This window comes from Pelecanus crispus, chromosome 8, assembly GCF_030463565.1.
Source record: "Pelecanus crispus isolate bPelCri1 chromosome 8, bPelCri1.pri, whole genome shotgun sequence".
NCBI lineage: Eukaryota > Metazoa > Chordata > Aves > Pelecaniformes > Pelecanidae > Pelecanus > Pelecanus crispus.
The window spans coordinates 24852529-24916171 of NC_134650.1; the positions used below are offsets into that span (position 1 = coordinate 24852529).

Consider the following 63643-nt stretch of genomic DNA (forward strand, 5'->3'; position numbering starts at 1 on the left):
CACAGGATGGCTGCAGCATAAGCAATTTCAGTGTCAGTTAATTGCACTTGAAGACACTGTGGTGGTTGTGGTATCTAAACACAAAATAGATGGAGATACGGGGTGATGCCTCAGGACGTGGTGACTTTAGTGTGAGGGAATCAATGAAGGGCTTTGAAGTCTCTTCTTGTTTTCTTTGCAGATATTTCTCTTTCATCTCATGCTGGTGCTATTTCAACAGCTATTGCTTTGGGTTTTTTTTAATGTTAAAACCCGGGGATTCAGTTGTCACATATAACAAGGGCTGCTGGGATGCAGTTCTTAGCATCTAACATTACAGGAAAGTTATGGCTGACCTGCACCTCTTTGTTCTTCTAACTGCCTCTGCAACTACCTTAACGCTTATATACCGCAGAAGTGGCTCACTTTGTCATGTCTGTGCTTATCCTCATCTCCTTAAACACAGCAGCTACCCTACAGATGACGATTCCAGTGCCTACTCAGTGTAAAGAAAAGAAAGAGAAGACACTGAGATCAGGGGTGCTGCCTGTCTCATTTTATGGCCTGCTAGATGACCCTTTGCATCTCTTAGTCTAAGTTTTTTCTTCTCTGTGAAAGGCTGCAAGTTTTTAAGGTACTTTGGGATCTGTAGAAGAAAAGTTTTGTAGCTGTGTTAACATAAATAATTCTCTCCCATGCTTCTTATGGAAGTCTTCCAGTAACTGTCACCTGGCTTGTCAGGATCCCCTGCAGAATTTCTCCAGAACCCTTTCTGCCAGCAGCGTGGGCAGCTGAGAATAGTAAACGAATATTTGTTCAAAGATTTTTGGGGGTGCAAAGTATATTTTTCATTCCAGTATAAGTATGATACAGTTCTCATAAAGCCCTTGCTGTAAAAAAGCACTTAAAATAGCTATACCTGCAAGCCGTTTACCTCAGCTGGCAGCCTTTTTCACACAAGAGGATGTGCTGTGGATGCTCTTCTCCGTTAATACATCCCAACAGAACTTATTGGTGCCTTTCTGTCATGGGTAGAGAAGGCTGGAGGACTTTGTCCTGCTGCCAGTGGCCTGTCCCACTTACACCAGGAGGTTTCAGCGGTGAAGACTTTACAGCCATCCTTGGTGCTAAGGGAAAGAGACATCCATGGGTTATCTGCTGGCTGTTTGCCAGTGCCAATATCTCATCAGTCTATATGGGCTTAGAGCAGAAGAGGCTGCAGCTGTGTTTTCTCATCATAGCAGACACAAAATAATGAGTCACTTTACAGGGCCTTCCAATCAAAACTGTGTGTACGTTAATTGCTCTGTATTTTTTCTTTCAGTGCATTTTATCAAATATACATGAATCAGTGAAGCTTATAAATGTAAGCAAATAATGCCAGTTTATTTTCTTTAAGTATATTCTACTTCATGTCATTGCTAGAGGTAATGTTCTTGTCTGTTTTATTTATTTCTGCAGAAAATAGAGTTTGTCTTACAGAATACATCCTGAAATTAGCAGTAAGGTCAATCTACGTGCTTTTTGTTAAACAGATAATCTGATGTATGTTTGTTACAGAGTTCACCTTGCAACATAAAACAAAGGAGGCCAGGGAATGCACGCATGTTAGTTCTCTTCCCTTCTAAATACTGTCAAATACCATTCATTGCCCTTCATGTTAGCATTACTGAAATGCCTTCATACAAAATACCAGTATCAAAAACAGTGGATTTCATGGAGTCTCTGCTTAGTGTCTCTTGTGAGAATCATTACTTTGGGTAGGCTGTTTCATCAGTTTTGACAGTGGGGGGTTAATAAAAAGGGCTTGAAGAGGTATTGGTACTCTGCACTAGAAAGGCTTCTTTGGAGGAGAATGTTTTGCAGTATTTCTTATAATCTGCCCTGGAACTTAATTCCCTAGCTGGAGCGTATTTAATTTCCGGCTCTTCCCTGGCTTCTTTTTGGGCTGTTGTCTCCTGGAAGTGTAACTCTGGTGGTTTGGGGATCAAAATGCGATAGCTGATACAGCAGTATCATATGCATCATGATGATCCTAAGGAAGGAGACTTTAAACTGCCCTGTGTAAGCTGGGCAGTGGTAGGCTGTACTGGCTGGATCACATGCCCCACATTCACAGCCAGCTTCATGCAGTGCACAGCTAAGAAGAGAGGAACATACAGTCTGGACCGAGAAGAAGAAACAGCATTTCTTAGAGCTGGAGAGAAAATTCCAGCACTATTTAGCAGCCACGTCCCTTCTCCAAATACTTGTGCAGGAAGAACCATCTCATCCATGAGGGAACCATGTATGTTATTTTCCTCTTCCTTGTTTTTAGTCTGCCCACTTCAGTCATGTAATTTTCCCCGTGCAAAGCCTCTCAGCAGTTCCCCAGCTGCTGGCACCATTCTCCGTGGGTCTGCAACCATTACATGGTAATTTATGAACAAAGCTGCTGCTCAGGAGGAGTAAGCAATTTTCTGCTGTGCACCTCTAAACCCTAGTGACCTTTATGGCAGTTAATTGCCCTCCCAATCATTTGTATTATTTTAAGTGGACTTGGGCCCAGACTCAACAACCAATTTAATCTCTGAACTTCCTGCTGACATGAATGGACTGCAACATTCACATTGACTTTAGTGGGATTTGTCTCTTGTGGTTCATTCATTGCTCTTTTCTGGATCTGAACCTTTTCCATTCTATCCAACATGTATAGGGAATGAGTATAGCTCTGCCATCTCTGCTTGTTGCACAGTGGTCTTTGCACACCCTTCAGATTCTTAAATTCCATTGTATTTGTGAAAGAGTGTTAATAGCTAGGATTCTGCTTAGGGCCTAGCTTTGAAGGCATATAGGATGGCATTCAGACTGCATGCTCTGTGGGCTGCCAGACACTGACTGCTTACGTGGCAGCTTCCCCAGATAAGCCTCCGTCACCTGCTATCCCCATCGCAATGTGAAACACTAGTCACTGGGAGGACTAATTTATAGGTGGCCTGGATAGAGCCCTTACATGTTTGTCCTGACTCTTAACATATTTCCAGCTCTTACCCAGATGTGAAAACAAAAATAACTGGTACTGAAGGTTTGAAGTTTGCCTTGGAGGACTGTAGTTCTTCAATGAACAAGTCGTTAGAGATAGGACGAGAGGAAATGGGCTCAAGCTGCACCAGGTGACATTTAGATTGGATATTAGGAAAACTTTCTTCACGGAAAGGGTAGTCAAGCATTGGAACAGGCTTCCCAGAGAGGTGGTAGAGTCACCATCCCTGGAAGTGTTCAAAAAATGGGTAGACGTGGCACTTTGGCACATGGTTTAGTGGGCATGGTGGTGTTGGTTTGATGGTTGGACTGATGATCTTAGAGATCCTTTCCAATCCTAATGATTCCTAGTTTTTACTTTTATTATAAATAATCCAGCCACCAAGCCAGGAAACATGAAATTGCTACTCTACCCTTAATTGGTTTAGTGGTGGACTTGGTAATGTTAGGTTAATGGTTGGACTGGATGATCTTAAAGGTCTTTTCCAACCTAAACAATTCTATGATTCTATGATTCTAAGTCTTGTTAATCTTGGGGAAGCAGCTGCCACCATTGGCTTGTATGTTTTTACCCCACTACCTTGTACACCACTGTCAAGACATGAGAATTGATTTGTATTTTTGTGCCCTAATATGCAGGTGGGATTCAGCGGAGCTGACATTCTCATTATATATATTTTTTCGCAGGTAGGTTTAATCTGATTTCCTTTGCTTCTGCCTGCCTTTCAAGCTGTGCATGTGTAGTGAATCATAAGGTCAAGAAAATCCAGACCTCTCATTGAATGAAAGTTGAGCTAGGTGCTGTTGAGCCAGGTGCTGCTCTCTGCTGTATCCATAAGCGGCTTTTTTGAGAGCATAGTCAATGACAATGTCAGGCAAAAGAAGTGAGAGGACCTTGTTTCACATCAGTGTTTCTCTTACAGCATCTACCCAAGTGCATGTTTACTTTAACAGTGTAAAGTGCATCTTGACATTGCACCCTGGTGTGATTAGTTATTTTCTTTGCCCCAACACAATGCTTCAGCATACTCCAGAGTAGATTGTGATAGGAAAGATATCTAATGCTCTCTTTTCTGAGGGCTGTGAGGAGCAGTTTTTACCATTTGTTTCTTTCTTGAACTATTAGTCTTACAGCAAGTGTCTGGGAGATACTTTCTGTCTGCAATTTACCTACCTTTTTCCGTAGCTCTGTGTCAGTTTCTTCCTTTACTCTGCCTGAGACATGCAGCAGAAGACCCTGCCCAGTGTTGCAGTTTGATTTTACTGGGATTTTCCCCTTGTCTGAAGGATTTTCCTGCTCCCATGTTTCTGCTGAAAAACTAGGTGGTGTTTATCACTCTTCTAATTGTGGCAAGTTTTCAGTGTCTCCTTGTTTGCTTCCTTGCATTTTTGCAGCATTTAACCTATTAATTACATCTTTCACTATTTTTGTTTGTGCCAGGATATCACAGGATCTAAAGATGGCTGTTAGAGGTGTTTTCCAAATCGGTAGTTTGTCATGGCATTAGTCTCTCGTGTCTTAGAACATGTGCCTTGTGTTAAAAGTGCCCTTTCTGTCCCTGTGCTTTTTTTTTTTTTTTTTTTGCCAATGCCAAAAAGTTTCCCTGTTTAGCCTAGGAGCAGAAAATTGCAAAACTCTTCAGCGTATTCTTAGGAGATAGTAGGCATATCAACACAGTGAGGTGCAGACAATGACATGCCTGCCCCAACCATGCCCGAAGCCTGCCAGACATGCACCAGTTCCAGTTAATCCTGCATTACACAGCACTGAGCTCAAGCTAATGTCACCTCTTGGCTCAGACTGGCCCTAACTTCAAAGATTGCCCTGCTTTGGGTAGGACGCTGAGACCAGGGACCTCCAAATTATTCCATGATTCATTGCCACACTTACATGGCTGCATGACTCACAGACAGAAGGTGGCTTATGTACATGCTCAGATCATTATCTAAGCAGTCTCTCAAAAGAAGGTTAAAAAAATCACCCAGGTAATTCCAATCTGATCCAGAGATGTGTCAGGGGAATGACTGTGAAGCCTGAGTTTGAAGCCCAAAGGCCCAATACCTCCATTTGCTTTTCCTGTGAAACCATTTATAAAATGGGGTTTATAGTATTTCTTACATTCCCCTGCTTGTATCACCAATACTGGTGTACAAGTAGTATCTTTAGTCTTGTGTGTTCATGCTAGGAGAGTAATATTGGTATAGTTGATGATAAAATTAAAGTGTTACAACTTTTGTACGCAGGCACAGTTCAGGTTGATAATACTCACTGAAGGTAATGCTGTGTTTAATGCACTAGCATTTCTGGGCCAGATGCCCTGGGTAGATTTGTGTGCCGTTAACCAATTCACTTAATGAGGGCTTTCCTACTTAAAATAACAAATTGCACACACATTTGCCATCACCAAAGGGCATCCCCCCTCGCTGATGCCTGGACAAGGGGGCTGAGGAACATGAGCAGAGAGCAAAGCTATCTTAGTTAGGCTTGTTCCCTTAAGGGCTCTCTGTTTCTCGTGCTCTCAATTCCAAAATTATCTCATTACGCACCATAGACCCATATAGCTTTGCAATTTACTCTTAGTACCTTGCCCTCTATTGGTCTGTGGACTTATTTATATCTGAACCATTTTTATTTGTCATCTTTTATATTAATGTCATATTTAAAAGCTTCTTGTGGTGCTTGGCCTGCAAATGGATACATTAAATCATGCCAAGGTAAATCTCTCTATAAGAACAGTTGTTCTGTAAAGGGCATGTTTATATTAGAGTATATTCAAGTTGTGCTGAAGGAGTGGGATTGAACCAAAAGGGAAAGATTATTTTTATTTCCTGTTTCTCCTGTAAGTGGTAAATCATTTCGTGTGGCTTACTTTTTTTTTCATTGGTACTTTGACTCCTGCCTCAATTGCCTTGCAGAATTGCTGTGATTGGAGACTGGCAATTTTACCTAGACTGGTGGTAAGGTGTCTTTCACCTCTTGCAAAAAGAGTGTGTTGCTGCTTTGTTTGGAATAAGACTGCTAGGTGATGTGTTTTAGGTTTGTTAAGAACGGTAAATCAGTTTTCAAAGAAGAACACTGATTAGCTGGTACAGGTCTAATTTGACAGATCTCTAGCATGACTGAATGCTGTCTTAGAATTTAACAAGTCAGGTTCAGTGAGTAATACATGTTTGGCAAAAGCAATGTAAGGCTTTCAGAAAATAATACACTTTGTGTATCTCACATTTAGTATTGTCATTTACATTGTTGTGGAGAAGACAGTAACCATTACTGACAGGGTGACAATGACTTCATACCTATTGTGGTATAAATGACTGCAACTAATATGCATCATTCACATTGGGAGTAAGCATTAACTTTTGCTTTCACTACTGTTTTTCAGAAACAGACACTTGATTTACGCAAGTAAAAGAGCCAAAAATATCAAATCCTTACCTGTGTATGAGTGTATAATCCTGCATCTAATACTATTTTAGCCTCTCTTTCTTGGTTTCCATTAGCATCCCTATACAAGGAGATGGATCTGTGAAAAAAGGTGCCAGAAGACTCTAAATTAATTTTACAATTTTAGCCTTTGCTGGATTTTCTATTATGTGAGCACCTTTTTCAGTGCAATTGGCTAAGAAAAGCTAGACATCTTGGTATCACTAACAGATGACAAGGACTCAGCAGCTAAACAAAAATGAGTGTATGTCCAACTATTGATTCCTTGACTAGAGCTGAAGTCATTCAGAAGCCTGCTGTACTTCACATTGGGAAAAAACACTTCTGATATTGATAGAAGTTAAAAAAAAAGGTGAGACAACACTTTCTCAAAAATTCATTTTGGTTACCCTTGTTGTATGTTTGATTTTGAAATGTTTATTTAATTTTCAAGTGAACGGTTGTATCTTCTTTAAGGGTAGCTGAATTCATTATACTTTTATACTTTAGCTAGTAAAACCCCATTAATATATGTTAATGCTCTTTGCACATATATGCATAGACATATATATTTATATGTTCTTTAGATACATTTTTACCATATATATAACTAATTGTGCTATTGAAAAAAAAATTACAAAGTTAAATGTTGATGGCACAGAGGTTATAATGTGGGTTTCCACAGAGAACTGGAACATGTATTGACCTAAAAGGGAAACAGGATCTGCAATGCATTAAAGGAATGGGGTTTGACCTGAGAGAGAGAGAGAGAGATACATTTATATGGATATTCAGGTAAGACATGATGTTAATAAAGTTGATTTTGGTTTCTCAAGCAGTGTCACATTAGTCAAGAATACAGCCCTTTGCTTTCAAACTTCATTAAAGGATTGTAAAATGCATTCAAACATGTTAATACTTAATGTTGATATTGTAATATTACTTTATATGAAAAATAAAAGTCAGCTACACATGCAGCAGGTGATACATCAGGGCAGGGTGCAGGTCAGACCTGCCCCACTCCCTGATTGTGGTGGCAGTGGTACAGAGCAGGCACAGGACAGGAAAGCCTGTGCCAAGGCAGCACTGGCCAGTGGGATGCTGCACAGCACCTTTTAGGCTGTGTCATTGTTGTTCTCTCATTTTCCAAGGTGCAGTGAGGAGATTTTTGTTCTTGCCATATCCTCTAAGCCAAAAAGATATCAGATATTAGAGTGTCTGCTCTCTGGGGATGTTCGCTAATAAAGCGCTCTCCAGCTGGCTGTCAATGACTGATTCTTAAAAATAACCGAAACATAGGAGGTTACAGAATCCATTAACCCCAGGATGTGTTATTGTCCCTAGAACAACAGACATTTTTATGAGCTAAATTACAGCTTGACAACAATATATTTTAGAAAATATTGAATTGGGCCCTAAAAGTCATGAAGCTGGCTTAAAGTCATAGATTTTCTTTTTCAGCAGGTCTTAGATTTTTTAAAATATTCATCTGATATCTAATTCTTAACAATTTTTAAGTTTTCAAAAAGTACTAAGGTTTTTTTTTCCCCTACTGAACATGGCTCCAGAGCTGGGTCTTTAAGGAAGCCAGTAAATACTGCAAGATGAAAGCATGCCACTGTCTTCTAAATCCTGACTGTTAATTATGAAGACAGTATAACTTAAATGTAAGTTTCTGATACAGACACAGCATGTAAGAGAACTGCAAGATTACAGTCCCCAGAGTATAATCAGGAGGTGCTTTGTTTGAATGCTTCATCCTCTTTCACTGCTGAAAGAGTTGTCAAGAAGATGAAACCTGTATTTTGGCAGAGTCAATGACAAGGCAACATGTGCTGGTACCTCTCGTCTAGGAGATGTTTGTCACCTTGTCCAACCAACCATTCCAGTTCTCTCAGACTGCCACAGCTTTTAAAAGGTAAACCAGCACTGCTGTCATTTAAATTACAGGCTCTGAAACCTTCAGCCCAATGTTGTGCTCTGCAGCAACAGCACTGAACATGCATCACAGGTCAGGCACGCCATCAGCCAGGTGCGGAGGCTGCAAAGAGGCATTTCCTTTTGTCCTCCTGGGAAATACCTACATCTAGCAGCTAATCTCCAAAACACTTTCCAGCACCTGATTTTGCTGAAGTCTAAAGCTGCCGGTTTTTAAGGGCTTTCTCTTGGTACCCAGGACTTCAGTCATGCTTTCAAAACTAAGCCTGATATACTTTCATGACTGACAAGGACCAAAAATTATTTATCAGCTTTAAGTTAGGTGATTTACCACATCAACACTGTAGCTGTTATGCTGTGTTTGAGGTCATGGTCTCTAAACTCTAAATCTGAAAAAATATGGGATACTGCTATAGGAACACTGACATTCAAATTGGCGTGGTGTGCAACAAACAGCAAATGTTGCCTTCATTTCTGGCTTCAAGGCTGGCCGGGAATCCAGCATGCTTACAGGAAGATTTTCAGCTGTTCTGTGATAACCAGCCCACATGCAATTTGATTTTTAGTGCACCTTTACCTCACCCATGGGGAAGGATGTCCATCCGGTAGGATGGATGCATGTTTTCTCTGGAGCTGTGTAATAAAGCCTGGTTTTACTGCTCCTATTCTTGCAGGAACACAGACTCACTCTTGCAGTTGTGGTCCAGGTGGAATACCCCACCCCACAGGTGGCTAGACAGGTATGACACTGACTTCTGCACATTCCAGTTAATGTGCTCTGTCTTTGAAAGATGAAATACTGCTGCTGGGAAATCAATCACATTCATCATCATCATCATAATTTTTGAAGGAATAACTTGCTAGGGGTATGTCTGTCTGTCTCCTGTATGGCTCTGAAAGTTTGGCTGGCTTGAAATTTAACTCAGACACATTGTAATTAAACATTGACATTTGAAGTAATTAATGAGCAAGCTTTACATTTTAGCATAGCCTCAAAGTAACAGCAGGGTGCTGACAGAAATGAAATAACTTTGTTAATTTAAAAGCGTCAAAGTTTCTGTAAGCATGTGGTTTGTACTGCTGGGAACAAGCTCTTCAGAAATAACACTGTAGCCCCAGTAATTTAAATCTTGGCACTTCTTTAAGGAGGGATTGAAGAGGCGAGTCCCAGTGCCGGAAACTGAGGGCAGGAGTTAGTATTCCCCATCAGGAAATACATCTTACATCACCAGCTCTGCTCCTTCACCCCAAAATCTTGGGAAGGTCCAGGACACCCTGGCTGTGAGCATTTCCAGGAGCTGTCTACAAAGGAGGCAGATTCCAAACCACTGCTTAATATTTCAGCTGGAAACTGGATCTTATTTACATCTATAAATAGCCAGAATATGTGTCTTTCCATCAGTGCCTCTGGGAGGCTGTTCATTGTCACATGCAGATTCAGAAAGGTAAAGAATGATCATGTGTTTAGTCCAAAAGCCTCCAGGAGAGAGACACAGTCACCTGTCACCCAGTGACAGCCAGCAAGTGGGTACACAAGTGGATTGCTGCCGTTTTACTGCTTTAGCAGTGGTGAAAAGGCAGGAGTGTAAATACCGAGCCTTTTAAGTGAAGAGGTCAGGACTGGCATAATCTGTGATGCTCTGACAACAACTCACCCCCTGCAAAGTCACAAGCATTTTGTGGAGGACCCTTGTGTCAATCTTTTGGTGATAAGAGCTTTTGCTGAGCTTAGAAAAGTAGTTCATAAAATCAGGCTCCTGAGGCCAATAAATGGGAAGCCAAATAAATGGCCTCAGATATTTTCATGGCATCCAATAAGTACTCAGCGCTCATGAAAACCAGAAGCAAGTTGCTTGTTTTCAGTGCCCTCAGTATGGACGCAAGTCCATTTTTTTAAGCTCTCCTTCTCCTGTATTAATAGATTTCTGATGTGTGCAGAGTAAAAGATGCAAAGGAGGGGTTAAAACAGATCCTGTATCAAAGCACACAGGTCTGTGCAGCATGTGAAGGTTTAGACTTCATTTCAGGCAGCAGTTCAGAGCAGCCTCCTCCATCACTCGATGCCGAGGTCTTAGAAATGAACCATGTTTCCACAAGTCACCTAAGCTGTTGTGAAAGGTGTGTGCACTCATTTGTGTGTGCATTTGGAGCAACTCCTTCGGTTTTGGTGGGCTGATTGATACAAACTGCATTATCTTGCTCTGTGGGATTAATCCTGATGTTAATGACTAGTGGTGCACTGGGAAAAATTTATCAATCTTCTTCCAGTTTTTCTGTGCTTTGTAAACAGACACTTCTACAAGCCCTTACTGCATCACAGTTATGACAATTGGCAGGCCCAGCTGGCTGCATTCCTTCTCTTGGCGTGTTTCTGTGAAGTAGGCCTCAGTAGCAGCCATCCTGGTCACAACCATTCTCGTAAACTCACAGCTTTATGTGAAGTAGCTAAGATTTTGAGATTTGCTCTAGTTGCCTATAGATCCCAACCTAAGCTGGGTGCCATGTGCTGAGACTGGCATCTAGACAAAAGGAATAAGGTTTGGGGTTGTGAGTTAGCTAGCAAATGGTTTTAAATACTGATGTGACTTCTAGTGAGAGGAATCACATTGCAAAATAACACTCGAGTTTCACAGACGCATTAGATTAGCACTCCAGCGTTCTTGTATTAGCAGTGTTGAGTGGCCAGGTCCCCACTGCATTAGTAGCTTGAGTGCTTGCAGTTCTTGACGTTCTGCCCATGCTGACAATCTGCTAGCCTGTGTTCAAAGTAGGCTTTGGATTAAGCTACAGAGGTTAATGGTTAGAGGAGACACCCTTAGGTGACCTTTGAAGAAAATTTTTAGTTTCCCAGGACCTAGTGGGTGGGAAACAGCATGGAGTCAGTTAAAAGGTAAGTATGCCTGGGGGAAAGTGGCACTGCAGCAATTCAGGAACTGTGAATAGGCTGTGCCAGACTGCATCCCACTGCAAAGGATCTGGTACCCAACGGGCAGAGTTGTTTGTAAAAGTATCTGTGCGCTGCATCATAGCCCTGGCCAGCTTTATGTCACAGGCCATTAAGTATGACCCTGATTTGCAGTGTAAACCATTGCATTAGTCATTGGATGCTTTATCAGTCATTCATGTCTTTGGGCATCCTGCAGCTTTGCAGGTGGTAGAACAGCCCAGTTCCCACAGGGATTAGGGATATGTCACACCAGAAAGTTTAGGGAGCTCTCATATCCTCAAACTGATGAGGCAGGATAGCTGGATGTAGGCAGGGATGAAGGCAGAAACTGGAAGAGCCATCATTCTGCATGGCATCTCTTCCTCCTAGGACAGAAGAATTTGTAGCACGGATTACACCATCACTTAAACCAAGAGCATTGCTTTGTGACTTCCAACTATTGCTCTGGTGAAGCCCTGGGAAGCCAGTGGTGCCTCAAAACAAGCAGGGACTGCAGTGTTAAGGAGACTTCTCTTTGTATACTCCTGATCCTTGCTGTTTAGATCAAAGTGATGGGACCATCAGAAAAACAGATGAACAAAGCTGGAAAAATCATACTTGGGACAGATCTGTCTGGCCAGCTCAGTTTTGCTCCGCTTGGTGGGGACAGTGCCATAGACTGGTGGCCTGGCAGAAGCTGTGAATCTCGAGGCTTTCTTTCCTCTTTTGAATTCCTTTTAACTTAGGTTTCACTCCAATATGAAGAAAATCTGTAAATGAATTCCCACTATTATTGGGTCCTTCATGCTCACTCAACTACGCTCACCTGATATTGTACAGACCCAATACAAGACATGATCACACAGGACAGTGCATGTCAGACTCTTGATCTTGTCTTTTCCAGTATCCAATTGCCATCTCACTGATGACGTTCTGTTTTGGGATATTTACTGCTATGCTATCTCAGGTACAGGAAGATTGACATTAAAATGAGGAATCTACCAGCAAACATAAACCTATCAGGGTACTAATCACAGAGCTCTTGCTACTGTTGTTTTAATGGTATTTAACAATTAAAGTACAAAGATTGTCGTTTTAGGCTGGTAGTTAAAATTGTCGATTTTGATTTTCTGACATGGATAAAAGAGGCAAGACCACAAAGGATCGGTTTCAGGATGGAGTGCTCCATGGCAGTAATTCCTGCTGTGTTGCAAAGAGCATACTTCATTTCTGTCACAAAAACCAGCCAAGCATCTAGCATCCCTTGTTTGTAAGTCCATCAGAAAGGCACCTCCTCATTCTCTGGAGGCTTTTCCTAACATCTAGAGACACCAGAGATGTGAGAAAACATAAATCAGATCTTTCAGCCATTTATACCTGAACTTCCAGTCTCAGTGAGTGAGATCAGAGCTGGAAGGGTTTTCTAACCAGTCCAATCAGGGTGGACTAGGTCACCCGATCCACATTGAGCCTGCCACTAATTTGAAAGCTTCTGAGCATTGTCTGGGGGCAGATTTCCTCAGTTTCATGTCAAACAGCGATGATTTCTGAGTGCAAAACCTGTGGCCATCTGTAATCCTTCCCATCTAATCTCTTCCAGCCTTTAAAATAATTTCAAACTCTTTCTATTCCCACGATGCTTGTAAATTTGGCAGCTCTTGGGTCTGTGGGAAGGGAAAGACCCTTTCTTTCTCCTTTCTGTGCTAGCCTGGTAAGATTTCAGCATTAATGGGGGTTTTAATTGTTTTATTATGAAGCACACAGACACAGAGCCCTTTGGCAAGGGCACCTTTTAGTAATAAATTGAGTCATCATCCTTATAATAGAAAAGCTAATTCAGTATGGATCTGTCCTCCAGTTAAGGGCATGCACATCCCTGAGAGAATAGTATTACCAACTGACCAGACTTCTGCTAGTAACTGCTATTTGCTTTTCCTGACAGATCCCACTGTCCTGCCTGTGGAAATGGCTTTTTGATGGCTGCTACCATAACATGCTCGTGTGGCATCAGCCTGGTCCTGGGCCCTCCTCTAACAGTGCTGCTGTTCTTCCAGGACTGCTACATCATCCACTGCTAGAAGGACTCAGCTTGGAGACTGTTTGTCCTCTGACCTGCCCAGACCATAGTTGCCCTCCACTTTCTGCCTTCCTTTCTACACAAAACACAGCTGGCAATACAACCCCAGGTTTGAAGTACCCTTATCCTTAGTATGGAAGAATGTACTGAGGCTGTAAAACTCCCATCTGGCTACAGAGAGAAAAATAAAGAATTACAGGTTGGTGTCTGCCCATAGTGAATGTGAGGGAATCAAGCAGAGTTATGAGAGCTGCAAGGATCTCTCTAATGGTCACTTTTCATGTGTAAGTGCCTGAAGGGTGCCTGATACCTGAGCTGGTGTAAAGCCTCCCAGTGAAACATTAGCTCATTGACATGTGTAAGCAAATCTGAGCCAGCAAGGTGAGTGTATCCTGGATCAGCTCTTTGCACCATTGTTATAACATTGAACAAAGGCCTCCTCAGACACTTCCTCTTCTGCCTGGGCTTTCTTAATACCTTCCCTCTTTATTTGCTGCCCTCTGTTCTTATTGGGAGGGAGGGATTTCATGTGGGACAGGACTAGAAGAGATTTTAAGGGCCCACTGATTCCAGTGTCCTTCAAAAGGTATTGATCCAATTCACAAAATGCCTGTTGGGTCACTTAGTGCCCTCTCCATCACCAGGCTGCTCCCAGCAAACTCCCAGCCAAATAGCTCCACTGAGCTGCTACAGCCCGTGCACCAGGGCACCATGGGTCATGACAGGGAACAGTGCTCTGCCACAGCTGCTGCAGGCAACACCCTCAATTGTCTCCATGTGTGCTTTGATGAAAAAGCAAGGTTCCCATCCAGAGATGTATTCAAGCCATGGAGCTGGCTAAGCAAGCTGTGCAGCAGATCTCCTGTGCAATAGCTCTACTTGCCTGGAGTCATTCACCACTGGCCACACAGTCCCAGTCCACCTTCTCTGAGGATGGCAAACACCATCATCTCTGGGTGTTAGAGAGGTTTGCTCACGTGTGCTCACTATCTACTGAAATGAATTCAACCAAGAGGAACATGCTGGTGGCCTCATTCTGCCATGCATGCTGGTACCTGACTCATCCATGCCGCACATGCCTTTGCTATGGGACCCTCCATTGCAGTTGCTGCCTCAAGCACAGAACCAAAACCATCCATCACAGCATTGGAAGTCTTAGAGGATTACTCACAGGTGGTTAAAATCTTGCCTTGGAAACAAATATTACCTTGAAGATTTGTTTCCAAGGCAAGATTTGAACCACCTGTGGGTAATCCTCTAAGACTTGAAGGCACTAGCAGCCAAAAGTTGTTTTCTTGTGGAGTTCGTCAGCAAAGACAAGGTGCATTGTTCCTGCTGGGTACCCAGCCAGAAGGGCTGTCAGCAGAAGCCAGGAGTCAGAACCTTAGTGCTAAGGCCAGAAGCAAGGGGAGCAGTGTGATCTGGAAACACAAAAGGAGAAACACAAAGTGCCAAGGAGATGACTTAAGAGACATGTCATTGCACAACAAGGAACCAGGCTTGGGGAAGGAAGTGCCACTCTGACCTCAAACATCTCACTGTGCTTTGGTAACACAAGCTTTAATCAAAGTCTTTGTACTGGCAGTGTCACAAGTACCACACAGAATTTGTTTTTCTAGGTCGTAAACTGAATGAACGTGACTCAAAGGCTGTGAAGGTCATGCTGTACAGACTGGTTTGGCTGGGTTGGTATTTTACTGCAGTCAATAGTTTTTTATCAGATGCTTTTACTTGTTAAATTTTCTTTGGTAGTGGGAACAATCCAGCAAATAATATAAATGGTGGAGCACTAGGAGACACGCAGCCAAGGAGATTGCTTGTTTGGCTGGATCCCCTCCTGCACAAGGGAGGCTTTGTGCAAGCTCACAGAAGGCGCTGTGTTCAGCTTGCTGTGGGGAGAGCTGGAGGCAGGCTTTGGGCTTTGTCTCCATGCAGATTTAGGCTAGCTTTGTTAACCACGGGGCTTAAAACTCATTCGTTCTGAGGTTGCGGCCAGGCTGCTGGGAGGCTGCGGTTCCTCGCAAGAGGTGCCCATGTCCCAGCAGCAGTGGCAAGGAGGCAGCTGGTCCTTTGGGCAAAGGAAGAGGCTTGGGCTCACCTCGGGGAGAGTCCCATGCTGCCCATGAGAGCTGCCATGGGGGTCGTGCTTCTTTGACAGTGCTGACCTCCTGTGAGACCTGCAAAGTGGGAAGGGACTGGTGTCACCAAGCTGGCCGGCCCACAGCCCATGGGTCAAGGACATGGGCTGGTCATGGTTCCACCAGCACCTGGTCTGATGCTGTTTGGCTTTGACCCCTGTGGATCCAGATAACAAGAAATAAGTCAAGTCATGCTCACAGTGAGTCAGGTGCCAGGCACCTCCGGCTCAGGCAGTGTCGCTGTTAGCTGCCAGTGTCACTGTTGGAAACACTCTGTTTGCGGTGACACCAGCATCACATTGGAACAGCAAGTGATTGGGGACCAGCCTCGGAGTGGCATCCCCATGTGGAGGGCAGGGTGAAACCCATCTCTCAGAGACTTTTTCCTGGCTCTTGCAGGGTTAAATTGCCCCTTTTGCCACAAATCAACTAAAATGGGCCTTGGGATCATCAGCTGCCTTCCAGCTGATTTCCACAGCATTTCAAACACAACATCACAAGAGCCAGAGATAATACACATGAAAGACCCTTCTCAGTGGGACAGATAAGCACTAATAGAGTTTTATTTTTAAATAAATAAAAAAATATTTATTTTATTTTATTATTGCAGGTACACAGAGAGAGTACTGAATTTTCTACGTGCAGGATTGGCTATATCTAGGGAGCACAAGACAACCATGAAAAAAGCATTAAGGTTTCTCTGGGATGCCCCTGTCCTAACCATGCCATGGCATGGACCCTGCCCTTGCCAGTTCTGCATATAATAAACATGTATTCAGATGCTGGGAAGAAATCAGTTCAGCTAATGCTGCCCTAGTATGTATGCAGGTTTAACAAGCACTCAAACCTGGACTTCCCTCCAGCCTTCTCCCAGCCCTGTTTCCCTTCCCCTCAGCTGTCCTCATCCCCAGTACTGCAGAGGGCACCCAAAGGGTTGGTCTGGGCATGTGCATCCGCAGCAACTGCACGCCTTGCCAGGGAGAAGAGTGATCCCTGGATAACCTGCTGGGAGTGTGTCAGCCCTCCCAGAGCCCCAGTGCCTTTGCTTTTTGCCTCTTGCCAGCTCCTTTCACCTGTGGCTATTAATTAGTGCATACAAGGGGTACTGTAATTTCTCTTTCTCAACAATTTTCTCATCCTTGATTCAAAGAAGGAGTTTTCACATCCCTCATACCATCCCACCTTCTCTGTCCTGCTCTCCAAAGGCACACTTGGCCTTTCATGAGCTGGGAAGGGACTTCCTATCCCCACCAGGACCTCCCCATGGGAAAGCCCAGCCACAGGCAGCTGTAGCCTCGTGGTGCCCCTGTGACAGTTCCTGCTACTCTCCAGGTTCCCTAACCACCACTCCCATGCACCTTGAGGTCCTTCAGTTTTTTATAAATCCCCTTAAGCAGCACCAGAGCCCCTCCTGCTGCCCTTGCTTCTGCCTGCAAGTGGGACCAGGGTGGGCAGAGACCCCAGCAGGCACACAGAAAGGAAGCTCCTGGGCAAAACAGGCTGTCCCAGAGAAAAACCATCCAGCAGCATCCAGGGCAGAAGGAGCTGTTCCTCAGAGATCCTTTCTGTGCAGGCAGATGTGCTGCAAGAGCCTCCGACAACCCCCCCTCCACCCTGCAGGAATGCCAGCAGGGTCCTGCAAGCCGCAGCAGTGATGGTGAGCTCACAAAGCAGCTTGTGCCCACATCCTGCTGCCTGGGCACTGCAGCAGCATCAGGGTGCCGAGCAGCGGGGTGCAGCATGGGGCTAGCAGGGTATTGGCAGGGGCATGATGGAGCAGGCAGAGTGCAGCAGGATGAGGCCTGTGGCAGGGGGGTGGGAGCCAGGGAGCTGGGAATGGGCCCATTGGGTCTCCCTGTGTCCCTGCCTGCTGCCAGGGTGCTTGGGACATGCAGTGCCCACATACCAGGGTGAGGAATCGGCCCGGAGTGCTCAGCACGGGCACACCAAGTCCCTCTGGGCTGGCTGCCAGCTCACATCCAGCATGCCGTCTCCCCCTCTCCCTGCAGGTGGGCAGAGCAGGGGTCCCTGGCTCCCCAGCCCCAGCTCTTTGCCTGGCTGGGCAGTGCAAAGCCTCATGCTGCTGTGTGTCTGTGCCACCCCAGCGTCAGGTGAGAGAGGTGGCATGATCTGACCCTAAGGCACTGCACGCCATGCCACCAGCTCGGCCCAATGAGTGAGCAAGCCTGAGTGATGCTGGCATTAGTCCCAGGTGAGGTCAAAACTCGGGACAGCTGCAGCAAGGGACAAGGGGGTATCAGAGGGAAGAGGAGGACAGTGGGAGAGCATAGGGCCAGGCGCACCCAGCAACAGGCCCCCTGTCACCCTGTAGCCTGTGGGATCCAGGCCAGCCCATCTCCCTGGAGATCAGTGCAGGAGTCTGCGGCCACAGACCAGTTTCTGTGGGTGGTGGCACTGCAGGACATGCAGCGCAATGTCCTGGCCTTCGGCTCCATCCTGAGTGAGCACTGGACCCTCAACACTGCATCCAGCCTGCAGAGCAGGGCTGTGCCCTGCAAGGGGCCCTGCCTCACCCCGGGCAAGGCTTGGAAATCAGCAGGGAATAATACCACCTCCCAGTGCTCAGGAGGGTCTTGTCACTGCCCAGCAGCTGGGTGAGCATCCTTCAGTGAGAGTGGGGGCAGGCAGAGTTTGCCCCAGGCTTTTCCTTGCACCCAGTCCCCTCCATCCTCCTGCCACAGGCAGCAGGTGCTAGCCTTGCTCGGACTGAGTGCCATAAAGAGGTGATGGGAGGACCAGCCCCAGTATTTGATCAGCTAGCTCATCCCCCATGAGGACTTTGACAAGGTGACGCTCTACAACAACGTCACTCTGCTCAGGACAGCCGTCCCTCTGGAGTCCAGCAGTATTGTTCAGCCCTTCTGCTTCCCCCACGGGAGCCTCTCTGCCTCGGACCTCGTAAACTGCTGGGTCTAAGGCTGGATCCATCCCACTGCAGTTACCTGCAGCTCCTGCAGGGAAGAGCTCCCTCTGGCAGAGTGGAGAGCCGGCTTCCCGCTCCCTCCTGCCAACAGCCCCAGTGGGAGGAAGGGGAACAGCACTTGTCCTGGGAGGAAGAAGCACCCACTGGTCACCCATCCGTTTTCAGGAGGCCACGGGCTGCCCGGAGCCACAGGCTCACAGTGGTCCCTCAGCTAGGCAGGGGAAAGTGCTGAAGCAACTTCCTGATGATGCTCTCTGTGGTGGATGTGGCTCCCTGCCCGCTGAAAAGGATAGCTGCAACCACATGCTGCAGCCACAGGGACACCAACAAGTGGCAGGCTGTTTGGTAAGGGACAGAGCACCAACCCAGACCGGACAGACATGTAGCCAAACCGCCTCCTCCCTGTTCTGTTCTTCTCGTCTCTGACTACAGGCTGGGAGAGCAGCCAAAACACTTGTTGGGCTTCTCCTGCTTAGTCCTTACAGGAAAAGATCCCTTTCACAGAGCTTGCAAATAGCAGGCATGGGAGACTGTCTGAACATGTGACACCTGTCTCTGCATGAAATGCAGGGTGACCATCTCCCTGCAGGCCTGCAGGTGCTGCTCCTGGACCCTGGACCTCTCCTGCTGCCAGGGCCTCCGAGGGCCTTTGATGTGGCCAGGGTCAAAGATGCTCAGGAGGCAAAACCACAAGAGGTTCCTTGTGGTGTATACCAAAGGATCAAGCATGGGGCTGGGCTGATGGGGGCATGGGCAGCCACAGGGAGTGACACCAGTCACTTCATCTGGGGCACACAGGGACATCATCAGCCCAAAGGCAGCCAGCCCCCTGAATCAGTGGTGCTTTCCTGCCAGTGATGATAAAGGACCGAACTGCTGTGATCAACCCCCCTCTCACCCTGATGAAGTCCACAGCCACCAAGAGCGATGGCAGGAGGGATACTGCTGAGACACACCCTGCCTTTTTTGTCTCTGAAAAGGGTGATGCTGGCAACCCCATCATGTGCCAGATTAGAGGGACTGAGAAATGGGTCCTGAAAGACATTCTCAGTGAGGGTGGCATAAGATGCTACAGACTGTTCCTGTACACCCCAGTGTCCTACTACAGTGACTGGATCTTGGCCACCACTGAGAGGACAAGACCTCCCGCATTCCCCATGCTAGTCAGGGTGCAAGCTGATCTGCAGGCTCCACCCAAAGACTGGGAAGAGGCTTCCAGGCCAGCAGTGAGGATATTTCAGGAAGTTGGTTTGAACCCCAAGAACAGAAAGACAAACCTGAACTCATCTGAGGCTGGGCCATCTGAGCTGATTTATAACTCCTGCAGTGGAAAAGCATTTCCCATCTCCAAGGGACACTTACACTTGCCCCAGGTGCTTGGGAAAGGGATAACTGCTCCCTTCTTGCTATTTTGTTTCTTTAGGTAAATGAAGTATCCTTTTGCGATCAGAAAGTCTGCTTGGTTCATGCATGCCGTATTGAAATGATTTGCCCTATATGCTCACAGTGCAATCTTCTATTGTCAGTGCACGCTTGGAGATGTTGAACTCCCACGTCTCCCAGGGAATCCCATCTAGTTCCTCCTGCGCTAAGTGATCACCAGGGCTTGCCCAGAGAGAAACAACAGTTCCTGTGAACATGTCAGATTTGATGACCAGAGAATAACTGCTTATGATGATGGAGGGAGGAGGGAGCACCCAGAGCAGAGCTGGCTGACCTAGCAGGGCCTGCGGAGGGGCTAGGCAGCAGAGCCTGGTGGAAGCCAGCACATGCTGGGACAGACCAAAGAGATGGCCTCACAACACAGCCATGGATTTCTTTATTATTTCATGCAGAAGTGGTTTCACCTCACTGCAGCTTGCATGGTGCTACATTTACCCACTGGACAGCAAACTTCCCCACATGGTTGGCTCCTTCTGCAGCTTCCACTGCCCATCTTGCAGCATAAGACAAGCCTAGTGCTGGTTACCAGACATCTTGACCTGGTTCCATGCTCTGCAGTAGCTTTGCAAGGACATCTGCAAGAGGAGTAAGGAGAAGGCCTTAATATGTTCAGACAGCAGTGATATGTTGTGGAGAAAGCTGCAAGGCTGGAATCTAGCCTGGCCTGAACTGCTGTATTGCTTGACCCTTCATCCCCCACTGCTCCCACCTGAGATTGGTGCTTGCTGTGGCATGCTGAGGAGAGCTCCTGCAGGTCTACACCAGCTTTGGTTTCTCCCCTGAATGCCACAGGAAGCCTAGAGACCCCACAACACAACAGCACTGTATAGAAACCTACAGCACCTTGCATGGCAGCAGTTGGACATGCCCTGCCAGAGAGGGTCTGGCAAAGAAAACAGTTTTATAGCCTCACTCTTATCCCAGGGACAACTACAGGTTCCTTCTTTAGCCCCTTGAGCCCTTCCTGCTCTCCATCTCCCAGAGGCTGGCAGGACTCTGGGCACTGCTGCACAGACAGCATGCAAGCCAGAGCCTGGGTCTCCCAGTCAGGGGGAGCAGCTGGGTGAGAAGGGATCTGTTGGCGCAAAGACAGGCCTGCAGGCAGGCTGCCCACCAGCTCTGAGATAGCCACAGCTGGACCCCTATTTCTGAACTCACTGCACTGGCGCTGATGGGTCAAGGCCAAATCCACACAGTTCTAACCTCAGAGAAAGGCTGGACCACATAAGCCCTGTCCATTGCAGACTGGGGTACTGGGGAGCTAAGTGCTGGACAGGCGCAAGCCCAGAGCCTTCCCCATCCCAGCCACAGATAAGCCCATCTCTCCTCAAGGACGAGAGCAGGGTGTCAAGGTACAGGACCACACTATCTGTCCCATTGAACCCAGCTACTTCTCTCCCCACACTGCTGTGCACACAGCCATCCTGCACGGGGCAGGGATATGGACATGTCCTGCTACCTCCAGGCTTTGACTATGCTCCTCTGTGTTATCTCTCCATCTCCTCCGAGGCTGCAGGAGTTGGAGCAGGAGGAGAGTCAAAGATATTCTTGCAACTTCGCTATGAACTCATGTTTGGATCATGGGTAGCCTTTCCTTATAAGGGAATAGTCAAGATACAAATGAGTAAGAAATAAATTTAAGATCATCAAAGAGGACTACAAACACTGGGAATCCATCAAGGGCACTGGAAAAAGCTGGTGCAGGTTACATATAAAGAGACGGAAACATATCAAGCTGCCATACATCCCCTTCTTCCTACATAGACAACAGGTTTCAGTATAGCAACAGCCAGATGGTGCTGCCTGTCAAATTACAAGCTGTGTCCTTGCCTTGGCTTCCCTTCTGAGCTCAGTCATTAAAATCCAGCCTCTGTCCTCGGGGTAGGGAGTGATTGCTGCTCTGTAAACAGGAAGAGCCTTTGGCTCTGCCAGGCACCAGTGAAACACCCGCGCAAGAGCTCTCACATGGCTTCCCAGCAGGTCAGGAGCAAGCAATCTGGTCCCCACAGTGGCTGCAGGTGGACAGGCACAGATGTGGCTCCACCAGCGCCGAGCACATGACTGGCACATGTCTAGGCTCCTGCACACTCAGCCTGGTCTCACTCACCTCGGCAACTGCCACCTTCCTCTCCCAAGCCTTGAGGCTGTTTTCGAGGTCAGTAACAGCCATCTTCTTCTGCACGTAACTCAGTACAGGGGGGATGCTGTAGTCTGAGAGTTGCTTCCGCAGCTTCTGATTCACACTCTCAGCTTCAGCTCGTTGCTGCCGGAGGAATAGGGACAGAGGGCAAGGAAATCCCAGGGAAATGTCCCTCTGCCAGCTGTGGTTAGTCCTCCAGGGAAGCAGGCAGGCAGGATAAATTAAACCCCCGGCACTGCAGGGGAGCAGTGGGATGCATCCACTGGTGCCTCCATCCCTGCCAGGCAGCACTGCTAGGGAGCCCCTTGAATCCTCTTCCCAAAGCTGTGATGTCCCCCAGGGGCCATATGGCACTGGTATATGCCAGTGCCACTTCTCCCTGGGGTGTACACTGCTGATGAAAAGTTCAAGGAAACAGAATTTCAAGAAGCCAGTGGCAGGTCCCTGTGGAGCCAGGGCCAAAATCCACAACATGGCCTGTTCTGCAAACCTGCCAATGCTCACTGGCACCAGCAGGAGCCCTGGGTCTTGCCCATACCCAGAAAGGCACACAGGTATCCAGCTCATTGCTGGGTCTTGAATGGGCATCAGCATCCAACATACCACAAAAAGTACCTCAAAAGAGTCCTCCCAAGTGAAGTCTCAAGGCCTCCCAAATTGCTCTCTTACCTCCTCCACCAGAGCAGCTTCTCTTTCCATTTTCTCCAGCAGCTCCTTCCTCTGGGAGGTGTCTTTCATCAGAGATGTGGATGTTTCCATGGCATCCTGCAGCTTCCTCTGAAACATGAGAGTAGGACAGCATCAGGCGGTGCAGTGGCAGCTCCCAGCCACCTGCAAGACCACCCCTCTACTCCTCCAGCTTGGTCTCAGCTGGCGGTGCAGGAGCTCTGTGGCACCGCTCGTCCCCTGCAGAAGGCAGCATCATGCCCTGGTCATGCAGCTACTGCTTCATTATGTCCTCTGTGTCACAATGTAGCACAGCCCACAGCACAGCAGCCGGGGTTTAGGACTGACCCAGTCAGAATGGCTGATCAGAGAGAAGCAAATACGCCCGGCTGAGAAGCACTTTTCACTGATAAGAGCAGAGACTCAGAGTGATGGCTGCAGCTCATGACATCTTTTCAAATGTCACAGTTTATGTAAAAAATTTATTTTCCTGTGCAAGTCAGCACCAAAGTCCTTTCCTCCTGGAATTTTCTCCTGGGGTGTAAAATAACTGTGCTGCAAAGCATGAACCCCATTGTCAGGTTGCAGCCAAACATGAATGAGGGCATTGCTGCTATTGGTGTGCCGGGCAAACCTCCCAACCGAACTGCTAAGTCAGCGGGAAGGCAGAGAGGTGTTCGGCATCCTCTGACTGAGAAAGGGAAGGATGCAAGAGCTCATGTGTGACCCTCAGAAACAGAAGAAAGGCAAAACGAAGGTGCTGGGAGGTTCACTCACTCTGTAGAAGTTGAGGACTTGGACAGTCTTCCCTGAAGTCAGTTTTAGCTGCAGCAGCTCCTGGTTCTTCTCATCAATCTTCTCCTGGTACTGGGCATTTCTAACCTGCAGCTGCTGCAAACGGACCTCACAGAGTGTCTCTCCCATCTGCTCCTTCTGCAAACCCCAAGGAAGCAGAGCTGTAGGTTGCTGACCAAAGCTGCATCCCAAGTAAGAGAGTTTTGCTCTGTGGGGAAAGCAGACCTAAAGAACAGGGTCTGGCTGCAAACCTGGGGCTTGGAGAGAAATATGAGACACAGCATGCCAGTGAGCCTGTGCTCTGTGTCCTAGCTTAGAGGGTCTAAGCAGTGCAGACAGGTCCCCTCTGGTGAGGCTCCTGCCATGCCAGCAGCAGCCAGTCCCCAGGGAGTTGCTCTGATCCACCATACATCTTTTCCAGGGCACAAAGGGCATGAAGAGATCTGCCAGCTTCCACTCAGTGAGACTTCTGGTCTCATTCCATGCACACAGACATGTGCCAGGTCTGAACCTGGGCAGATGACAATGCCCTTTGAGAAAGGCAGCAAGGCCAGGAGCAAAGGAGGAAAGGGGAGGAGGAGGAGGGCCACACATCTCTACGCAGAGCCGGCCCTGCATCTGCACTGGGCTGTACTCCTTTTGTTCTTCAAGGGGCCATCTAATCCCTGCTTCTCCTCAACTGCTGCACGCACCTGCCTGAGCTGCTGCTGCAGCTTCTTCTTGTAACCCTTGAGCAAATAATTTTTTAAGCACAACTTCTCTCTCAGCAGATCCTAAAGAAAGACAAGAGATTATAGTGGAACAGCAGAGCCTGAAGAGCACCCAGACCCCACTCCTTATGGTGCAGTTCCTGTTCATCTCATCCACACTGCAGCCTTCGCTGCTGGCTTAGAAAAGTGCCCAGCAAGAAATGCTGCTCAGCATCACCCTGCCCCAAACGTGGGGGCATGGCCATGCAATTTCCCAGGCTCCGCTAGGGGCCCTGCATCATCTGTGCTTACAGCTGTGCTGCAGCTCAGCAGCCTGATGAGCACCTGGGCTACTCACTGACTGACAAGTTTGACAAGGGCTGTCCAAAGGGACTTGGTAAGGCAGTCTGAAAACATGATGTAGGCCACACAGGAGTATGGGAACTAGGATTTTCCCTAACCAACATACTTGTCAGATGACAGACCAGCCTCCAAATTTGATGCACTGACCCTCTGGCGGTTCTTCTCCTCCATGTATCTCAGCAGCTTCTCAGAAGCTATGATACTCCCTTTCTTGCTGGAGATGGTGTTGATGATGTCTTTCTCAAAGTCACTGATGGCTTTCTTAACATCAGTCCACCAAACATCTGCTTCTTCTATGACTGCCTGTAGAAATAAAGTCACATGACAGTCAAGAGGTGCTAACTTCCCTTACTCAAACAGCCTTGGGAACAGAGAATATTGGAAAGGACTAGGCATGCTCTCTGCTGGCGTTACTAGCATTTCTCCTGTGGGAGCACTGAGTTTTACCCTGTGCAGTTTGGGGCACATAGTGCAGGCTCACACAGCACTGCTACCTCATTGACTCAAAAAGAACAAGAAAAAAAATCTCTCACATGCCTGAGTTTCAACATCTGTCACTCCATCCTGACCTACAAACATTGCCAGCCTGACTAAGCCAACACGAGACAAAAATGACCACCCTTTGTTTACTGCATATGTCCTGACACAAAGGAGATTTTTCTTTCGAGTGTTAACTTGTTTGTCTCACACAGCAGATTTGAGCTTCTCTACCCAAAAATCTTCCCCTTGCCTGTATTATTATTAGTTCCTGCCATAATAAGATCCATCTTTAGAGACTGGGCACCTCTGATCTCTGTTGGTGTACTTGCCTTCAAGAAAGGGGTGAGGTGAGAGGACAGTTCTGGCTCCCACTCTCAGGACCACTCACAGCAATGCTCTGCTATGAACAGCCCTCACCAAGCAAGTCTGTCTCACTGCTTGAGGGATGATGGTACATTGAAAAAGGTGTGAAAAGTACCAAGACACCTTGGTGATCGTAAGGGTCCTGGAGAGCCATACCTTGAGGTTCTGCAAGGTCTGCTCTGAGTCCTCATTCATCCTCTGAATCTCATCCTTCATCTCAGTCAGCTCCCGCTCAGCCAGCTCACATTTCTGCTCTGCTGTCAGGCCTACAAAATAGTCCGTTGCACCATGCAACTTGGATTTGTACCTGCCACGTGTCTGCAACAACCAAGGAACAATGCAGATGCCATTAGAAAGCCAGCACTGGCCAACTGTTTCTGCATTTTCCTGTATTCAAAAAGAAAATAATCTCCATGGTCACATTAGTGGGATTCCAGCTTACAGCAAGGACAAGATGGCCTCTCCAGAGCAGATGTAACTCAGGGCCACACCTGGGCTGACCTCTGTCCTCTCATCCACCCACAAAACCCTCCTGTGCAAGCACTTTCAGTTCAATTCAACAGGCAAATCCAGGGCTAGAGGTTAAAGTCAATGTGACAGCTTCATGTAGGCAGGTAAAACATCTCTTCATAGTGAAGGTGCTAATTGTGTAGGACAGATGGGGTCTCCTACCACTGCCTGGGTCAGACATCCTGAGGAGCTGAGATTACTGCAGCACGGGCAGGCTGCACTATGCTCTTGGAAGAACTGACACCACTCAGGAGGAATTCCCAGTGCTGTGGGGACACAGCAAGGCAGGCATTGCTTTTCAGAGGGCAAGTGCCCACCTGGCCAACATAAAAGTTTCTAAAGGGTTAGTCGGGGACTAATGAGAAAGTGGCTACTTTGGACTCGGGCAAGCACTAAAACCCAGTGCAGGACACTAGCTGAAAGGAGCTCCACCACAAAGGGTCTAGAGCTTCTGTTCACTCTGTCTCTGGTGAAAAGGTTACTTTCAGGCCAGAAGGTAAAAATCTGCTCCAAAAGCCTGTTCACGGCTCCAGCAAGAAGGAAGAGAGCAACACACACTCAGTGGCGGTACCTGAGTGTGGATGCACACAGGTCTGAGCCCACCTGGACTTCCCCAGGAGGGAGGAGAGGAGCAGAGCCTCCTGTCACAGACCTGGCACGGCTTTGGGCACGTCTCCTGCTTTCTTGGCACCAGCCTCCCTGTTTGTTTAACTTCTACTTCAAATTATGCTGCGTGGGGGTTACCTCATTCCAGATCTCCCTGGCACTCGCTGTTCAGGAAGACACAGTGCTGTCACACAGGGAAGAGACAGCATCAGCTGGAGGAGGAGAAATGAGAAGGCAGCCTGGCCTTTACACTGAGTGCAGGAACAGCAAGGCAGCCCAAACTTTTACACCTACAAGACCAGCAGCACCTTTCTGCAAGCAGGTGTCTAAGTTAAGGGCTCATCACTGTGACGCCCAAGCGCAGAGGGCTGTTGGGGGACTTTCATCACATTTCAAACCAGGGAGCTTCCCTGCTGACTTCCTGTCAGATGAGCACTGAGATCGGGAGGTCAGAGGGGCTGCAGAGGGAGGAAGGGTCATGGCTCTGTGCCATAAGGTGGCAGCCAGACCAGAAAACCCAGTACCTGCAGCTGTGCAGCCACTGCCCTGGCTCCAGAGCAGTACCTGCATCAGCTCCGGTGGGGCATCGTGTGTCTCAGACAGCAGCTGAAGCGACGGGCCACACGGCTCCATCTTATGGTACCATTTCTCAAACATTTCCGCCTCAGTTCGGAGCAGGGCATTGGCGTGGCTGTGAGGAGGAGGGGATCGGGCTGAGCCCTTGGCCAAGCTACTCACCGAGTTGGTGAGCGGCTGAGCCAAAACAGGCGACCACAGGGCACAGCAGCCAACCTGAAAGGGGCGGGAGGGCCTGAGGTCACCCCAGCCAGGTCGCAGGGGCTCGGCCAGACCTGCTCCTTCCTGGACCTGAAGCAGCCGGCAGAGCCTAGGGCACCGGGTCCTCCTGGGGGTCTGGGGTGGGAGAGCAGGCAGCCTGCCTCCAGAGCCCGACCACGCTGAGGCGGTACCCGTGGCCCAGCCGGACCACCGCGGCCTCTGGGGATGGTGCCCAGCACGGGGGCAGCCAGGGGCACCCTACCCGGCCCTGCCCACCCTGGCCCGGCCCTGTGCTGCCTGGTCTGGCCCGGCCCTGCCGGGGCTTAAGGCCCTGCTGCGCCCCCAGGCCTGGCCTCTTGCAGCCCCCAGCAGGGCCCCGCAGCCCGAGGATCCCCATCCCCGCCCGGCCACCAGTACCGTGCCTCCCGCAGCTGCGCCCGGAGCTGCGCCAGCGGCAACACCGCCAGGCCCTGCTCCGCCATGGCTGTCTCCTGGCAACGTTGGGGGCGGCGCGCGCTGCCGGCAGGGCAGTGAGCAAGGGCACAGGAGGGGGCACGGGGAGACAGGTGGACACGGGACACGGAGGGATACGGGACACGGGGGGACATTGGGAACACAGGGACACATGGGGGAACACAGGGATGGGGGCGTGGGATACAGGGGCGACACAAAAACATTGGCAGATATGGGACATGACAGGACACAGGCCCCGGACATTGGACACGGGACATGGGGACACATGGGACACAGGGGGACATGGGGGCAGGGGGCATAGGGGACACGGGCACAGGGACGGGGCATGGGGACACTGGGGGACATGGGGGGAACACGGAGCACGGGTGGACACGGGACATAGGGTGCAGGATATGGGGACTCACAGGGACAGGGAGCATGGGGAGACATGGGCATGGGGTTATGGGGACACAGGAACAGGAGGTATGGGAGGACACAGGAGCACAGAGACAGGGGCCATGGGGACGTGGGTGGACATTGGACCTGGGGCACGGGTCATGGGACACGAGACATAGGGGGACAGGGGGAATAGGGGGACATGGGGACAGGGGGCACAGGACATGTGGGCACATGCGGACACAGGGACAGGGGGCATGCGGTGACACAGGGGCACAGAGACACACAGACACACATGGGGTCTCATACACACACACACGCTCATGCACATACATGTACACACACCTGGACACATGTGCACACACACATGCAGCCCAGGCCCTGCTTCCCTGCCCATGCGAGGATCCCAGGGGGGCCCTGCAGGCCTCCGGGGTGGGGGGAAGTTGCTGCTGGAAGGGCGTGGGGGGAGGCAGCCTCCCCGTGACACAGCTGGCCCCTGCCCAAGGGGCTACAGCTTGGGGGGGTCCCTGAGCCCTCAGCAAGGCATCTGCAGTGCAAACGCATCCGCGGGGGGAGTTGGCCAGAGCAACACAGGGGGGTGCGATGCTGAAGAGGCAACCCCGCTAGGCGGTCTCCTGGGGTGTGCATCGCTCCCACTCCTGTGGTGCCCCCTCCCAGAAGCTCCTGGTTGGGTGCTGCCTCCTGGCTCCTCCTCGCCAGACATGCCAGACAGGATCCCCTTGTTGCCCGGCGTAGATGAAGCCTCCGAAGGGGCGCGGGCAAACGCTGGCCCCCAGCTCACATTTGGCACGCACCTGCACCACAGTGAGGGTTTCTCTGCCTGTGACGCTGCAATCTTCCTCTTACAGACTCTGCTTTATCATGGTCTGGCTGTAAAACCAGGGGGAACTGTAGCACCATCCTGAAGGCAGCTGCCCCCAGAGGCATGTCTAATTTTAGGAGAGTTGTGAGGGTGTGGAGCATTGTTTCTAGGTGTCCTTGTGGCTGGATCCAGACCATGGCACACGAATGTGCTCTGACTTCCCTGTGCTAGATGCTCAGGACCAATGGTGGCAGATGGCAGCTGGACCTTTCTGGACAGGTTTGAAAAAAGTAGCAATAATAAAAACAGCTCACTAGCATTTCAAAGTAGGTAAAGCTTGGCAAACTTCACTGTAACTGCAAATAGGGCTTTTTGCTGTGGGAAGCACCAGGCAGCATGAGAAAACAGCAGGCACCCCTGGCTGCTGCAGCCGGGCAGCTGAGGCATCAGCTGGAGGAGCTAGCAGCACACCGGCTGGCTTTCCTGCCAGAAATCAGCCTGGCAAGCTGGTTTGGTAGCCTGCCTGTGTCCTGCTGGAAAGCGCTGAGGAAGATGTCACCAGTGATGGAACTGCTGACAACCCAGTGTACTTCACTGGGAAAATGATCCTTCAGAAAAATTTTAGCCAACTCAACGTTCAAGTGCCTATGCCCAAATAGCAGCACCCTGTGAAATGCAATCTCCCTTTTGATACAGGATTTTACCCTGGTCCCATGCAGAATTTACTGGGAGAGATGAATGTCTCAGCTGTGTAGTGGTGTAGCTCTAGTCGTCTCACTCTGCAAAAAAGCCATGTGCACATGCCAGTATCACAGCACCACCTTAAATGTGTAACTCAATGCCTTTGCATATGCTGCCATAAATTCTAGTTTATGCAAGGGCTGACTGCTTTGCTTATGCGTTTCTACATCTCCTCTAGGTCCCAGGTGATGATGTTCATCTTCACTCTGCAGTCCTGGTAGGAAGAGGCCAGTAAGCTGGACTCTGGATGCAGTAGACTTCCCCAAGAACAGTTGATTTTCCTCTCAGTTTGCTAGGACAGGTTTAGCAGGAGTGGCTGTCAAGCATCCCTTTTCTCTCCAGTGCCAAGTGCCCTGGCAGAGCAAGCATTTTGAACACATCCTCCTTGTTTTCCAGAGATCCTGTGAAAGTCTCACCTGGACTGCATTCAGTCAGGACCTAAACTATAAAATGATAAAATCTTGTTGGGTTTTCTCATCATTCAGTCTCAGGCATCTGGAAAGCTCACTGGGTTTTGTAGTGCACAGTTGACTCCATGTGCTTATCTTTTCAGGGATACTTTCCTTAGGTTTCCTCAAAGCCTCAAAGCCCAGCACTCACATCAGCTTTAGCCATGTGAATCGAAGACCCTGTGGGTCCTTTTCCTTTCTTAGCACCCAAAGGAAAAGAAAATAATCTCTCTATGTACTTCCATCAGGGAGAGCAGCCTAAGGTTTATCTCCTCTTTACCCAGTGTTGCTTTTCCCATTAATAGCAATACCAATACATGCAAAATCTACACACAGTTTGAAGGCTGCAACCTCACCTTGGTTTTGACTTGAAAGTGCACGCCTACAGAAAAGGAAGGACAGTGGTGGCCCTGTTATCTGATGGCTGGAAAGGCTCCTTGGCAGCCAGCATGAAATAGCCTGGAGCCAAGTCTAGTTTCCAGCTGAGCCTAAGCTGATATTTGGAGGCCAGCCAGGAGCAGTGCCAGAGTAAGACCAAGCAACCTGTGTCCCGAGCTCTGCTCATCACCTCATGGGCTGGTGACTGGTGCTGAGACCTGCCTGCACCTGGCTGGCATCAGCTTGGGGAAGGGCTGGAGTTGGCAGCTCCCCTGGGACTCACCAGGCACCAGGAGGTGAGGGTGTGAGGTGGGTTGAAAACAGGCCTAGAGGGTGGTGACACAAAGTCTAGTTGGAGGCCAGTCACTAGTGGTGTACCCCAGGGGTCAATACTGGGTCCAGTGCTGTTGGGAAGCAGCTTTTCTGAAAAGGACCTGGGGGCCCTGGTGAACACCAAGCTGAACATAAGCCAGCAATGTGCCCTTGCTGCAAAGAAGGTGAATGATCTCCTGGGCTCTGCATTAGGTAAAGCATTGCCAATCCAATCATCTTCATTAATGATCTGTATGATGGAGCAGTGTGCACACTCAGCAGGTTTGCAGATGACACCAAATAGGGAGGAGTGGCTGAGACTCCAGAGGGTCATGCTGCCATCCAGAGGGACTGGACAGGCTGGAGAAATAGGCTTACAGGGACCTCCCAAAGTTCTACTGAACAAGGAGACGTGCAAAGTCCTGCCCCTGGGGAACAACCCTAGGCACCAGTATACACTGGGGGCCACCCAGCTGGGAAGCAGCTTGGCTGAAAAGGACCTGAGGGTCTTGGCGGACACCAAGCTAAATATAAGCCGCAAACACTAATGGTGTCCTGGGCTGCGTTAGTCAAAATATTGCCAGGAGGTGGAGGGAGGGGATGCTTCCCCTCTGCTCAGCAATAGTGGGGCCACCCCCAGGGTGCTGTGTCCAGTGCTGGGCTCCTCAGTACAAGAGAGACAGGGACATACTGGGGAGATCCCAGCGAAGGGCCACAAAGATGAATGAGGGACTGGAGGGAGGGTGCAAAGAAGAGGGACCCAGGCTCTTCTCAGTGGTGCCCAGTGCCAGGACCAGAGGCAATGGGCACAAACTGAAACACAGGAGGTTCCCTCTGAACATCAGGAGACACTTTTTCACTGTGAGGGTGACTGAGCACTGGCACAGGTTGCCCAGGGAGGCTGTGGAGTCTCCATCCTTGGAGGTATTCAGAAGGTGTCTGGGCATGGCCCTGGGCAACTGACTCTGGGTGGTCCTGCTGGAGCAGAGGAGTTGGACCAGATGATCTGCAGAGGTGCTCCACCTCAACCAGCCTGTGGTTCTGTGAAGTCCCTGTAGAGGAACATGGAGCCTTTCCTCCATCCAAGGTCCCACCTTGGGGGTGACAAGAGGTGACGGGGTGACAGCGGGTAATGAGGGACTGTGACAGAGGCCGTGGCAGGTGATGATGGGGGTGGCAGTGTAACAGGGGACTGACCAGGGGTGTGACAGAACTGAGGTGGGGTGACAGGGGCCGCAGAGGTGACAGGGTCTGCAATAGGGTGTGAGAGGGTTATGAGGGTGTCAGGGTGTGACAGGGGTGTGACAGGGTGCGACAAAGCCCTCATGGAACAGGAGGAGGTTGGGTGGGTGACAGGGGATGGGGACAGTGTGGGTGATGGGGCCGTGGCGGATGACACGAGACGGGCTGAGGAGTGGTGACGGAGGCCTGACGGATGAGTGACGGTTGCGATGGTGGGGACGGGGCCGTGACGAGGCGTGACGGCAGCCACCCGGCGAGCGGGCGCCGAGGGGCCGAACCTCCGCGCCGCCGAGAGGCGCTGCGCGGCAGGCGGCTGGGCGGCGGCGGGCGGGCGCCGCTCGCGGCGGCGGCGGCGCCTTTTCCGGGTTGGCTGCGCGGCGCTCGGGGCCGGCGCAGGCTGCAGCCGCCGCCGCCGGCACCGGGCCCGGGCCTCGGCACGCTCCGCGCGGGCCCCGGGCCGGCCCCGCCCCGGCCCCGGCCCCACTCCCGCTCCGGTCTGGCCCTGCCACCGCCTGCCGCCGCCCTCCTGCGCGCCGCGCCCCGCCTCGCTGGCCTCCCGCGCCGGCCCCGCGCCCTCCTCCTCCTCCTGCAGCCGCCGCCTGGCGCCGCCATGCCCGGCCCGGCCGCCGGCAGCCGGGCGCGGGTGTACGCCGAGGTGAACAGCCTGAGGAGCCGCGAGTACTGGGACTACGAGGCGCACGTCCCGAGCTGGGGGTAAAGCGCCCCGCGGAGCCCCTCCCCCCCCCCGCCCCTTCCCCGGGCCACCGGCTGCCCCGCACTCTCCTGCGGGCTTCAGCCCGCGGGGAGGGTTCCCTGTCCGTCCGTGTGTCGTCGTCGTCCCGTCCCCCGTCCCCCCCTCCCAGTTTTGGGGTGTTCCCGGGGGACTGCGGGCGGCTGAGGAGGGGCTGGGAGACGGCCTCCCCCTCCGGCCTGCTGCCCTCTCATTATCCTCTCCCACCCTCCTCCTTCTCTCTTCTCTTGGTGCCCGTAGCAATCAGGACGACTACCAGCTGGTTCGCAAGCTCGGGCGAGGGAAGTACAGCGAGGTCTTTGAGGCCATCAACATCACCAACAATGAGAGGGTTGTCGTGAAGATCCTCAAGGTGAGTGTCCCATTGATGGCATAGGGGCTTACAGTGGCTGGAAGTGAGGGTGAGAGGAGCTGCATTGGCAGGGCCAAAGCACTGTTGGATCTTGTCGTTCACCCCAAAACTCTTGTTTTCTCATTAAGGACATTGAGACACTGGGTTTGGAAAGGGATTTGGTGTCCCACATGCTGTAGCGATGTTTTGATGTGTCCTGTCTAGCCTAGCTCTGGGCTGAGAGCTCCTCCGGAGGAGGAGAGCTGTGAGTCCTGACATTTGAACAGCGTTGTGTGTGCGGCCTGCATTTGGTAAATCATATCTGGCAGTGCCTGTCTGAAACAGCCCAGGGACTGCCATGTCAACAGGAATGCAAATCCTGGAGGGGGGAATCCTTCTCTTAATCTCTAGACAGCTGGCACATGGCCTTTTCAGAGCCAGGCTCTGGGATGCTCAGCAGTAGTAGGCAAAACTTTATATTCAGTTAGAGGATCTTACCTGGAAAAGAACTTCACCACAGGCAGGCCAAAAACACCATGGAAACTTTAAGAGACTGAAAGAGGCCATCTGAAGTTTGGCAACATCAGTGACCTGTATTCTGGTGTATTGGTTCTAGTGGGGTCAGGCCTTGGGGACCTTCATACAGCAGTAACAGGTTGTAGTTTGGGATGGCTGAACGCATGGGTTAGCCACTGCAGGGCACGCCTTACCATGTTTGGTGCTGAAGCAGCATGCTCATAGGGAGCTGAGGTAGCTGTCCTAGCAGCAATCTATGTTGGTGATCTGGGGGTAGGCAGAGGTGTTAAACAAATGAAAGGTTAGAGTTGAGGTCCTTTTGGTTTTGGCTTGGCTGACACTTGGGGCTGTCACTTGTTGGACCAGTAACATTTGTCCCTTGTTCCCCAAGAGCAAGTGGGAGCCAGTGTCTGACCATGGGTGTTCTAAGAATTTGGGCACACGTTGATCCACAGCGTGCAGAGGGGCTGAGCTTAATCTGCCCTTGCAGCCACTAAGACTAGCAGCTACCCAGAACACAGTCTCTCTGCAGGGCTGTAGCCTTAAGGCATTTGCTAGATCCACTCTGATGGTGTGGCTAGCTGTCTCACTTTGTCTTTGCTGATATTCCCACTTGCTCACTGCGCCTGCTTCCTTGGCTTCCTAGAGAACTTGTCATGGTTTGTCCAGGCACCACTCCTAGGCAAGGTGTGATCTCCTGTCTGCCTCTGGGAGGAGGTATGCACACCCCTGCTTCAGCTGCGGCCAAGGTGGTGGCCAAGTGAGCTGTTTGGGAGAGCCCCTGTGGCTAAGCTTGATGTCAGGGCAGAATGGTGAGGCTTTCATGCCCTCACCGAGCTGAGTTCCTCTGGCATGCTCTTTGGGCCTCCCCCTTGTTTGGATGCTTCATGTGGTTTTTGGGTTTTGTTTTTTTTAAGTAGGGGCAGGCAAGACTTTTTCCTATGAGAGAGTAGTCAAAGGTAGCCAGTGAAGAGCTGGATTTTACGGCAAGATAGCTTGTGGCTAGGCTGGGGAAACTGCACTTCTGCATGCTGCTCTGGAGCCCCTGATGGTCTCTTTAGGACTGCTGTGGTTTGTTGAGACCTTAGGTTTTGTCCCACATAGAAAGGCACCATGAGGCTGTGAAGAGACTGCAGGGAACGTCATCAGAAATCTTCCTCCTTGCCTTTTCCCAACCTAAACAGCCTCCCCCTGGAGTGATGCTCCTCTTGCTGTGGCAGCCAAACTCTGTCATGTCTAGGGAGCCTGTCAGCAGTGGACTCACAGTCAGCTGGCAAGAGTCATCTGAGGGCAGCTGGGTGCTCCTTTTCCTTGGGGCCTGAATGTGTTGCCTTAATGCCCTGCAAACAGGGGACTGGATTGTCCCAGATTTGAAGCGGATGGTGTTGCCACTAGTTCCCTGGCTCCCCCCGCTTGCATTAACATGCAGATGGCATTCCTGCGAGTGAGCAGGAAAAGCAGGAAGTCCAGATAAATAAAGATGAACTTTCTTCTCAGTGGAAAGTGGGTCAGTGAAAAGTGAGTTTCAGAGCACCATGTAGTGTATGTTATGAAAACCTGTGAAGTGTGGCAATAACATCACTCTGATCTGTGGAAAGTGCCTCTGGTTTCCTGTAGCTAGATGCAAACTTAATTGCAAATGTAATTACATGTATCTACAGTGGAACCCTAGTAAAGAGGCTGGGTGTCTCTGTTCCTCCTAATTCAGGCTGGATCCTGTGAAGTGGGAAATGCAACCACAAGTCTTCAGGTTTTTGTGTGGTTGTAGAGGTGCGACAAAAGGGAAGACTGTTGCTGGCTGATGGATGTGGCTGTTTAGCACAGTTACTCCTTTCTCTTTAAGGTTTTTTGAGAGTACAATTTATGTTATGTGTAAGAGTGATTTTTAGCAAGAGTCACTGTTTTAATATCTGCGCCTCATGGGAGGTGACTGGTGTCTCTTCCCAGCCTTGCTCTTTGAAGCAGCTTATTCTTACTGAGGTCAAGTTAGCATGTAGCAAGTATTTCCCCTGCCTTTTTTTCTCCCCTTCTTTGGTGTTGTGCTACCTGAACATCTTGTGCCCTCCTCCAGAAAGGTCAGGAAATTTTATCACCCTTTCTGTGATGCAGAACTGAGCCACAGAGATTTCCTGTGTGACTTTGGGCAAGTCCCTTAGCCTCAACAAAGCTTGAGACTAGAGCAGAGGTCCTAGTCTAGTGCTGCATGAACGAGATAACTGCTATTCCTCTTCTGGCAGCCACTTGCCTTGCTTGTTTAGCATTGGACAAGGCCAGGGAGCTAATGGCTCTGATTGGTATCACAGTGCCCCAGGCTTGCATAAAGCAAGGTGCCCCACTTCTCTGGCCAGTACCCAGCATTGCCTTTCTGTTCTGCTACCCCAAATGCAGGACCAGGCATAATCCTGCAGGAAAATGGGATGTGCTCATGCCACTAGTTGGGGTCATAACACGTGTCAGCAAAGGAGCAGAATTAAGATCATGAAGATGACTATAACATTACCATTTCCTGGGTCGAGTGCCTTTCTTTGCAGATATGATGCTTTTAATGTCAGTTTTTCCAGGAAAGTTCTGCAGCTCTTTTGGGAAAAAAAAGAAAAAAAAAAAAAGGCAAACGAAGCAAGCAGGTTGCTTCTCACTCCACTACAGCAAGACATCAGGATGCACAGTGTAGGACAGTGTGTGCAAAGCAGTGAGGCAGGAGCCCTGATTTGCCACACAGACATCCCCTTCCAAGCATCCTCCAAAAGCTTTTATCTTCAGAAGTGAGGCAGAAGGCAACTCTCCACCTATTCAGCCTGTTCAGGGAGCAAGATTCAGCAAAAAAAGCTGTGGGGCTGAAGTCATCTTGGTAGGTAGTAGAGGACCCTGCACTGTACTGACCTTCCTATGCACCACAGGTAGTAGGGCATGGAGTTAGCCAGCAGCTGTGCTCCTGCAGTCCCTAGCTGGTGTAGGAGGCTCTTGTGGGCCTTTTGATCTGGTTGGCCTTGGTACAGCTGTGGGCATGCTTCCTGCATGCTTAGGGGAGGGCCAAGCCAGGAAGAGGGAATGTGTGAACATGTCCAGTACGTGCTTTTGTGTTTTGCTTAAATTTGATGCTAAGGTTTGACTCCCAGGATGAGGTCTGACATTGCTCAGCATGTACAAAGAAAGTTTAAGACATCTTTGTTTCCAGTGAGTCATGTATCATCTACATCCAATGCAGGTATCTAAAGCACAGCTCTGCTCTTTCATATCTAACTACATAGACTTAGATTTTTGGTCAGTCTGCTGAGGTCAGTCTGCAAACTTTGTGCTGTCTCTTTGATGAACTTCTCATTTTGCTTTTCTGCTAATGCAGCTTCAAAGTGTCTGCCAGTCTCCTTGTGTGCCTTAAAAGTGAATCCTCCATTCTGGGGTGACAGTGTTCCTGGGGAATGTGAACAGCATTGCAAGTTGCCACTCTAAAAGCCAAAGATAAATTTTCTACATTGCTTGTAACTTCTGTGGGTGATTCTTTGTGGTGAGAATACTGCTGTTAAAATTACCTACAGTTATGGCTGTTGGTGAGCTTCAGATGTACCACAGCATCCTTCACAGCCAGTTCTTGTACTGATTACCACCATCTGGGTGTCCACTCAAGGCAGAGATTACAGCATCCGTATTGTCAGCTCTGTGCAGGAGTCCTCCTGCTTTCCTGATGCACGTATGTGTCTATGTACACTCTACTTGCCTGCAAAGCATTAAACCCATTACATAAAGAGACTCTTTTGTCTCCTTGTATGATTACAGTCTGATTACAGCACAACACGCAAACAGAGCTTAGGGGAAAAATGCAGTTATGAGGAGAGGGACCAGTGAAATGGAGGTTCTGCAGCAGTGATGAAATAGCCCCTTTCTCCTTTGGTGGCTTTTGTCCCTCTGCGCTGAGTCCATGAACTGGAACTTTCAACCATGTACGTGGTTTCACAAGTGCATTCTTGTTTGTTTGGCTTTGTTTTTCCCCTGTTCCCCCTTTTGGGCTGTGTGAACTCTCCAGAGTTGCTGCTCATACCAGGCACTGCTGCAGGGTCCTTCCAGTGTTGAACTCAAATTATCGCTCTAGTAGCTAGAGAACCATTTGGGGGAGGTAGCCCTGTGGCTCTGGTAGATTTTCTTCTGTCTCTAAAAAGCTTTAGAGCCTACATACATCAGCATGTTCTAGAGGGGGGCTGAAATGACTCCCATGCTGGTATGCAGAAGGGATTGCACAGGGAAGTACAAGTGCATGATGTTGGTCCCTCAGGCTGGAGCTGTTGACTGCATTGGTGACTTTCCACCAAAGCCATTCTATGCCTGCTCCTGGTAGCTATCTGTGTCTCTTGCTCCTCCTGCGTTTGCATGCACTGAATCAGCTCTCCCTGGCCCGCTTCCTCCTCTGGCAGTCTTGAAATGAGCCCTTTTGCAAGAGAGCCAGGTACACAGCTTTTCTCTTTTAAATGCCCTTTGCCCACACTGAGCTTGGCACTGTTGGCTGCTGGAGTCCAGCCTTGTTTGGAGCTGAGACCATCTGAGACGGTATTGGGTGTCTCACAGAGGCCTGGAGGTGCAGCTGATAACTCTTGTGGTAGTGTTCTAGCACCAAGGAACTGGTGAGGCTGCAGCTCCTGTGAGGAGGAGGATGAGTGAGGAGGATGAGTTATGGCACTGTGTCTGTTTGCAGTGGTCTAGGGCAGAGCCCGAATGAATGATTCTCATCCCTTGTAATGGTGGTGGGGGGGTGGGGGCTTGGTCCTTGTGTGTCAACCTTTTAGTTGACTGCAGAAGTCTTGATGTATCATGGGCAGTCCTGCAGCCCCAGAAGGGCTGTTTTGGGATGTACTATGGGGGGAGGAAAGGCATTCTGAAGTAAAGAACAGCACTGCCCTCAAAACATGTGCTGGTATGTTCTACTGAACTTAAATAAAAAAAGCAAAAGTGCTTTAGTAGTTTCAGGGTAGGTTTTTTTCCCTCTTTTCTAAAATTCATGAGCAGCTCGGGAAGGTTTGAATTCCTGTAATGGAAGTTGTAAGATGCAGACAACCAACAGAATATTAACACAAATGGGCTCCTTGATTTTGTAGCTCTTTTGAATACAATTATTTGGTTTCCCAGCTGATGTCTGGCAAAATAAGCACTGCTGCTCTGAAGCCAATCTTCCTATTGAGCAATTGGCATCAGCCTTTATAGGCTGATTATTGTGATCTTTTCAATAATACTTCCTAGAGACGAATGAGCTTCTAGTGCCAGCTTTTAAATGTTTAAAGCCTGTTATAAGGATGCTGCTTGAGCCTTTTGCTGGTCCTGGATCTTGTGTGTTGAGATTTTCCTGCTCATTCACTGGAAGCATCATGGTGTTTCTGGGCTATTCAGGTTTGGTGAGCAAAGAATAGATCTTTTTCTTTACAGGGTGGTGGAATAAATTACTTTAATTTCTTGCGGATTTGTATCTTTGGACTGCTAAACCTTCTCCCCTGCTGCACTAACCCAGTTCTTTTTCAGAGCACCTGCTGGGCAAAACCCAGCACCTTCTGTGATTCCTTCAGAGAATGTGTGCTCCTCAGCTGGCAGCGTATGTGTGCTGCCTGGCTGCCTGCTTTTTGGCTAATGTAAAATGATTTTTATGCTTTGGATGTAACTCGTATTTCACATGCCTTCCTGGTCACTACTTTTCTTTCTCAGTGTGGAAATGCACAGAGAACTTTGGATAATAAATTTATTTTCTCTCTTTGCTTGAATTCAAATGATGGGTCCCCAGGTTGTTGGGGAAGGCTGGAACTGAAGCATCTGACAGAAGAGTGTACTTTCTTTGCTTTAGAAACCAAGAAAAAAAGATGATTAACCAGGCAGCCATTTATTCGTTCAAGACAGGAAGTGATGGTTGCAGCCTTGTATTTAAAGGTTTATTTTAGCAAACAATGTTAATTTTCCCAGCTGGTGTTTGCTGCAGCTGGACTCCTTCCCTGCTTACAAGTTTACATGATCTTATGGAAAATGACCCAGGATCTGATCTCTTGGTCACAGAGAGGTGTCGTCTTCTGCGTCTACCTGACTGCAAAGCAACTACTTATCCCATGCCATTTCTCTCCTCAGCATTGCATGATGCTCCCCGATCTCTGGGCAAAGACAGCTGGGATAGTGCGGGCCACTGTCACTGCCTCTTCTGCCTGAGTTTCAAGTGGATTGAAGCACCCTCATGGGATCCTTCTGGTTGGTAGGGTGGGAAGCCTGCAGCAAAGGGTGGCCGGCTGGGACAGTTGAGTGAGAGCTGTCGGGTCCAGCAGAGACCATCCTTCTGTGGCTAGAGATCACCTTGTCCCTCTGCTCTGGGTGCTCAGTGTAGTGGACAGCCATGAGCTGTACCTTTTGACTCCACCGTCTACAGCCACCTCACTTCCAGTTTGCCTGAGAAAGGAAGCAATTTCCTGTGAAACTGGAAAACTGGCTTGTGCTAGACAGTCGTGTTGTTCTAAGGGTACTGCTGCAGTTGAAGTAATTAAACCCCTCCCAGTGTAGACATGGTTAGGCTGAGACATGTCTTTTAGCCTGGTTTCCTATGGAAACGAGCCTTATGCAGTCCTCCTGTCAGCCTTTCTCCCCCTCCTCCCCCCCCAGTAGTTTTTGCACTGGTTGGCCAATTTCAACCAAATGCGACAAAAGTCTCCAAGCCGTCAAGTATTTACAGATTTCACAGAGATAGGTGTTTGTATAGAGTAGAGGGACTCTGTCGGACCCTGCCTCAGAGGGAAAGGCTGCAATGAGGTTTTGACTTATACTGGTCACTGGAGAATCCCAGCATGGAGGAAAGCTTTGAAATGCCTCTGCCATGGGAACAGATGGAGTTGGAGTCTGCACCTGTATAAAACGTTGCCTTGCAAACACAGCCGGATCAAACTCAGGAGCAGTTAATTTTGTCTAGGTGCCTGCCCTATTCCTCTGCTGGAAATCCCCTTCCCAGGGCAGTGGGACTGAGCCATGTAGGAAAGACAGCCTGAAATGCTGCTGTTCATAGCCTGGTTTAATAAAATAGCCTTAAAGGGGTACTGTTAAAATACTCTGGCTGCAAGGGCTGGTGTTTTAGAAGCTATGCCTGCTGGGAGAGGCAGATGGTTGGAGGCCATAATAGCTTCAGTTAGTCCACATGTAATCCATGTGTGTTTGGAGTCAGCATCCTTGGAGAGACAGACTGGGCGACTCTGAGAGACAGCTGCAGTAACCCAGACTTAATCCTGGTGCTTGAAGGATGTGCTGCTGATTGCCTGTGGTTTCAGCAGTACTGGGATCTGGAGACAGGAGGGAAGTCAGCAGAGTTTCTGTGGTTGTGACCAGTTAGCTCCAGTGCAGTACTGGCCACGTGCTGGAGTGGTTTGCACCAAGGTGTTTGACTTGCTGGATCCAAGAGCCTGGGCTTGGAATCAGTTACTGGGCAAAAATTGAGCCCCAGTGATGTGTTCTTGGGTAGTAGACAGTGTTTGCAGTTGTGGCTGAAGCAATGGCATGGGACGTGTGGGTAGGAGGTGGCATGTGGCTGGGTAGGCTGGTAGGGTGAAAGCTATGCAGGTTGGGGTGGAGGCCAGCGGTTGCTACCGTTTTCTCCTGCAAATCTGAAGTGGGGAAATCCTCCATCCCCTGCATTGCTCTCTGAGGACACTTCCAGGCAATAGCTTTTCCTCTGAGATGACATTACTTCAGCCCATGGCATTTCTCCCCGCCTCATCCCTATTTACCTAGTGGTGGAAAACCCTGTCCTGACCACTGGCTGCAGGTGGGGAGACCACTGACTATGCACTGCTTACAACCCTGCAATGAGCAGGGATTCCCATACCCCTACCCTGCAAGGGCTTGCAGGGACCTTGCCTGGGCTCACAGCCCATGTGGAGGTAGTATAGCCATGTGCAGACAGCCTGGCCTGAGTTCTGTGCTACTGCAGCTTAGCCAGAAAACATGCAAACAGCGAGCGGCTTTTAACTCTCCCTCTTGCTGAGACAATGTTCACTGGAGCGTTTTCCCTTGGTGATGTCGGAGCTGTTGCTGATTATCTGCAGGCATTTCATTAAAAAAAGACCAACTTTCTTCTCTCCTTTTTTCCAAAAGTTGCTGGTTCTGTCTGCTCGTGTCTTTTAATAAGTGTGTTATGAGTAGGGGTAGATTTCTGGTGGAGATCACGCAGGGCATCATTTTCCCATCCTGAAAAAGGTGGAAACATGTGGAAGTGACTGGAAGACAACATCTTCTGCCCCAGTGGGAGTGGTGGTTGCTATGGAAGGAGAAATGTAGATCTCGGAGGGATATCCTCCCCTACCTACCTGATGCAAAAGGCCCTTGAAATAACTACAGTACAAAGGAAAAGGTATTTCAAAGTCGGCTTTGGGTCCTCTTGGCTGTGTTCAGGCACTGTTTCAGCTCCTGATCAGGTGCACGTTTTGCAGCAGAGAGGCTGTGATGCATGTCTGTCAGTAGCCAGGACATTCAGCGAGTGCCTTCAGGACAGCAGTGGCTCTGCTCCTTCTCTGAAGTTCCTTGGAGAACAGCTTGTGTGTGCATCTGCCTCGCTGGATGAGCAGAGTAACCAAATTGCATCCTCTAATTCCATCATGGCCTTCTGGTAAGATCCATGCATGTGGGCAACACAAGGGTGGTGTCTGTCCCTGTGCTGACATAAATGAAATTAGTCTGTAATGAAGCATCTTCCCCTCAGGTTCAGAAATGTAGCCCTCCCTTCTGCTCGTCCCCCTGCTCTGGCTGCTTCTCCCTGTCTGTCTAACCTTCCACCAGCTCCAGATGTGTCTGGGTACTGCCCCGGGGCTGTTGGTCACCCCTCCCCAGCAAACCCTGCCCCATGTCACTCCAGCTCTGGCTGACAGCTGCAGTGGCCTTGCTACCATTTTCCACAGTGGCTTTATGAGGTGCTGACACTCCCTGTGCCCGCATCAGTGTTATTTTTGGCACTTTGCTTCAGGCTGAGATGCTCATCTTTTGACTTGAAAGTCTAGCTCCTGCCTTTTAACTTGGAAGAGGAAAAGGGCAGGATTTGAATCTGAAGGTTTCAGCCACCTGAAGAGCCTAGAAAGACAGGATATTTTATCACTTATATAAACACTGTTTTTTCCCACTATATAAAAAGCTTCTGTTCCTTCTGTCTGCTTGCACATTCCTGTGAGAGGTCTGAAATCAGAGATTGCCTTGGATTTGACTGTAACAGGAGTGTGAGTTGCCCCATCAGCACTCTGCAGCCCAAGTGGAAGGCTGCAGCAGAGGTCAGGTGGCGAGCACAAGCTGTTGAGCTCTTGTGGCTCCTTGTCCTTCACATAGACATCTGATAACCTGTGTCGCTTTGGGTAGGGTGCCTCATACCTCTTTGCCATTCCCTGTTACTCCCCTCCTCACACACCAGACTCTGTGCCAGATGGTGAATGTTTTAGAAAGCTAAATGTCTGGAGAGGAGTGTTTTTCATCAGCAAACCTCACAGGTCAAGGGCTTCACCAGTCCCTGCAAGATGTCTCTGCATCTCTCTGCAATGGTACCAGTGGTGCAGGAGGGGATGTTCCAGCTCTTCAATGAATGGCTGCTATACTCAGTGACTCGCAACTGGTGATGCCTACACTGGTCACTAGCCAAGGCTCATTAAAAAAAGTCTCACCCCTTAGCTGCTCTAAGCTGTCTTTCCTTTCAAGTAGGCACAGAGTTAGAGTTGTCCTGGGAGTGGATGAGTTACAGAAATAATTGTTGATTTGTGTTGAAGTGAACTGCTGGATCAGCAGAGTGTAAAGGCTAACCCAGCCTCCAAGCCCCTGCCTTGGGAGCAGCTGTTCTTTGTCACTCTCTGCAGGGTGATGTCCAGAGAAAAGCTTACTTTGCAAAGGGAGTTCCTGGGACAGCACAGATTCGAGGAGGAGTCAAAAACTGTTTAAAATGTCTGTAGGCTTTAAAAATAATCATGGTATATGGATGTGATGGCATGCTGTGCAGTTGGGTCTGTGTTATTGGGGTGGTTGCAAAAGACGTGCACATAGGCATAGTAGCAGTGTCTGAGCTTACTAGAAATCTTGGTGTTGGAGATTCTCAGGTCATTCTTTCATTGCATTAAAGTACTCGTTGGGAAATGGGTTGGGATTAAGGAGTAAAAAACTGGCTTGTGCTGGTAAACAAAAGCTGAGATATGAGGTCCACCATGCTTGTCCTCTGCCTCTAAATGCATAACATAGAATGCATGTGCCGAGATTTTCCCATAGCAATCCAAGGTGCTTTTAACTACAGTTACTGGAGTCACAGTTATGTTTGTCTGGAGTGGTTTGATTTTCCCCTGATGAGTGGAAAGCTTTCACTGATAAGAGGGGAAATCCTAGTTCATGCAAGGTGTCTGCCTCCTCTTTGAAGTTAAAAATGTTCCCTTGCGAGGGTGGGAGCAGAGAGAGGAGATGAGGTGATGTGATCCAGTCAAAATCAGTGGCAAGAATCAGTGTTAATTTCTGAAAGGACTCTCACTTCTAATTTCTTTTGTCTATTTAAGCCAGTGAAGAAAAAGAAGATAAAACGTGAGGTTAAGATTCTGGAGAACCTACGTGGTGGCACCAACATCATTAATCTGATTGACACTGTCAAGGATCCAGTGGTAGGTGCCTGTGTGTTGCGGTGTGTGTAGTGGGCTTGCCTCCCCACCAGCTGCAGGCACAGGGCAGGCACTGCTGCATGACTTCTGCTCTCAGCTTGGGTTAGGTGCTGCCTGTGCCTTTGTGCCAGCCAGGGACGAGCAGTGTCCAGCTCATCAGGGTCTCCTGAGGTGGGTTGGTTTGGATGAGCTCATGTTTCTCTCCATGTTCCCCAGACTCTTTTACACACCTTCTGTGTCTCTGCGCGTTTCCCATGGCTGATGGGGGAGAAGTTCTGTAGCCTGACAAATTTTCTGTAAGAAAGCAGAGCCTGTAGCCTTCCAGCTTCTGTCTGGCATCTGGAACATAAGTATCTGCCAGGGCAATTGGATATTAAGCACTTTTCATCCTTCTGGTTGCTGTCCTGCACGGTGACCATATCCTTTGTCTGCATTGCCACGATTACCCCATTCTCAGGAAGTTTTCTCTGACTAGCAGCTGGCTGAGGTCTGTGACTCCCAGCCTGCTGGCAGCCATGGAAAGGAAATGACCCTGCTGTAGTGTTGGCAGTCCTGGCTGACCTTCCTCCTGCGATGGGATGTGAAGCCTTAGCCCCTGGTGACACCTTTTGCCTTGCCCAGTGCTGTCTCTGCTCCGTGGCTTGGGGAGGAGCAGCACTGGCCAAAATGCAGTGTTGGTGCTTGCTGCGTGGGGTATCAGCAGAGCTTGCCTCTGCCTACTGCGGGAGCAGGGCTGTGTTTCTGTTGCTGTACTGTTCTGCCCGCTCTCCGCAGTGAAGGTTGAGCAAGAAGCATAAGCTTTCTCAGGTCTCTTGGAGCAAAGAAAGGTCAAGAGGGTGATTTAAACCATGACACTCTCTCTCTCTCTCTCTCTCTCTTGCAGTCAAAGACCCCTGCTCTGGTGTTTGAGTACATCAATAACACAGATTTTAAGGTGAGTCTGCCTGAGCGTGGAGGGGGGAGGTTCCCATTTCTGTTATGAGTGCTGTGATCTTGGGTTGTCAGACACCCGTCGAGAGCTATGGGGGGAGTTTGGAGTTTCACCTACGTCAGCTTCACCTTCCTTTCCCCATGTAAATCAGAAACCTGTAAATAGGCTCTAGGTGAGAAGAAAATGCTTGTGTGCTGAACATCCTCCCAGCTTTGAGGAGTAAGTTCAACAGGTTAGATATTCTTACTCCCCTCTCAATTTAGTAATTACTGCTGTGCTAGATATTCAGCCCAAGTTAAGCCCTGTGCTGTGATGCTCTATTTACAGTAGTGCAGTTGATGGAGCAGGTGACACTGATTTGTGCTGGAATCCTTCGGACGTGGGGACTGTGGGGTGACAGAGGCTGGAGAGCATGTTTCCCACTGCCAGTGGGCCTGATAGTGGGGGACTGAGCAGTCTCGAATACATCTTAAGAGCTTTTCTGCTTACCAGAGGCTGCAGCATATTCTTCTGATTTGTGGGGAGCTCCAAGTGGTATTACTGCTTCCCAAAATGGGCATCCTTCTGTCTGAGTGCAGCTATGACTGCCTGTGCTACTGAAATGCTTCTGGCTGACAGCAGCAAGCTGGTACACAAAAGGGAGACATAATTAGCAACCACACCTATTTTAATGGTATCTTTGCTTCCCCCATGTGAATCTTTACCCTAAGTCATTAAGTCAGTGGTGGAGAATTAATTGAGCAGTTGACATTAGAAAGCCAGCAGTCATCCCCTCCTGTGCTGTTCAGCAATCTCTTTCATTCCATGTTACGGGACAGTACTTTTTTTCCTTCTGTCTGTGCCAGAGCATTATGTAGGTACACACCTTGTAGAATGCAGCTTCAGCAGATAGACCAAACACCCAGAGAAGGTCCCTGGGTTGGTGTTGATGGAAAGGAGGCAGTTTGTCAGCTGGCCCACGGACTGTCTCACCTGCAGCCCTGCACACTGTGAGGCAGCACATGTTGTTTCTATCCCTTTGGATAGACCAACCTTTGGGGTTGGTCTGGCAAGCTGAATCCTGCTGGGTTGGGACCCTGCGCATAGCCAGAGCTGCAGCCATGCTGGCGGCGGTAGTCTTAGTGCTATTTAATCTCATGTAGAGACTTAATGCAGAGGCTGGAGTGGTAACTTGGAGCAACATCTGCCCTGACAGCTCTGGGCAGGGAGATGAGTGTTGCCTCCATCAAGTAAACAGCCATGAGAGGAGTGCTATGTGGTGACCTTTCAGGGCTAATTAAAGCAGGCTTGGTTTGTCTGGGCTTCATTGACATCAGCTGGCTGTTCCAGTGTCACATGTATGTTAGGAATGTGCCCCTTAGAGGAAAAAATTATCAAAGATACTGCCCAGTAACTGAAATATGTTCACGAAGTAGAGCATTAAGTAGCAACTTGAGGCTGGCAGCCAATAGGGAATCTTAACTGAAAAATGCAGGGCTTGGAGTACGTGGTAGGTCAGCTGTCCCAGCCATGCTGAGAGCTGTCGCAGGCACTGTTGCAGCCAGTAAGGCAACATTGGTCTGGCCACAGCAGAAGTAATAGTGCTCAGCTCTGGCTGTTGCATTAGAAACAACTATATGAGTTTGCAGCAGATAATTTCTAGGCTCCTAGGAGAAAGCTTGGCTCCTTGAGGAAGTCCAGATTCACAGCTGTACAAGTCCAAGACAGAAAGTATTGATGCTTTCAGTGCTGATTGGTACAAGGTAGGAATAACTTGTCTTGGGAATGCAAGCATGTACCCCAGGGCATCCAGTATGGCTGTTCATGTTCAGAGCTTATTTGTAACCTGAATTTCACTAGCTATGTATGGGGCGTGTGGGTTATTTGAGCTACGCTCCCATGAGCTCTGCTGCTTATTTGGGTAGGTTCTTGGGGCCACAGCTAACTGGCAGATTACAGAGCTGCTGCTACTCACTGCTACCTGTGGATATCTTCTTCTATACAGAGGCTCCCAAGCTGTCTCTTCCCTTGCTCTGAAGTGCCTTTGCCAAGCAGAAAGCACACAGAATAGATGAGACCACTTGTGTTGGAGGTCTTGGCTTGCCCTATACCTCTATACATGAAGCAGCTGGAGCGCACCCAGTCATTGTCCCCTCTCCTCCACAGTTCTGATCTCCCCAGGCAGCCAAATTCTGTAGGAGTTAAGTGCCACATGAGCTAATCCTGGTGACAGGGACCTCTTTTCTTTGTTCTGAGGTGGCTGATGATCTGCCCATCTCTGCATTGACTTCTGGATTCAGCAGTACTGATGAGTACCATGCATCTCACTGGCAAATCACCTTCAGGGTGCATGAGGGTTCCCAGGGCAGCTTGTGTACAGCAGGTGGTTGCTGACCACTTTACAGGATTGCATTTTTCTCCATCCTGTTGGCAGTAGTTGCTCACAAGTTTGGATGTGTCCTCGGTTGTCTCCTTTCTGGCAGTTTCTTTCCTTCAACATTATTATTTTTTGCTTAATGGTAATACTTTCACCCCTTTGCCCATTCAAATGGCAGGACACAATTCATGTCCATGCACCCATGAAAATGGCTGCTGGGTTTCCTCAGCTTTCTATGCATAGGCAGAAGCTGCAGTTCTGTGGGGCCTAAGCCATGGCTGTGGATGATTTCAGATCAGAAGCACAAGCTTGTATTCCACACAGTTTGGCTATTTTTAAATGACGGTATAAACAGGAGACTTAGGTGATACCTCCCTAGAGCTGATTACATTTTCTTAAATTACCCAGCTGGGTCCCTTCTGAATTTGACAGCTCTGTACTCACAGGGATCATGAGTTGGAACTAGACTAAATGAATATTCTGCTGTGTGAGGATGGCAGCTTGTGTGTGGGGCTAGTGTTTCTCTTCAGACCTGCTGTATTACTTGCCATCTGTGAGCACTCAAGCTACCCACAGTCATCTGCCTTAAATGATACCTGTGCTGCAGAGCCATGCAGTCAATTGAGTAACTGTCAGTGAAATTAATGTCTTTTGCGAATTGGTTTCAAACTAGAAATGAGATGCCTGTCCTTCAACCACTGTTAGCTGTCACATACTTTGTGTAGTCTGCAAGCATACCTGGTACTGTGCCTTTCATCGTCCCAAAGAGGCAAGTCCCTTGGGAAAGAAGGGGGCAGAGCCAGGTCTCCAGGAGCAGTGATGGGTTGGGTTTGCTATTTCATTATTAAAACGCACTAGCAGGTTTGCAGCTGAAGAGGAGGAGATAGGCAAGAAAGGTGAGCAATGAAAGGTTGCTTCAGGATGTTGGAGTTGTGGGGACAGAGGGCTTTTGAGTCAGATCTTCCACTTTGCATGCACCTTGGTGAATTTTCAGGCCAAGTTGCTGTGAGGGAAGTGTGTGCCTGTGTTTTATCCTTGTACATCCAACATGAGTTTAAAAAATAGTTGTTGCCCTGCATAGGCTATGCAGAAGTATGAAAGATTCTCCTCCCTTGCATGGCTGCCAAGGCCAGGATGCTTTGGCAGCTGTTTCCTTTTCTTTTGCTGTTGCCTGTCCTGCACCCCAAACCAGTGTCTCTCTCCTGTCAGCTCCTTGCAGCCACCCTGTTGCTTTGCAGATGCTGCTTCCAGCACATAGCCAGCTGTGTTGCTCACTCAAGGGACAAGAGTAAGTGTTTAATTCCTGTCAGCCCCGTGGAGAGGGGAAGCATGTCTGTGCCTCCTTGGGCACTAATGGGATTAGTTTACAATTGGTTACCTGGTGTGTGCCAAAATATCACCAAAAGCTGGAGAGAGGTGGAGGCTGCCGGTGGGTGAGTTTGGCCTTTCCTCTTGCTCTGTATAGAGAAAGGAGACCAGCCCAGGTCTCTGACACCTTGTGCAATCCTGAGTGCTGGCAACTAGCTGAGCAGATGTTTGAGCTGGGTTTGAGTGATCACCACAGTGATGTTTCTGATAGTTTTACTCCAAAGAGGCAGCTGTAAGAGCAGAGCATGGGACAAGTCTGCAAATAAGGTGTCTGCTCTCTCCTGCTAGGCTGGGCAAATGGAATTTGGAGCCCACTGTCAAAGCCTTCTTGGGGCAGCTGCTGTGTGGGACCCACTTGCAGTGGAAACCTTGGCTCTATCCTTCAAAGCCTTCTGCGTTCACTGGCTGCCTGCAGTGGGACTGAGCACGCTCCTGCAGGGACTGTTCTCCGCAGCAAGTGGAGATTGGACTCTGCGAGCCACACTGTTGGCCTTAGCACAGCAAGAGGGTCATAGCTGCTGGCTTTCACAGACAGCTCTTCTAGGGAAGTCTGTTGAAAGCTGGTTGCCCAACGACTGCCTCTGCTGAAGGCTATGAGTCAGAGAAGCAACAGCATCATGGCCTGAGAAGAAAGGCATTGGTGACCTCCCTTCCATCCCCTCCCTGCTTACAGGCAGTGAGAGGCAGAGGAGCCAGGGAATGGGGAAAATGGGGTCTAGTCTTGTTCTGCCACTGCCTCTCCTGCCCTCCTCCTTCCCCAGGTGCACTGATATTGCCAGGCAAAGTTGAACAGGGTGGTGATTCCCAGAAAGATGTGTTTTAAGCATCTCTGGCCCCCCGTAGTGTTTGTTACCTAAGCAAGCCATTTAAACAAACTCCTGAAAGGGCTCAGCTGTCCTCTGCTGGCCCTGGGTCATGCACAGAGCCACGCACAACTGAGTCAGGAAATCTATCCCTGCTGTAGCTTGTGGCTATGTCTTTTTTGATCCCTGCTCACTTGTCTGCTTCAGTGGGTTGCTCCGAAGCATTAAGATCATCCCAGCTCATGAGAATACAATGCAACTTGTGTCCTGGAGGCTGTTAAAGCTCTGTGTAAGTGACACTTGTATGTTGTCAGATGATTTCCAAGAGCAGTACTGGGGTGGTGGGAGGGTGGTGGGACTGTTTGGAGCTGGCCCTAACTGAGGCAGGATCCTGAGGATCTCAGCATGGGCCTGGAGGGGATCCGGGGCCAGAGCTGCTTTCTTGGAACGTGAATTTCAATCCCTCACTCTGGGATTTTTCCGGAAGCTGCCAAGTGGTGCCTGTGATGGGCAGCTGGTTCCAGTGCTGATGCAATCACTGATTTGATGGAGCTGTGAGATGATCCTTGTTTGGTAGAAAGGGCAGAGGAGGTCTGGTCCTGCTGCTGCCCTGTGAATGTCCTTCCTTGCCCTGCCCTGGCATCTTGCCTTGCTTTCCATGGACGAGAGCACAGCCCAATGGGGTCAGCCTGCCACCACTGCCAATGACAGATACAGAGCAGAAGGTAAATTTGGGGCCGGTTGTGACCTGGTGTGGGAGCAGCAGGATGATGAATTCTCCAGTGATGGTGCTGGTGGCATGGTGCAGGTAAAAGTGCACCCTGGATCTTTGTCACTTCTGCATGAGTAGCCACAGAAGGACACAGAGGGCAGGAGGGTGGCGAATGTGTGCTGGCAACAAGCACTTCCCTGAGACTCTGAGCTGTGCTGTCTTTGGCCCCACAAGCATTTCTGTACTTTTGAGCTGCATTAGCCTTTATCATGGGATCAAGGAGAGCTTCTGCGGCTCTGAGGCTGTCTCTACCCTTTGTGTTTCCCCACCCCATGCTTCTTTAGGTTAATGTTTTCCTCTCCCTGCCCCACCTTGAGCACTTGGAGGCTTTGCCCATGTGTTCCCAGCCTGCCTGCTCTGAATGCTGTTTTCCATGTTGTCAAGTCACTGTGATGACTTCGCATGTGAACAGAGTCAAGATCATCTGTGCCAACTCCAGCATGCTCTGAAGGGCACTTGCTGTCTTCTCCTTGGACAGACAGCCTGCCTGTCTCCTGCTGGAAAGAAGTCGTGGCAGGTCTGAATGATCCCAGTAGCATTTCACAGAAGCACTTGCCTCCTTTCTGGATTTCCTAGCTTGTAGCCCTGGCAGGTCTGAGACCAGGACAGTCCTTGGGAGTGACAGCATTCACAGGGGACCTGGAATGGGGTCAGTGATTGGAGGCAGGTGGGGTGCAGGAAACAAGACTAATCCAAATCTGGAGTATTTATTTTTGTTTCTCTCTTCCCCCCCCCCCCCCAATCTGTTTCAGCAACTGTACCAGATCCTGACAGACTTTGATATTCGGTTTTATATGTATGAGCTGCTGAAGGTGAGTGGCATTGCATATGGCAGTCTGGATGGGGAGACCAGGAATGAGAGAGGCAGTAGTAGGGCTCACAGGGCAGCACTACTAAGTGGTTACTTCTCTCATGTTCAATGCACAATCCATGTCTCATAACCTGGGAAGGTTTGGGAAGAGATCTGGTTACCTGGCTTGTTGCTGTGAGGTATTACAGCCAAACTGGGGACCTTTGGTCACCTCCAAAGCGTCTCTGATTCTCTGGGGTCTGTTCTTTCCCCGTGAAGCATTTGTGATTGTTAGTGGCCAGGTAGGGCTGTGCTTGGTCTCCCTGTGTCTCTAGCACTGTTGGGCTGCTGTGAGGAAAATCAGCTCCCTCCCAGCTAGACCCAGTACAAGCACCAAGAGGCATTTGCCGGGCTGGGGAACTGGGGACTCTTTAGCACACTAGGGAGAGTGGAAGAGAGGGATTACCAGCTCCAGGCTATCTTCTGCTGCAGTATTCAGATGCAATCCCAGAAGGTGACTTCTGCCTACTTGGTCTTAGACCCCTCTGTCTCTGGTGGGGGATCTAGGACATTTCAAGAACAAGCTGGCCAGCTTGGTGCCCTCTGGTCACAGAACCCCATGGATGTGGTCTTGGGGAACAAAGCTTCTGGTTATGCTGGCTGTTACATGTTAATACAACACTGGTATTTTCCTTTGAGACCTCCCAGCCAAAGCTTTCCCTGCCCCTCTGACAAAGGGCAAGGAGTGCCCTAAATACCTCCTCTGAACTAGCCTAGCTTGCACCTCCCAATGGAAATGCTCACAGAGCCATATGGCAGATCTCTGAGGTCTGCTGCACTACCTCTCTGGGGTCTCTGGCTGCAGAACATGGGAGTCAGGGCGTTAGGGAGAGCTTACAGGTTTTGGCTGATCCCAGGGCTGTTCTGTGCTGACCTGCTGGAGCAGCAGCTTGGCTGTGTCAGGTCCTAGCAGGGCCTCGGGACTTCTGGGCTGGCACTTTGCAAATCCCCTGCTTCTGGAAATGAGCAGGACAGACTAGGGAAAGCCCTTTGTGCTCCAGGACTTGGGAACTGCAGGAGACTTCCTGAAATAGATCTAGTGAGCTTGAGGGAGGCTTTCTTCTCTGCATCCCCAAGCTTGCTGCACCTGTCTACAAGGGAAAGACCTTCCTACTGAAGGTTGGAGGGAGCCTGAGGCAGCCCAGGATTAGGGTGGGAGGGGTGATGAGGTTTAGATGATCCAGCCTTGGGACAAGCAAGGCACTAGAACAGCTTCATCCCTGGAAGCAGTTTGCCCAACCTGTTGTAGATCTCCTGTAATGGAGATCCCAGGACCACCGTTTGCTGTGACTCCTCTTGGCTGTGAGGCCACATGCCATTGCAGGGATATTCCCCGAGGCCTTGCTGTGATGGAAGCTGTTGCCTCCTATGCTTCCCACTGTGGCAGGGGCTGAAGGACAGTGTTACTTCCCTGGCACTGGTGTCTTGGATGTTGAATGATTGCAGGCGGTACCCTCCTTCTGTGCTGCTGGAGATCTTGGAGCATCTGATAGATGTTGATGGATGGATCTCCCTCCACCTTGGAGATGAGAAAACAACATTCTCACCCCCTTGCTCAAGGGAACGGTTGTGGGGGGAAGTCCTGCAAGGTCACAGAGCTGGAGACCTTATGTGTGCTCCTGCCTTCGAGCTTTAAGCGGCATCACCCTTCCTCATGTGCTATCATCTGCCTTTTTTTAAGTGCAGGTTTGGCTTAAATGAGCAGGGCAGAGGTGACTTTCTAGCTTAAGTGTGTTTTGGGCACAGGTGGAAAGCTGTACTGGAAGGCCATAACACTGTATGCATGTAAGAATCATCCCCTTCTGGGGAAGACAGTGTGACCTAGGACGCACAGGGCTACCCAGGTTGGAGCATTGGGCTTGTCACCAGGTGGGACACCTCTCTTGCACTGTGTTCTTCAAAGACCATGCAGGGAATATGGTTCCAGGACCTGTGACTGCAGCAGGACAAGAGATCAATACAGTCTTATTGCCAGCTTGTCACTTCATCATGGGCAGCATAAGAGCTGAAAATGCCAGTTTCTTGTGCCAGGGTTGCAGCACTTCCTTTGGACAGGGCACTCTTGCTCCTGGCCAAGAACTGTTATATTGTTAATGCTGTGCCTGTGGTTACAGACATATCTAATATATGTGCCTGTGTCTGCCAGGCCCTGGATTACTGTCACAGCATGGGGATCATGCACAGGGACGTCAAACCCCACAACGTCATGATAGACCACCAACAGAAAAAGGTACTGTGGCACCAGGGCTTACGAGCAGGGTTTTTCCAGGGAAACTTGACATTTCCTCTGCCGCCTCTGTGCCCGTAGCCTGGGCAGCTGTATTTACCCCTTTAACCTTTCTTTACCAGCTTCCCTCCACTTGTGCCTGCATCAGGAGATGGCCAAAGTCCCACTGGGGAGCGTGGCAGTGGGAGTGCATGGCTTGGAGTTTGCTTTTCCTCCCAGCCACCACGCTGGGTTTCTTTGAGAGGAGCAGGTCTGCGCTGTTAATCTCCACCTGGGGAGGTGTGGTAGTAGGGTGTAGAGGCCCTGGGCAGAAGAAGGGTGGCCTTGTCTGAAATATATGTGGATATTTTTACCTAGGGAACGTAAGCTCCTCCTGTAGTACAGCCTGCTTGTCCTGCAGTGGCTTCCTCACTTCTGGGACATGCTAGTTAGGTCACAGGAAATGTTTTTACCCAGCTCGCTACCATGGAAATGGGCAGCACAGGGAGCTTCCCCACACCATCACGGTACTTGTACCTCATCAGGTGCTGTGTGTACCTGTTTCCCCAGGGACCTGGGATTTGCAGCAGCAAATTAGTTGCTGGTCCACAGGTCTCTCCCTGTCAATCAGTGGTGGCTGTACAGGCAAGGCAAGGTTTATAAGGAGGGGGAAATCTCTTACTAGACCCACCGTCCTTCAGTAACACGGCAGGTTGTCCATCCCTGCTGGGGAGGAGTACGTGGTCTACCTTGCAGGATGTGGTGGACCCCTTCCTACCTTGTTTCCTGCTCTCAGCCCCCAATTAAAATGAACACTGCCTTCAGCCCAGCCCCTCTAAACAGCAGGATAAAACAGCTGGCTTTTGCCTGTTCCCTAGTACGCAGTGACCTGTCTGCTGTGGCTGGTGGTGCTGATAAGGAGCCAGTTGCCCAGCAGTAACAGTGTACTTGGACTCAGGAGGCAGAGGAGCTCTCTAAGCTGAGCTTTGCCCCACCAGCTGGTGATAGGGGGAAGGGAAGAGCCTGACCAAAGCACTGCTGAGAGCATCTCCTGTCCTCAGTGCACCTCTCTGCATCCTGGGCTTCATGCTTGCATCACAGGATTGAGAGGTTTGGCCAACATGGTTTCACCTAACTGGCTTATACTGAGGCTCCTGACTCTGTGTCTCTTTATCGCATGTTCAGCTGCGGCTCATAGACTGGGGTCTAGCCGAATTCTACCATCCAGCTCAGGAATATAATGTCCGTGTGGCCTCTAGGTACTTCAAAGGACCGGAGCTCCTTGTGGACTACCAAGTAAGAGTCTGCCTTCTACTTGTTAGCCAGTGATACCACTTGCGGTTGCACTTTGGCCACCTTTGGGTTGTCTGGTTTTGCCTGCCAGGGCATTGCCTGGGTTGGAAAGAGGCTGGCTGTGAAGTGAAGAGGCTGAGGTTGCCTGTGTGGTTGGGGAACTGGGCCATGGTGAGCATGCCTTTTCTGACAGCTTCTCCTTTTCCCCTCAGATGTATGACTACAGTTTAGACATGTGGAGTTTAGGCTGTATGCTGGCAAGCATGATCTTCCGAAAGGAGCCCTTCTTCCACGGCCAGGACAATTATGACCAAGTAAAGACTTTGCTACCTGGCTTATTTCATGAGACATTTGTCACTGCCTCATCTCTGTGTGTATAGTGGGGAGGTTCTGGGGATCGGACCACCAGGCTGGGAGGAAGTTGCTATGTGCTTAGTTAAGCCATCTAGAATTACGCTTCGCTGCCTCGTGTAGGAGACTTGTTTTCTGCACGTCATAAAAACAAGTTTGAAGGGAGATACTCCTTCCATCTGGGATGTTTCCAGAAGGAGAGCTCTTAGATTTGGGCAGCTCTGCCTCTGCAGAAGAGTGGTGGCCTGCCCTTCTGCTCTCTCTCAACATGCCTTTTATTCCAGCTGGTTCGCATCGCAAAGGTCCTGGGCACAGATGAGCTGTATGGGTATCTCAAGAAGTACCACATAGAACTGGACCCGCACTTCAATGATATCCTGGGCCAGTAAGTGGAGAAGTGAAATGCAGCCTTTTTTCCTTGTAACGCAGAGAGGGAGATAAACTAATGTCCATCCCCTTGAAGGACTCTCAGCAAAGGCCTGCTTTGGTCTTCTGGGTCACAGTGCTGCTTGCAGGCCTCCCGTCTGACTGCTCATGTCATCTCAGGAGGTCACTGAAACGCAGGCTCTTTCCGTTTGCCTCTCCCCTGATCCATGAGCTGTCCCCTGTTTCTTCCTTCTCCTGATCATTGACATCCTAGAAGTGGAGATGTAGACACTGGAGTTAAGTGTGGGCTGAGGGGCTCAGAATCTCCCAGTTGAGGTTTCTGAAAAGGATGAGAGGTAGATGGGATAGCAAGGACAGCTTCTGTGAGGCTGGCTGGCAAGCCGGAGCACTTCTGGTCCCAAGGGTGTCACCCTGCCTGCTGCATGCTGTTGTCTAGTCCCTGTAGACAGAAGGGAATGTGCAATATTGTGCCTTTCCCAGGAGTAGGACATCCACACAATTGTGTACCTAAAGAAGAGGGTTTTCCTCCTTCAGTAAGTGCTTACTGAGCAGTAGCTTGTGCAAGAAAGAGCTGTAGGCAGTGTCTGTCGCAGCCATCTCTTCTCAGAAGTGGATAGTGGCAGGTGATTCCTCTGGGTACTGCTGTGCTGGTCAGAGCTGGGCAGTGACAGCTCGTCCCTTTGCAGGCATTCTCGGAAGCGCTGGGAGAATTTCATTCACAGTGAGAACAGACACCTGGTCAGTCCTGAAGTCCTAGACCTCCTGGACAAGCTCCTGCGATATGACCATCAACAGAGGCTGACTGCCAAGGAGGCAATGGAGCACCCCTATTTCTGTGAGTCTGTGGAGAAGCTGGGGCCAGCTGGGATGGAGAGGGGTCTTGGGTTGTGGGGGAAAATTTTGGCTCCCCACTCTGCAAAAGCCTTAGCAGCTGTGTGGGTTTTGAGGGCAGTTTCTCCGGAAAGGTTTGGCAGGGTGGAGCTTCCACTTTATTAAATGTTGTTTCCCCTTCCTGCCTGGTCTGTCTTGTGCAGATCCAGTGGTGAAGGAGCAGTCCCAGCCCAGCTCAGAAAACGCTGTGCTCTCCAGTGGCCTGACAACAGCACGATGAAGACTGGAAAATGACGGGTAATTCAAGATGTTTACAAATAAAAGCAAAACCTTCGGTCACACAGTGAAGGGAAAAGAACCAAGGACCCCCCATTCTTCCCCTCCCCTTTATACTTGGCAGAAATCTAACCTTGGGGGGGTCATAAACCTCAGTTCCTCTCTGGTGGTTGTGGTTAATGTAACTCTAACCCTGTGGTACCAAAGCCCTGGGCAAATGGTCTTGCAAGAGCTAAACATGTAGTGATATCCCCAGGGCTCAACACAACTGATTCTGGTTCACATCTCTATGAATCCTTCTCTTCCTTCTCAGTCCAGCCTTCCGCGTCACACTGGTGGGGACAAATTGGTCGTTCCACCATCAGCCCTTAGCATGCCTCTTTCTAAACATGCCTTTCTGACTTGTAGACTCTGGATGAACCAAATTCAGGCTGGGGGTCAGCAGGTACAACTCTGTTTTGAGGTCCAAGTCCTACTGCTCACTCTGGGCTTGAATTTGGCCCTTGAATTCCAGTTTCAATTGCGAATGCCGGGGCAGTTGGGGGGAGGGGGGAGTTTCAACAAAAAACAGCCCACAGCATCTCAGGATTGGTTTGGAGCATTAAAATGAAGGCACTGATCAGAGTTGCTGGGGAGAGGTGAGATTCCCCCCTCCAGGTGTGTTTGACAAAGGCTCGCTCTGAGAAGAAACTCAATAGACCTGCTTTGGAAACTTGTGAATGTGAGGGCTGCTCTTGTGGCAGGAGCGGGGAGGGACTATCCAGACTTTCCCACTGAGCTCAGGAAAGTCAGTGTTGCAAGACTTCTTGTGATAGGTGTGCAACCACGTACCTCATGACGTGGCTCCCATGAGAATTCGTGCCAGACAGACTTATGCCAGAGCACAGCTCTGGAGCGGTTCAATCCAGCACCGCGGGATGGAGGAGTGGAGAGGAGGCCAGGGAGGAGAGCACAGGGAGGAAGAAGGATCAGCAAACAGCGGTGTGGTCTGTCAGGGATTGGGCTGTGCAGCTACTGATCCAGGACTTGGGATCCCATGTAGTGTTTCAACAAAGTCAGCTGTTTGTTGAATTCTGGGGTGCTGATCCTGTTGCGGGGGGTGGGGGGTTTGTCTTGCGGGTTCTTTCATCAGATCCCTCGATGGCTTTATAGCCCCACAATTCACAGTTGCCTCCTCTACTTGTTCTGTGTGTAACTTCATCAAGTGGTTCTGGTGACATTCAAACCTAGAAGCTGGAGATAGTGTTTTCCCACCAGCACCTAAACACAGAATTTCCTTCTGCGGCATTGTCGAAATAGTTAATTTTTTATAAGGTTGCAATGTTTCTATTTGAAACATCTGTTTACATTCCATATACCAATAAAGTTCTATTGGCATCGATAGCAGGTCAATCCATTTGTATAATTCACTGAAACCAATAAATATCTATATATCTGAACGTCTGCCGTCTCAAATCTATCGGGTAGCTAGAAAAAGTGAGAGCTGAAGGCATTGCCTCCTTGAGGAGGTCAGGCTGGCTCTTCCAGCCCCTCTTGTCTGAGTATTTTGGGATCTCTTAGTCCTTGGTTGCAGTTCTTCATGCTGTCAGCCCAGAGAGTTTCACTGTGGCAGATTGTCTCTGCTTCCGTGGGGCCACAGAGGAGGTGCAAGGTTTTGGGTACACAGCATGGGAGTCAGCTCTTGTGGTACATTGGACTCAAACAGCCTGTGCCTGAGGTAGTGGTCTCAGTCTGCCTGTTACATGGCTGGTCAGATAAGAAGTCACCAATTCATTTCTGGAAGTTGGGGGTTCTCCACTTGCATACCCCCATGCTTGTCTCCTCAGCCTGGGTGGATGGCTTTTTTTAAAGCCATCAGGGAGTAGCTCTTCTTTCCTCCCACCCTGGGATGCAACCAGTGCGTGAGCTCAGTTATCGGTGTCTGGGCTGAGGAGCCGCCTGTGGTGTTGCTGACATGCCACATGGCCCTCACTAATGTTAACTCTCCTGCAGATGCTGCTGAAGGCTTTGGCAAGTGTTTCCAGCCCTCTGTCCTTCCATCTGTCTGACCTACAGGCTGCCTGGCCTGAGAGGCGTGGGGGTCTCTTTTGCTCTTTAGCTGTGCGAATACCAGCAGGGTTGGTTTGGGGTTTTAATATCAATTGCTGAATTGATTTTAAACATGTATTGAATTGTTCCATTGAGAAGAGGCGGGAGTGGATGTTTCTCATGGCCTGTACAAGTTGCTACGGGGGAAACTTGTCCATTTTCCAGCTCTTGTGTGTTGTCATTCCTAGCTCCCGGAGAGCCAAGGCAGAAGAGGGGTGGGGGAGAAGAATGGGTTCAGCGTGGGAATTTTGATAGGTGAAAAATGTTGATTGTTGTATATATGAGTGCTTGACAGTGTCCAAACCTGATGGTGGATTTTCAAGGTGGTGCTTTGGGAAGTATCAGTTCTGTAAACCTGAGTCAGAAATTCTTTCCTGGTACCCTCAAGCAGAGGAAGAGAGATGTTCTTCCTAGTGAGTGAAATGGTTAAATGGCTTTCCCTGGTTCTGGTAACCAGAGACGCTGGAACAACCTGCCCCGTATCTCCCCCTATCCTTACCCCAGCTCTAGAGTAGGTTGAGCTGTGACAGATTTATCCAGGAGGGAAACATGGCAGCTGAGCAAGTGTAGCCTGGGAGCAAGGAGGATGTTGAGTCTCCTGATCCCAGGACGGTGTGGACACCTGGCTGCAGCTTGGGCCAATTTCTCTCCACGACCATCAGCCCTTCCAGCACTTGGAGCAGGAAACGCTGCTCTCCTCTGGACCTTAGCAAAGTGTTGTCCTGCCTGTAGAGACAGCCAGGAGCTGGAGAAGACAGTGTCTTGTCCTTAGGAAGGAAGGAGGCTGAGGAACATGCATCTTCATATGCTTTCTCCTGGAGAAAGTTGGGAGAGTCCTGGTGCATGTCTTGGCCTTTCAGCTGGCCTGGCCCCAGCTTTCTAGCAGAGGTAGAGTGCAGGTTTGGCTGAGTGCCTTGTAAGAGGAAAGGCTCAAAACCAGAACCACAGCAGCCATTGAGGGATGCGGTAGGAGAGGGATGCAGTAAGCAACTTCCCTAGCTTCTCCACGCCTGTTGCAAGTGTGCTGTGGCATGATGGAAGTATTTAGCAGGACTAGAGGAGATGTTTGCGGCAGTGGAGGGGGACTTAACACAGGAGGTTGGGGAGAAAAAAGTCCAAACTTGTGTCCATCTGCCCATGAAAGCATTGGTTTGCTGGACTGCGTCTCTCCCTTGCCTTGCTCAGCCCTGCCTTCCCCTCTCACCCTGCCACCCCTTCTAAAGCCGGCTGAGGATCCCCCGCTGTCCCCACATCCAGAGGGACATGGAGGGTGCAGCTGAGCCTGGCTGGGAGCAGGATATGGGGCAGTGTGCCCAGCCATTTCCTTATCACCTGGGGCCCAAGGAGCTCTTGTGTCGAACTGACAGTGCCGTGTGACGCTCACTTCCCTCCTCCCATCTCTCCTCAGGTCTGATGCTGTTGCTCCCAATTTTCCATAAGCAGAATGAGAACCAAATCAAACATCCTATCAGCATGTGTAAAGTGACAGCAGACAGACAGCACGGTGTGGGCAGGGCTGAGAGCAGGGCAGCATGCCTGGCTGGATGGCACTCGCCTCTTTACGCAGCCCTTCGAGTGTTAAAGGTTCTTCTGCCTTTGGTTCCTTGTTGAGTTCTTCCTGACCCAGAAAGCGTGGAAATGTGAAGGGTGTGCAAAGCAGTTGTTGTTGTAGTTGTTCCTTCCTCCGTTCTGGCTGTTCCCTGCCAACCTCTGACAGACCATAGCTAGCCAGCTTGTGCCCTGTCTCTGCTGGGGCATGGGGGTGGCGGGGGATGTAGTATCAACATGGACAGTTCTATATTATAATTAAAAGAATTCTATATTGTTGAATAAAAGTTTTAAAAGAAGCTTACGTGGAGGAGTATTCAGTGGGGAGGGAGCTGTGGGGCAGGACCAGCCACACTGGAGGATGCTGGCAGCAGGAGCCTGTGCCCTGCTAGGACAGGCTGGGCGAGGAGAGCAGGAGGAACTAGTTGTACAAAATCACTGCGGACAGAGGCAAAGGAGTCACCTGCCATCTTTGGGGGTGTCCCTCCTTAGGCCCCCACACTCTTATGAAGGTGCCCGCCTGGATGGCGGTGTTGTGCTAATGCTCGTACCTGCTTTTCCCAGCCTGTGGGACATGGGCATGGCTCTGTCTCTACACCCCAGGAGCTCCAATCTCTTTCTTGGGCTGAGACTCTCCTCCTCCTCCCCAGCATGATCACTGCAAAGCCCTGAGCCTGGAGCTCCTGCCTGTGGGCCTCTGCATCGCAGGAGTTCCCCTACAGATGTGGTTCTTCACCAGCAGCTCTTGGCAGAGCCTGGCTGCAATGCTGGTGGTTGTCCAAGCTGTGCTCTGGTCTTAGATGTTAACGGACCACTTGAAACTCTGGTCTAAAAACCTCCAGCTGGACTCTGTATGACTATACACGATCATTTCTCTTCTGTTGTCCCATTCCTTCACTGCCCATGTGTTTTTCCCTATACAGTTTTCCCCTATACTGAAGCTGCCGAGGTTAAGGGTACCTCTGAGACAAGGCTCTTGACTGGGAAAGATAGACCTGTTGCCAGTCCCTAGGGAGGGGAGCTCGGGTAAGGTGAGCCGTGGGCTCCTGCCAGCACAAAACCACATGGTGCTACTCTCACCCAGCCCTGGACAGTGGCTGAAGTGGAAATGCAGGAGTGAGTCCTCACACAAAGCCTGTGAGTGGTACAGGTGGAAATTTGCCAACACTGTCCTCATGCATCACACCTGGAGATGTGCCAATGTGTGGCCAGATGTGGACATGGACATCAGGTAAGTTCAAACTCCTAGTGCTGTAAGGCAAGGGGACTTGGCCCATTGCTGAGGGAGGCATGGTATAATGATAGCCCTGTTGTATGCAGCACTGTGCTGATCTCTGGTGCCAAAATTCAGCAAGACACTTTTTTGGCTGGTATAGATCTGGCCAGTGGTGAGAGCCTGGGAAGAGCCCATGGCAGAGTCCACCTAAGGTCCACATGTGCTGGGCAGAAGCAGCGGTGCAAGCATACACTAAACTGAGGTCCCTGCAGCATGGTGGCACATTCAAATACTGTTGCTACCTCATCCATCCCTCTCCTGATATTGTTGGGGCATGCCCCCCATTCCCGCCTGCTGCAGTCCAGGTCATCTCCAAGTCAACAGCTTGTCTTTAAAGGATGCTTTCAATAACTTTTTTTTTTTAACTGTTGCTCGTCAGAAATAAACTCTTCTTTGCCCGCCAATTTTTTGTCTTCAGTTTCTCAAGAGTCAGAAAGGTTATGTTCATTCTCACCCCTTGGTCCACCATGACATCCATTGTATGGTGGTCCCACCAAGGCAGCGTGCCCTGCTTCCATGACTTTCTCTGCCAAAGAGCTCCAGCACATGCTGGCACTGTCTCCTTCTGCACCCACTGATGTTTACGCTCCCCTGTTCTCTTCTGATCCCTTGCTCAGCAGCAGCCCAGCTTCCTCCTCCTGCGCTGCTTGGAGTTCAGCCAGCATGTGCTCCAAAGCCTTCATCCAGGTTTCCTCAGCGCCCAAAGCCACTTTTGCACCTTGCCTCCCCTTTTACGTGGTGGCTATGGATATCCTGCACAATTCCCTTTTTGGTTTCCTCATTACAGCTGCTCTTCATCTAGTCCTGCTCCCATAGGAAAGTCCAGGCTGGGAGAGACAGCTGGAGTCACCTGGGCAAATCCCAGGGTCTCACACTCCTTGCAGAAGTCATTGCTTTGTTCTCGTTTTTGCCACATAGTGAGGACTTTCGGCTCACAAAGGTACTGCCTGAATCCAGTTCTGGTTTTACTGGTCCAAGCACTGTCCTTTCATCTGGCCCACTGGGCCATGCAGCCAGCCCTAGGCATCTGCTCTTCAGCGATGGCTTAAGCTGAGAGGGCAATGGTCCAGGCTAGGATTTCCCAGGCTGTGAACCTGGACTGTGTGCTCCAAGGCAAGCACAGACTTGGTGATACTGGAGAGAGCTGCTATGTTTTGCTCTAGTAACTACACCCAGCAATGTGAAACTTCAGAAGAGCAATGTTTCAGGAGCTTCCTAAAGATCTCATTCCTCTGAAGGCATCAGATTGCTGGGAACTCTGAAGGGCAGGAAATGCTTTAGTGAACAGTTATTTCTGGAGCAGGCAAACTCTGCTCACTTCTTGAACAGATTATGCTCTTAGGATGGGCCTTTTCCTCCACTGTTCCCCAAAATCCAATCCCTATACACCCTGGGAATTGGGAACAGGGGTGATGTAACATGTCAACATCTTCCTAGGGATCTTCCAGGTGGATAATGTCAGTGTGTGAGTCTCATTGAAACACATCTCCCAGAGGCCTCTTTCTGAATACCAGCTTAAACTATTAATATGTGTTAACATCTCATTAGGTTTCTCTGTTTCTGCCCTTTCCTTTAGCCTGCACATGCCTGGGTAGGGAGGAGAGGCAATAGGTTTTATTTTTTGTTAAAATTCATTGAGAAACAGGGACAATTTGAAACCACAACATATTTCCATGCAGATCACTTGCAGCAAAACATGACATTAAAATGGTAAGTGGAGAGCATGTGAATGAGCAGGCTGTTCAGGAATGGCAGCTGGATATTTGTCCCAGTTGTCTCTTACCATCTGACTAAGGGAACAAGTTATTTAAATGTGCCATATAAAGTGTACTGTAACCCACTGACTGAATATAGCTGATGATTTCTAAATAATGCCTTGCTTTTTGTGTGCTCCACTTGTTTGTGCAAAGAATTGTAAATGAAGGAGAAAGTGCTGCTAGCCCAGGTGCTGTGAGGGACTCTGCGTTTGGGACAGTCAAGAGCATTTGTAGCCCAGGGAGAGACAAGCACAACTAGCAGACAACATTGT

At 49.6% G+C, this 63643-nt stretch overlaps 2 protein-coding genes across 2 annotated transcripts; one reads left to right on the forward strand and one right to left on the reverse strand.

Annotated features, from left to right (window-relative positions):
• Positions 1 to 20321: 20321 nt before the first annotated feature.
• Positions 20322 to 27761, reverse strand: CFAP263 (cilia and flagella associated protein 263). The gene is given in 9 exon segments (XM_075715702.1): positions 20322 to 20465; positions 21998 to 22153; positions 22700 to 22807; positions 23474 to 23629; positions 24184 to 24264; positions 24691 to 24846; positions 25543 to 25704; positions 27067 to 27193; positions 27697 to 27761. Coding segments are annotated over 9 exon segments (1155 nt in total).
• A 4922-nt stretch (positions 27762 to 32683) lies between these two features.
• Positions 32684 to 56850, forward strand: CSNK2A2 (casein kinase 2 alpha 2). Its single transcript, XM_075715257.1, has 11 exons — positions 32684 to 32787; positions 33065 to 33176; positions 44180 to 44281; positions 45162 to 45212; positions 51261 to 51320; positions 53505 to 53588; positions 54750 to 54860; positions 55070 to 55171; positions 55493 to 55593; positions 56282 to 56430; positions 56630 to 56850. The coding sequence occupies exons 1-11, from the start codon at positions 32684 to 32686 to the stop codon at positions 56704 to 56706; spliced, it is 1053 nt and encodes a 350-aa protein (XP_075571372.1). The 3' UTR covers positions 56707 to 56850.
• The last annotated feature ends 6793 nt before the right edge of the window (positions 56851 to 63643 follow it).

What these genes read in the sequence shown, in the direction of transcription:
- CSNK2A2 (XM_075715257.1), top strand. Translation starts at nt 32,684, where the DNA reads ATGCCCGGCCCGGCCGCCGGCAGCCGGGCGCGGGTGTACGCCGAGGTG. An exon ending in GCGCACGTCCCGAGCTGGGG is followed by an intron (nt 32,788 to 33,064) that starts GTAAAGCGCCCC and finishes TGGTGCCCGTAG; the next exon opens with CAATCAGGACGACTACCAGC. An exon ending in ATATGTATGAGCTGCTGAAG is followed by an intron (nt 51,321 to 53,504) that starts GTGAGTGGCATT and finishes TGTGTCTGCCAG; the next exon opens with GCCCTGGATTACTGTCACAG.